Below are 72,089 nucleotides of genomic sequence, written 5' to 3'. Positions count from 1 at the left end.
AGATCGCGCCACTGCACTCCAGCCTGGGCTACAGGGTGAGACTTTGTCTCAAATAAAAATAATTTAATAATTTTTAAAATAATGGTATGCTTTGATTCCTTTCTCTTTATCTTTTGCGTATATCTACCATAGGTTTTTGGTTTGTAGTTACCATGAAGCTAGTATAACATTGTATAGTTATACTAGTCTATTTTAGGATGATAACAACTTAACTTTGATCACAAACAAAAGTTCTGTATTTATCCTCCCATTTTATATTTTGATATTTCACTTAATGTCTGTTTATATTGTGTATCTGTTAACAAGTTGGTGGAGTTATAGTCATTTTTAATACTTTTGTGTGTCAACCTTTATCCTAGAGTTGAAAGTGATTTACATACCATCATTACAATAGTTGAGTATTTTGAATTTGACTATTATTTGCCTTTACCAGTGAATTTTACATTTTCATATGATTTTATGTTACTAATTAGAGTTCTTTCATTTCAGCTTGAAGAACTCTTTAATGTTTCAGATCTAGCGGTGATAAATTCTTCAGCTTGTTTGTCTTGGAAAGTAGTTCACTCTCATTTTTGAAAGAAAGTTTCTTAGAATAAAGCATTCTCGGTTGGCAGCATTTTCTCTCAGCACTTTGAATATAACATCCTACTCCTTCTTGGTCCGTAAAATTTCTGCTGTGAAATTCACTGATAGCTTGATTCAGATCACTATGTATGTCATATGCTTCACATAGTACTTTCAAGGATGCATAGAATTTGAATTATTGAGAGGCAAGAGTTATCTGCCCATCAGAGAGGCAAAAAAGAAAATTATAGAACCTATTAAGTATTGGTTGGGGTAGGGGAAACTGCTACTTCCAAATAGTGTTGCTAGAAGTGTACATTAATGCAGCAATTTGGATGAAATTTTAGTAGAATATATTAAGTTTAAAATATACATTCTCTATGACCTAGATAGCTCAATTTTTTGTGCCTGTCATGGAGAAATTTTTAGACATATGCAGAGAGGAAGAAAACTGAGGCACAAAAAGATTAACTAACTTGATAAGGGTTATTTCATAATTGACATGAGGGTTAAAAGTTAATCTGTAAGACATTTAGAAGAGGCCTTGGCACATAATAAGTACTATATAAGCATTTGCTCCCATTTTTATTAGTTAACTGTACTTTATTAATAAATTTTCTGTGTAGTTTTTCTGCTTTGCTTAGTTGGCTCTTAACGCTTTCATTTTCAAGCTGTAGTTTTGTATATTAAAGATGTTAAATTTGTCATATGTGAAAATAGTTTTCAGTTGCATGTTTTTTTATTTTATAGGTTTGTTTTGGTTTTTTTTTTTTTTTTTTGAGACTGAGTTTCACTCTTGTTACCCAGGCTGGGGTGCAATGGCGCGATCTTGGCTCACTGCAACCTCTGCCTCCCAGGTTCAAGTGATTCTCCTGCTTCAGCCTCCCAAGTAGCTGAGATTACAGGCATGCGCCACCACGCCTGGCTAATTTTTTGTATCTTTAGTAGATACGGGGTTTCACCATGTTGGCCAGGCTGGTCTTGAACTCCTGATCTCGTGATCCACCCACCTCAGCCTCCCAAAGTGCTGGGATTACAGGCATAAGCCACCGTGACCAGCCTCTTTATGTTTTATTACATAATGAGATATTAAAACTTTTATGAAGTCAATTCCATTGTGAATATTTTTTAAACTAGAATATTTGCTGCCAATCAGAAATTTTGCAAATATTTGCTTATTTCTTCTGTTTTCATAGTCTGACTTTTTACATTTACTAATTCGTCTGGAATATTTATTTATTTATTTTTAAATAGAGGGTCTCGCTCTGTTGCCCAGGAGAAAGTGGAGTGGTACAATCTTGACTCACTGCAGCCTTGACCTCCTGGGCTCAGGTGATCCTCCCACCTTAGCCTTCCGGGTAGCTGGGACTATAGGCACACACCACCACACCTGGCTAATTTTTTGTATTTTTTGTGGAGACGGAGTTTCACAATATTGCCCAGGCTGGTCATCCATCTGGAATTTATGTAAGTGTACATCAATAGGTTTTTATTAGTTTCCTAAGGATGTCACACCAAATTACCACAAACTGGGTGGATTAAAACAAAAGAAATTTATTGAGTTCCGATTCTGGAGATTAGAAGTCTGAATTCAATTGCCAGCAAGGCCATTGGTCTCTCTGAGGAACGATTCTTCCTTACCTCTTTCTGACTTCTGGTAGTTGCTAATAATTCTTAATGTTCCCTTGGGTTGTAGCAATATCACTCCAATCTCTGCCTTCATCATCATATGGCATGCTTCTTTGTGTCTGTTTCCAAATTTCTGTCCTTATAAGGATACGAGTTATTGGATTCAGGCCCACCCTAATCCAGTATGACAGCGTCTTAATTTGATAATATCTTTAAGACTCTATTTCCAAATAAAGTCATATTCACCAGTACCAAGGATTAGAATTTGAACACATCTTTTGGGAGGACACGATTCAACCCACAACAGCTTTTAAATACCCAACAAATTATTCCAGCCCTGACACTTTTCCCTATTAAAGATTGTTAACTAATGTTTTATTGTGCCATTAGATCACATATTAAATGAATATATACTAGTGTCTCTTTCAGGCTTTTGTTTTTGACTTTGTGATCTATCTGTCCATTCTTGTACCACTATGAGAGGGAGATATATCTTTAAGTGGCTTTTAATAATTTTGACAAGTAGTTGAATGTGAAGATTTAAAAATGTCATATGATGCAACAACACAACTCAATTATTTCCCTCTGCCAAAAATCTGTACTCTGACCAGCAGTCTTGTTTCTGACTTTCTTAGAGCCACTGGTTTTGTCATGAAAGTTATGTAGAAGATTTAGAGACACAATTTTTGCTATGATTAGGAGCATGTCCCATTCGCGGACCCCCTATGTTTTTGGTTTTATTTTTAACTAAGTTACCATGTGGGCTACATTGGAACTTCAGTGAGGAAACAAAGAAAGAATGAGACCGGCTGGAAATACAATGGGAACAAGAAACTACAAAATCAATTTCACACAATATTCATATATGCAAGAAAAGATGTATCCAGGCTGGGCTCGGTGGCTCACGTCTGTAATCCCAGCACTTTGGGAGGCCAAGGCGGGCGGATCACCTGAGGCTGGGAGTTCAAGACCAGCCTGACCAACATGGAGAAACCCCGTTTCTACTAAAAATACAAAATTAGCCGGGTGTGGTGGTACATGTCTGTAATCCCAGCTACTCAGGAGGCTGAGGCAGGAGAATTGCTTGAACCTGGGAGGCAGAAGTTGCGGTGTGCTGAGATCATGCCATTGCACTCCAGCCTGGGCAACAGGAGTGAAATTCCGTCTCAAAAAAGAAAAAAAAAGAAAGAAAGAAAGAAAGAAAAGATGTATCTGTGGGATAACTGATATCTAAACGTTAAACACTTCAGGTCCTGGGGCTCTCCTTAATTATGGTTGACCCTTGAACAACACGGGTTTGAACGGTGAGGGTCCACATATACATGAATTATCTTCCACCTCTGCCATCCTGAGACAGCAATACCAACTCCTCCTCTTTCCCCTCCTCCTTAGCCCACTCAACATGAAGATGATGAGGATGAAGACCTTTATAATGATCCACTTTCACTTAATGAATAGTAAATATATTTTCTCTTCCTTATGATTTTCTTAACATTTCTTGTCCTCTATTCTTTGTTGTGAGAATACAGTATATAATACATTTGACATATTAAATATGTGTTAACCTTTTATGTTATCCATAAGGCTTCCAATCAACAGTAGGCTGTTAGTAGTTAAGTTCTGGGGGATTCAAAAGTTATATGCACATTTTTAACGGTGTGGGAGTCAGCAACCTTAACCCATGTTATTTAATAATACACAGGTGGTTTAATTATAAACCCCTGTGTTTATAATACATAGTGTAACAGCTCTGCAAAACACAGGCAAGCTTGTATTGCAAAATTACAAATATAATAAGCATGGGTCCATAAGAAGGAACCCATTTAAAGTTTTTTTAAGTACATTTAAAGTTTTTTTTTGTTTTTTGTTTTTTTGTCTGTTTGTTTTTCTGAGAGAGTCTCGCTCTGTCACCCAGACTGGAGTGCAGTGGCAGGATCTCGGCTCACTGCAACCTCTGCCTCCTGGGTTCAAGCAATTCTCCTGCCTCAGCTTCCCAAGTAGCTGGGATTACAGACGCCCGCCATCACGCCCAGCTAATTTTTGTATTTTTAGTAGAGACAGGGTTTCACCATGTTGGCCAAGATGGTCACAAACCCGCCTGCCTCGGCCTCCCAAAGTGCTGTGATTACAGGCGTGAGCCACCGCTCCCAGTCATAAAGTTGTTTGTTTGTTTTTAATGTAGTACTCTACATAAAGTTCTTCCAACAGGAAGCCCACATAACTGTACTAATTTACTCAGAATTTATTTTGTGAGAAGATAGTATTCTAATGCTAATACAATTTTCAGAGCACGTATCCAAAACATTTACTAGACAACCAGCTGTAAAAGTAGGATATAGGGAGAGCTGGAAAGACGATGAGTCCCTTGTCCACATCCCACCCCACCCAGAGCCTATCAGGTCTCACAAGCTTTCTGGAACATTCCTTAGTCCCGGCACATAACACAGGTTTTTTTTTTTTTTTTTTTTTTTGAGACGGAGTCTCGCTCTGTCGCCCAGGCTGGAGTGCAGTGGCGCGATCTCGGCTCACTGCAAGCTCCGCCTCCCGGGTTCACGCCATTCTCCTGCCTCAGCCTCCCGAGTAGCTGGGACTACAGGCGCCCGCTACCACGCCCGGCTAATTTTTTGTATTTTTAGTAGAGACGGGGTTTCATTGTGTTAGCCAGGATGGTCTCGATCTCCTGACCTCGTGATCCGCCCGCCTCGGCCTCCCAAAGTGCTGGGATTACAGGCGTGAGCCACCGCGCCCGGCCCATAACACAGGTTTTTATTTCTCTCTCTTGGTAGGGCTCCTTAGGTCAGAGATTCAAAGACTCACCCAACATAGGGCCTGACATGTCACCACATCCCAAGAAACGTTGGAGAATAAATGATAATAAGTTTATTAACAAATAAACACAATTTCAACAAAAGGCCAGCCATGATTTTTAGCTCCAAAGATAAGCCAGGAATACTTGAAATATATCATGTATTAAAATCAGCTTTAGCTGAAAATTTTAAAAAAATGAGAAAAAGAATGTTAGGGAGAAAAAAACTGTTTAAACATATTGAACTTTAGCAAAAGATCTATTTCACAATTTATTGTGAACAACTTTTCTACTCTCTCTTGCAAAACTACTGAGAAAATCAGTTCAAATGAGAAAAAGGAATGTTGAGTTGCGTAAACGGTGTTGTTTAAACATAAAAAATGTGAATGCCAGACTTTTGCCCCAGTAGCTCGCTGACTGCACCATAAAACCAATTTTCCAAATCATAGTTAGGTAGCTAAGATGAGAATCGCTTAGTTTTAGGGCTATTCATGTATAATTGGCAAGACTTTGGTGGGTACAAGAATTAAAATTCTGGAAGTTAAAAACCACCTGTATGGCTAAGTGGCTTTCCAAATGCTTGTAACAAGTGTAAACTCATCAGAAAACTATGAAAACACCATTTCAATCCACTTTTGATATTATTGCAGGTTATTAAGTCTTGATTGTTTAATTTTTGTATATAACAATATCATCTTGTTTCAGTTTGCTTTGTTTTGATGGCTAAGTTTTCCTTTCATTATTAATTGAGCTCATTCTCTGCTTCACTTCTGTACTTCACTAAGTACACTTCCTGGTGCTTAAAGAATGTGACAAAGATCTCTATCTTCTAACAGGGGAGGTGACACTACACAATAAATATAATAAATAATGATGTAGTGTGTTAGAAGATAAGTTTAAAGGGAGGGAAAAGAAAAGCAGGCTAAGGGGCATTGGAGAAAGCTGCACTGGGAAGTGTTGGGCATTTTGTTGTATGAAATAAGGGCTCAGGGTAGGGTTCATTGAGAAGGTGGGATGTGAACAAAGATTAGGGCAAGTTAAGGAGAGGGCAGATAACTGCAGGGGGGTTTGCATGGTGCAAGTGGCATCCCCATGACAGCTAGGGAAGTGAACTGCTCAGACTGCACTTCCAAAGAAACAACAAAGCAAAACTTAGCTGTGAGAAGCACAATTAACTGGCAGCTCTTTCAGGGCAGCCCCTAGCTACTGAGCATGGTGACAGCACCAGAATCTGGCAGTTTTGTCCACTGACTGCTGGGATGGGCAGTGTTGACTCCAGACCTGCCCATTAGGTTGGTTGAAACTGTCTGATCTACATCACAGTCTGACTCTCTCTCTCTGCCCAATTGTGCTTCCTTTCTACTTTCCTTTCAAAGGAAATATTATCACCATTGTCTAAAGGCTTTCCTTACCAAATCCTGCTTCCTCCCTTCTATTTTTCACAATTGATAACCATAAAAAAAAAAGACTACTATTCCTAACTGTTTTGGTGTCTGCTTCCCAGGTACCTGAACTTACACAGTGACTGAACAACAAATAAGAGATTTACAAGGATGAGAAACTTGAGCTGTAAGCAGCAGGATGGAGGTTGAAGAAGCCCGAAGTCTAAGAAGACAAAGATAATAATAATAATAATAATAATTATTATTATTATTATTTTGAGACAGGGTCTCATGCTGTCACCCAAGCTGGAGTGCAATGGCACGATCACAGCTCACTGCAGCCTCAACCTCCCAGGCTCAAGTGATATTTCCACCTCAGCCTCCTCAGTAGCTGGGATCACAGGCATGTGCCACCACACCCAGCTAATTTTTTTTAATTTTTTTTGTAGAGGCGGAGTCTCCCTATGTTGCTCATGCTGGTCTCAAACTCCTGCTGGATCACTCAAGTGATCCTCCCACCTCAGCCTCCCAAAGTGTTGGGATTACAGGCATGAGACATGATGCACAGTCTGACAAAAGGTATTTTTAAAGTATAATTGTTGCAGGCTGAAACTGTTTTTAAGTGTTTAATTGTGGGATGCTGAAATGCTTTCAATAATGAACATTTTTGTTACAATAAGGCACTGTTGTTATACTTTACAAAATGTCACCACTCTACAAGCATCTAGAATTTGGAAAGAGGTTCTATGAGCATAAAATGTATGTCATAAATCACCAATCTACTTATTAACAATGGGAAAAGGAACAATAGCTCAATGACTAGGCAGGTACCGTGACTTCTATTGTTACGGTTTCTTTCTAATTTGGTCTGAAGCTCTCTCTCTTGACAATGGCCACAAGCCAAGATAGCCACTCTCTAGAAGAGCCCTGACTGGGGTGAAGTTAGCTTTGGTGTGTTGGTCAGGGGAGACACAATGAGGAAGTGAAGCCAAAATGCACGAAACAGAATAAATTTATTACTTATAGATCCCAGAGGTATTAGGGGTGCTGAGAAAGTCTGGAGGTGGCAGAGAGCTCAACCAGTGGGTGGAGAGAGAAAGAGACAGAGAGGGAAAATGGGAGAGCGAGAAAGAAGGAGACAGAAGGAGGGAGAAGGAGTGCAGTGGGAGAAAGAAGACAGGGGGAGAAGAAGGGAGGGAGAGAGAGGACCTGGGAGGCTACGCCTTTATTAAGGTCCATGATCATTATCCCTTAGGCTTTGGTGAAGAGGGCTGGGGATTGGCTAGTTTAAAGAAAACAAATGCAAAAGGGGAAACTACTTACTTGCCCCTGGTGTTGACCATTAGGTTTTATCATGGTCAGCCTCTGTGGAACCTGCTGGGATTGGGGTTAGCAAGATGGGGAGCAGAAAGGCTATATCTCAAACAACCACAAGGGGAAATTTTTGAGGTTTTGTTTTTGTTTGTTTGTTTTAGAGACAGGATCTCACTCTGTCACCCATGCTGGAGTGCAGTGACATGATCATAGATCACTGACATGATCATAGCCCTCCTGGGCTCAAGTAACCCTCCTGTCTCAGCCTCCTTAGTAGCTGCCACTACAGGCACACACCACCACACTTGGCTAATTTTTAAATTTTTTGTAGAAATGGGGTCTTGTTCTGTTGTCCAAGATAGTCTCAAACTCGGGGCTTCAAGCAATCCTCCCACCTCAGCCTCCCAAAGTGCTGGGATTACAGCCATGAGCCACAGCACCCGGCCAGGGGGGGAGGTTTTAATTAAGCCCAAGGTGATAGGGTACAACTGGGTTTCAAACAACTTATGTCAAGCCTAAAAATGGACGCCAAGACTACAACTATATTAAATAAATTTATGCAGTGTGTGTTCTGCCTACAAGAAGCGGTTAAGTGAAACACTTATTTTCCTTAATAGGATCCAGAATCAAACTTTGCCTATTATCGTATTTCCGACACAATGCCTGGTACAGAATAGGTGCTCAGAGAATATTTGCTGGATAGATTGATGTCTGCAGAACACTGTGAGTCAGGGTAGACAGATGTGAGTGAGGAGGATCAGAAAATGCCTAGGAAGTTTCCTAACATGAACGTGCATTCCATGAGCCTCTTTCTCTCACATACCACATCAACTCCATCAGCAAAGCCTGTCAGCTGTAGTTTCAATAAATCCAGAACCCAACCGCTTCTTACCGCTTGTACAGCTTCCACCCTGATATGAGGCACCACTCTCTTCTGAATTATTGCAATAACCTCCTAACTGGCTTCTTTCCATCCATCCTTGCCTTCCTCTAGGGAATTCTCCATACAGTAATCAGAGCAATTCTTTCAAAACATAAGTCAGATCATGTCACTTCTCTGTCTTAAACCCTCCAATGACTTTCTATGTTACTCAGAACTAAAACTGAAGTCTTTACAATGGCTCTCAGCCCACTGTCCCACCTCCCCTTGTCTCTCTCCTCCTTGCTTCCTTGGCTCCTTCACCTCCCCTCCTTGCTATTCCTCCGATACACCAAGGATGCTCCTATATCATGGCCTGGCATCTGCACGTAATAAGTGCTATATAAATATGAACATTTACGGCTATTATTGCTGTTCCCTTTATTCAGTTCTCTCTCTTTCCCTAGCATTGGCATGACTGGCTTCCTTGCTTCGCACTACTCCAATATCACTTGATTAAGGAGACTTTTCTTCATTAACTGGTACATCAATCTGGGCCTCAGCAGAAAAACAGACATCACATTGCTATTTTTGGTGGTGAATTGTATTCTCCCAAAGATATGGTGAGAACTGAAACCCCAGCACCTCAGAATGTGACCTTATTTGGAAATGGGGTCATTGCAGATACAACTAGTTAGACAAAGTCATACAGGAGCAGACAGGGACCCTTAATCCAATATGACTGGTGTCCTCATAAGAAGAGACATAGGGATGTGGACACACAAGGGCAGATTATGATGGAGGCAGAAACCAAAGTGCTGCGGCTGCAAGCCACAGAACGCCAAGGATTGTTGGAAAAGCACCAGAAGCTAGAAAGAGATGAGGAAGAATTCTCCCAAATCTCAGAGGGAATATAGCCCTATCAACACCTTGATTTTGAACTTCAAGCCACCAGAAATGTGAAAATGTGAAAAATAATTTTTTTTTTTTTGATACGAAGTTTCACTCTTGTTGCCTAGGCTGGAGTTCAATGGTGCGATCTTGGCTCACTGCTACCTCCACCTCCTGGGTTCAAGCGATTTACCTGCCTCAGCCTCCCGAGTAGCTGGGATTACAGGCATGTGCCACCACGCCCGGCTAATTTTGTATTTTTGGTAGAGATGGGGTTTCTCCATGTTAGTCAGGCTGGTCTTGAACTCCCAACCTCAGGTGATCCGCCCGCTTCAGCCTCCCAATGTGCTGGGATTACAGGTGTGAGCCACTGCACCTGGCCAAATTTTGATTATTTTAAGCCACCCAATCTGTGGTACTTTGTTATGGCAGCCCTAAGAAACTAATAATGGATATACTGAAAACATTCACGCAACAGACGCTTTGCAATGATGTGGGAGAGAGCACAGGGAAACTGCAGGGAGAGTACATTTCCCTGGAGTGAGAAATAAGGTCCCTCTAGGCTTGAGGGGGCAAAGTGAGGAGCAGTTACCAGAATCACCTGGGGAAAAGCCACCCTTCAGAAGCAATGACCCTGTATCAAGTGCACTGCCAAACTCAAAGAGGAATAAATTCCCTAACTTCACTCTCCTCCCTCAAACCTATCTCCTGCAGAGATGCCCCAGGAAGCCAATTGCGGTAGTCCTACAGATCAGCCTTCTTGGGGCTAATTTCTGGGTGAAGAAGGAGACAAAAATAATACTGGGGGTGGGGTGGGAATAAAACATAAATGGAACAATCTGTAAAGCAATATTCCTTTTCCAGAGCACTATTCATCCTCTTCATGCATTTTCTTAAAATGGTGCTTATCATCTGATGTATAATTTTTTTATTTTTAGTGTATTATCAGTTTATTATCATACTAGAATATAAACTCCACGGGTGCAAGGACTTTGTTCTGTTTCCTACTGAATCCTTAAAAATTATTTGTTGGACAAATGAATTGTCTAGTCTGGCATTTTTACCCTGGATTTTTTAAGTCAGCAGCTGCTGTATCTCTCTTGCTCAGCCTCTTCCCTAAAACCATTTGATGGATTTCCAAAAATGCAAGCAATGCTTGTTATGAAGCATTTGGAATTTAATCTTGGCCCAATAGCTCTAGAAGCGAGGCTCAAGGCCTATCCTACAATGCCTTGCTGACAAGAGCTTCATCTTGATGGTTTTTGTGTTTTGGAGTAGGGGTGGAGGTCTTATTATCTAGCACGTCTAGTGTGCAGTTTTTCTAGAAATTCAAAACAAAATTTCATCTTAACATTGTACTTCAGAAAAATGATATTGTGCAAACATTTTAATTAATTGACATCTAAAATCTACTGTTGCCACAACTGCAGTCATGTGCCACATGACATTTTAGTCCATGCTGAACCATATTTATGCATGACATTTTGATGGAGCTAAAAAATTCCTACACCTAGTGATATCTTGGGTGTCATAACGTCGAAGTGCTATGCATTACTCACGTTTGTGGTGATGCTGGTGTAAACATACCTACTGCACTGCAAGTCACATAAAAGTCTAGCACATAAAATTATGTATTGTATGTAGTACCTGATGATAAATGATTGTTACTGGTTTATGCACTAACATACTACACTTTTAAAATTTTGAGACAAGGTCTCACTCTGTCTCCCAGGCTGGAGTGCAGTGGCACAATCATGGCTCACTGAAGCCTTGACCTCCTGGACTCTAGGGATCCTCCCACCTCAGCCTCCAGAGTAACTGGGACCACAGGCGTGCACCACCATGCCTGGCTAATTAAAAAAAAATTTTTTTTGTAAAGATGAAGTCTTCCTATGTTGCCCAGGCTGATCTTGAACTCCTGGGCTCAAGCTATCCTTCCATTTCAGCCTTCCAAAGTGTTGAAATTACAGGCGTGAGCCACAGTGCCCAGCTTGTACTATACTTTTTTTTTGAGACAGGATCTTGCTCCGTAGCCTAGGCTGGAATGCAGTGGTGCAATCTTGGCTCACTGCAACCTCCGCCTCCCATCCTCAGGTGATCCTCCCACCTCAGCCTCCCAAGTAGCAGAGACTATAGGTGCGTGCCACCACACTTGGCAATTTTTATTTTTTGTAGAGAAAGGGTCTTGCCATGTTGCCCAGGCTGGTCTCAAGCTCCTGGACTCATGCATTCTGCCTGTCTCGGCCTCCCAAAGTGCTGGGATTACAGGCATGAGCCACTGCGCCTGGCCTTGTAGTATATTTTTTATTGTTCTTTTAGAGTGTACTCCTTCCACCTATATAACAAAAGTTAACTGTAATACAGCCTCAGGCAGGTCCTTCAGGAGGTATTCCAGAAGAAGGCATTGTTATCATAGGACATGACAGCTCCATGGGTGTTACTGCCCTTGAGGCCCTTCAGTTTGACAAGATGTGGAGGTACAAGATGGTGATATTGACGATCCTAAAGGCTTAGGCTAATGTGTGTTTCTTAGTTCTTAACAACAACAAAAAGTTTAAAAAGTAAAAAAACAGAAAAAGAAAAAAAATGGCCAGAGGCAATGGCTCGTGCTTGTAATCCTAGCATTTTGGGAGGCTAAAGTGGGAGGATCTCTTGAGGCCAGGAGTTCGAGACTGCAGTGAGCTATGATCATGCCACTGCCCTCCAGCCTACATGACAGAGCAAGATCCTGTCTCAAAAAAAAAAAAAAAAAAAAAAAAGCTTATAGAATAAGGATATAAAGAAAATATTTTTTATTTTTTATAGCTGTACAATGTTTGTATTATAAGCTGTTATTACCAGTCAAAAAGTTAAAAAAAAAATTAGAAGTTCATAAAGTTACAGCAAGCTAATTTATTATTGAAAAAAGAAACGCTTTAAATTTAGAGTAGCCTAGGTGTGCAGTGTTTATAAAGTCTATAGTAGTGTACAGTAACACCCTAGACTTTCACATTCACACACCAGTCACTCACTGATTCACCCAGAGCATTTTCCAGTCCTGAAATCTCCATTCATGATAAGCACCCTACACAGGTGTGCCATTTTTAATCTTTTTATACCACTTTTTTAACCATACCTTTTCTATGTTTAGATACACAAGTACTTACCATTGTGTTACAATTATCTACAGTACTCAGTACAGTAACACGCTGTGCAGGTTTGTAGCCCAGGAGCAATACATTATACCATATATCCAAGGTGTGTAGTAGGCTATACCACCTAGGCTGTATATGTACATTCTCCGATGTTTGCACAACAACCGAATCGCCTAATGACACACTTCTCAGAACAAATTTCTTCATTAAGTGACGCATGACTGTATTTGTGGAAACATTTTTTTTTTTTTTTTGAGACAGAGGCTCACCCTGTTGCCCAGTGCAGTGGCGCTATCTCAGCTCAATGCAACCTCTGCCTCCCGGGTTCAAGCGATTCTTGTGCCTCAGCCTCCCAAGTAGCTGGGACTACAGGCACGCGCCACCACGCCCAGCTAACTTTTGTATTTTTAGTAGAGATGGGGTTTCACCATATTGCCCAGGCTGGTCTCGAACTCCTGAGCTCGTGATTCACCCATCTTGGCCTCCCAAAGTGCTGGGATTACAGGTGTGAGCCACCACACCCAGCTGGAGAAATATATTCTTTTATATATCTAGAAAGTTTCTAAGAACTCAAAACAATGCTTACTTCTAGGGAGGTGGGAGGAGGATTTTTATTTTCAATCAATCCCTCCCTTTCTACATTGGCTTTTTTTTTCCTTTTGCCACGAGCAAAAAAAAACTTTTTTTTTTTTTGCATGCACTAATATATGGAAAGGCATCTCTCTCCTTTTTTTTCTGCAGACAATAACAGTTGTAGCAGGAAACTTTTAATATTACAACTGTACAGCATATTTTTAAATATTTTCACATTTTCTTACAACAGTTGTAAATTATAACTAAAATGACCTTACCATGTTTTCAAACAACATGTATAGAGTATCCACATTGTGCTAGCTCCTTCAGATAACAAGATGCACAGGACTGACTCAGCCCCTGTCTCACGGAGTTTACAACTGAGTTAGGAGTCAGTCAGCATACACTATTGAGCACCTGCTGTGTTCTAGGCACTGTTGTAGGTGAAAACAGTCCTGAATATGAGAGTCAGTGTCTCTCCCTAAAAAGTAAGTGGCTTGCCTAGCTTAGGCCAGGCAAGGACGCTCATGCCTATAATCCCAGCACTTTGGGAGACCAAGGCGGGCAGATCACAAGGTCAGTAGTTCCAGACCAGCCTGGCCAATATGGTGAAACCCCATCTCTACTAAAAATACAAAATTAGCCAGGCGTGGTGGCGGGCACCTGTAATCCCAGCTACTCGGGAGGCTGAGGCTGGAGAATCGCTTGAACCCGGGAGGCAGAGGTTGCAGTGAGCCGAGATTGCGCCACTGCACTCCAGCCTGGGCGACAGCAGAGCGATACTCCATCTCAAAAAAAGAAAAAGAAAAAAGGCTTAACACATGTTTAATATATATTATTAAATTGGTTGGAGAAGTCCTCTCTAAAAAAGTAAAATTGGAATTGGAACCTGAAGATGAAAAGGAGTTAGTCGTTCAAAGATCTGGGAAGATAGAGTTTCAAGCTGAAGGAACCTCAAGTGCAAAGGCCCTGAGGCTAGAACCAGCTTAACCTGTTTGAGGGTTGAAAGGGAAATGGATGACAGTGAATGAGTGGGTGAGAGAAGGAAAGAGATGAGGTCAGAGAAACTGGCAGGAGTCAGATCATGTGGGCTCTCCAAGGCCACGTAAAGAGTTTGACTTTTATTCTAAAATGTAATTAGATACTGAGCATAGATACAACATGCTCTGATTTATGGGTTTAAAAGGCCACTCTGGCTGCTGGGGAGGCTGTTGGGGGTAAAGGGTGGAAGCAGAGAGACCAGGTGGGACGCAGGTGAAGGATAATGATGGATTAGCTTAGGGCTGTAGAAGTAGAAACGGTGAAAAAAGCTGACTTGGGGATATACTTTGGAGAATAAGGTTGACAGGGCTTGATAATGAATTGCATGTGGTGGTTGGGAGTGGGTGAGTGAGGGAAGAGAGTTATCAGGGATGAAGACCAGATTTTTGGTCTGAGCACCTGGGTAGACTGTGAGGCCATAAACTAAGATGGGGGAAAACTGGGAGAGGAGCAGTTTGCAGGGGGGAAGGAGGTCTAGAGAGAAATCAATTGTTCTCTTTGGTCACATTAAGTTTCAGAGGCTTGTTACATATTCAGGTGAAGATATTGCTTAGGCAATTGGCTAACTCTATAGCTAAGGGGAAAGGTCCAGGCTGGAGGTATTTCAAAACAAGGGCCAAGATGAAACCACCTGGTGACTACGAGTAGATACAGGAAGACAGAGGGCAGAAGATTGCATATTTAATTACTATGAAGGGAGTTATGTGTTGTGAAAGGGGAAATATCAGGTTAGTGGAGGGAGAAGCTGGTCAAGGAAAGTTTCTTGAAAACATTAAACCCAAGCTCCTTGAAGCCACTGAAAACCAAGCAGTGACATTGTTATTAGTGAGGATGCTGTCCCAGAGAAGTAATTTGTAATTGGTCATACAGCTAGTGGCCTGACTAGAACTATGTTTTATACTTGAACTAAATCAAATGTGCCACAGGCACAGTATAAAACAGAGGAGAATAGCTGGGCGTGATGGCTCACATATAATCCCAGCACTTTGGGACTCCGAAGCAGGAGGATTACTTGAGCCCAGGAGTTCAAGACCAGCCCTGGCAACATAGGGAGAACATATCTGTACAAAAAAAATAAAATATCAGCTGGGAAGCAGTGGTGTGTGTCTGTGGTCCCAGCTACTCAAGAGGCTGAGGTGGAAGGATCTCTTGAGCTCAGGAGGTTGAGGCTGCAGTGAGCCGTGTTTGTGCTACAGCGCTCCAGCGTGGATGACAGAGTCAGACGCTTTAAAAAAATAAGAATAATCTTTAAAACAAAAAAGAGGGGAATAGTGGCACACCCTGGGACACAGACTCTGGAGTCATTCTGTCTGAGGTCACATTGTGGATTTGCCATTTACTACTGGCTGGGTTATTCCAGGTGCATTACTCAACATCTCTGTACTTCAGTTTTCTATCTGTAAACGGACTTTCTACTAATAGCTAACTGCTTACAGACTGTTTATCATGATTTTACATGCAATATTCAACTTCCCCCTCCAATAATCAATGAGTGACATTATTATTCTCATTCTACTGCTGAGGATCCAGAAGCACATTCACCCATTCCACAAATATTTACTGTGCACCTGCAATGTGCCAGGCATGTTCATGGGTGAACACAGCAAAATCTTTGCCTCTGTGCAGCTTCAGTCTGGGGTTCACAGGAAAAGGAGAAAGATGATAAACAAGAGATACGTACATTACAGGGTAATTATAAAGGGATACCCGCTATACAAGAAAACAGAGCAGGACAACAGAGATAGGAAGTTGGGATTTTAAGTAAGGCAGCCAGAACAGACCTCACCAAGAAGGCAATATCTGAGCAAGGATGTTAAGGGAGCCGGGGGCAACCTAGAATCCACCAGTGGGGAGAGTAAGGCGACTCGGAGAAAGGCGAGGGGCTAATGCATCCGTTCTAATAACTCTGACTTTAACTCGAGGCTAGATGGGGAAACACTGGACAGTTCTACCCCGAGGTGTGACAGAACTTGACCTTCATTTTAAATCGGTCCATCTGTTTAGGCTAGTGAGAAAAAACAATATTTGAACTCGGGCAGTCCAGCTCAGGAGTCTGTGCTGTCGGGATTAAAGAATCAGTCGACACCCCCAGGGCTGAGCCCCGCAGCAAGCGCCCCGCGGGTCCTGGCCCCCAGACTGTGGTTACCGCCATCCTTTCACTTAAACTCCGCCCCGATTACTCCCCCGCTCCAGGGCTCCGCATCCACTCTGCCGGGTCTCCACGTAGCGCTTCCCGGGCTACACATTGCGTAACTTCGGCAGCCGGGCGGAGTCTGGACAGAGGCGGAGCCGCGGCGGGCGGAGAGAACGCCCCAGCAATAGTCCCTAGGAGGAAGCCCCAAGAGCCCTCGCCGCCCACGGAACGCGCCTGCGTAATCCGGGTCCAGGCCGCCGGCATTCCAGAGCCGCCTTCCGCCCCGCCCCCAATTCCGGGGCGGAGTCCTCGGCCGCGCCGGCGCAAAGCGTCGCCGCACCCCACGCCTGCGCGCTTCGCCCGCCCGGCCCCATCCCCCCAGGTTTTTCGCGTGGGGGAGGGGGCACGTCTCGGCGAGTCACGATGATGGCGGCCACCATCCTGTGGTGAGCTAGCGGATTCCCTGCTTGTCTCGCCGACCCCCTCGCGCCTTCTGCAGACTCCGTGGCTGGCGCTCGGCGCGTGAGGAAGCACGGCGGCCCGAGTTCGCGGGGAAGGCCGCAGTCGCGGAGGCAGCGGCGCGGTCCGGGGCACGGGCTGGGGGAGAGGCCGCTCCGCTGGGCGAATGTGACAAGCCCCCACCCCCACCGCCTTCCTCCCCAGAGCGCGAGGAGCGCGGGCGACCCCGGGGCCCCGCCAGGCCACAGACCCCGCCCAGCGGCCAGCACCCGGCGCAGGCCCGGCAGCCGAGCTGCGCGGCGGCACCATGCAGGTCACCCTGAAGACCCTCCAGCAGCAGACCTTCAAGATAGACATTGACCCCGAGGAGACGGTATGCGCGCGGGCCGGGGGCAGGGGCAGCCGCGTGCGGGCCGCGGGGAGCGCCAGGAGCTCGTGGGGCCGGGCGGCGCGCTCCAGCGGGGGAAGCCCCGGAGGGCGCGATGAGGGCCCTGGGTCCTGGTGCCGGCCCTGGCGGCGTACAGCGGAGCCGATCCTCCTGTCTTGGCCGTGGGCTTTGTGGCAGGAGAATGGGGAAGCAGTGGCCGGACGCCGAAGGCCTGGTGGCAGATGGCGTGGAGCGCACGCCCGCGGGCCTGGGCCTAGGAGCTCGTGCTAGCGGGGCCGGAGGGGGATGGGAAGGTCCAGGCCGTCTCGGCCGTAGAGCCTGGCTTTCTGGTATGGGTGCACAGGTGGGGGAGGGAGACGTAGGCGTCGCCACTACCCCTGTGTGGACCTGGTTAGCCGCTTAGTTCCCAGAGTTGGTAACCCGAGAAGATGAGCCTTAAGAAAAAAAAAAGTATCAGGTTCCGTTTGCCGCCGAGAGGTGAGTGGTGGTGAAAATGAATTTGCCCCTTTCTCCTCAGAATTGTTAACCCTTTTATTTGCAAATGAATCGTTCTGCTGCCTTCCTCCCGCCACCAAACCCACACCCTTGCGTAGATTGCACTTTGAGGCCTCTTTGGTGATGGTTTTAGCTGTTAGAGCTCTTCACAGCCATCCAGGCTCAAACTAAACTTCAGATTTAACGGGTTTTCTGTGTTAGAAATCTTGGAATTGTAGGAGTTGGAACGCTGCAGCCACCCTCCCCCGATGCCCCAAACAGTAGCAGTTCAAGGGGGAAAAAAGAAAACAAAAAACAACAACTTTGAATCCTTTCTGCAGTTAAAGCCTTAAACATTTCAGAAGTCCACATTATACATTTTTCTGTATTTGTGACTGCATAAAGAGACACTGTTGAGGTCAGTACAACTTTATGCCAAGAATCTAAAAACGCTGTGAGTGTAAATTTACTGCTTATGTTCGGAAATACACCGCCAAGATTGTCATAATACTAAGTTTAAACCAGCAGCTTTCTGCCCAACTCTATTTTTAAAAGTAGTTGATTCTATTTTGGGTGGAGATCAGGGGCTTTGGTGTTAAGTAGACCTGAGTTCCATTTGTGGTTTTGTAACTTATTTGCTATGACCTTGGGCAAATTACGCTTAGTTTCATCCTCTGTATAATAGGGATAATACCTGCCTTGCAGAGATGTGAAGATTAAATGGTATGTATTTACTTGGTGGTCAGTAAATGGAATCGATTATTTAAACAATGGATTCCTTTGAGTGGAGATACAGTGTTACGTTTTACTTATTTAATGTTAAGTTTTGTACATCTTTAATTTTTTAAGAAACAGCCTTTTTGGGATTTTAATGCAAAATTATTTGATTTCAGAATATTTATACGTAGGTGTATGCTGTGTGATTAACTTCTTAAAAGTACAGGAGATCTCAGTTATACATGAGAAACTTTTCAGTGTCCTCAGAAGTAATTGACAACACCCTGTGGACTGACAGTACTAATAGAATCTAATTTCTCTTGAATATTTCTTTACTGCTTAATGTGCATTAATAAGTTGAAGGGTGAAAGTTAAAATGGAGTTTGTTTGATGATTTCAGACAAACTACGTAAAATGCCTATTTGACTTTGGTTCTTTGTGGTAACAAATGTTGGTGCCCCAGTAACTTAATCGGCTTATAATACTCAGTTAATTTCAGAATTATTGAAAGCTAAAGAAATATTGTGGCTTTTTGGTAAATACGTGTGAGTGTATTGAAGTTATGCAGTGACTCTTTCAACAGCTCCACTGAAGTATTTATGTTCTGTAAGATTTGTTTAGCGTTTTAGGCACTTTACGCATACTGTTAACTGAGAGTCAATGCTGTACCTGTGTTTGTGTGAATTCTTAACTATTTTTGCTGTTTTCCAGTTTATTTCCAAGGAAAAGTAATATGTTATACTTCTGGAAGTATATTTTTGAAAAGCCCATTGTTAGGGAGCGGTTTCTACGGCTTTCGCTGCTATTTATATAAATATAATTTTGTTGCTGTTAGTATAAAAAAACTAATACTGTTAGTCTGGGGCAAGAAATTAAAGCATTTCCTCTGGGATATATGGAACGTTTGCATTTAGTGACTTGTCAGTTTTTATTTTAATGACTTTGGAAATATTTTTCATGACAGCTGTTTCAATTCTATGTTTGTAGTGGGTTTTAATTAGTATGTGTTTTTGATACGACACCTTAGAATTCCAGCAAGAAAATAAACAATGAAAATTATGTTTTCTAGGGCAACGCTAAGTGTCCTGTTTCTAAGTTGTTGTGAGAACGAGGTAACCAAGGATATTAGAAATAGATCTAAAATAAGATAGGATCTTATTGAGACCTGTTTTTGGTCTGGTCACAGATTTGTCCTTGTTTAATTTTTACCTAGAAGGAACCAAGGAAATTAAGTAACTTACGTAGCCAGTATAGCAACTCTTGTGAGCTTGAGATGAGCATGAGCAAAAATGGAAGAAAGGACTGTGCGATAAGTGGAATCATGGGAATGATTCATTTGTTGAACAAGTAAATGTTTAGTGAGCTTTGCTGGCAGGACTGGAGGAGTACAGGGACCTGTAGAACGTGGTCTGGGGCTTCTGGGAGCCTTATTGACTTAGTCAAAGCTCATTGGCTATAGAGTAGGGGGATATACAAAATGGAAAAAGCAAGATAATTTGTTTTAAGGTGTTTTTATTTGCCCTAGTTTTAACAAAACTTTCTTAGACTTATTAGGCATTTTGTACCATTTACTTGACTATTACTGTGATACATTACATGACCACTGCCTTTAGTGTTAATCTTTGCAAAGATCTTTTTGTTTTTACAATTGTAATGCAAGCCTTCTTATAAAATATTCAAACAATATAGAAACAAAATGAGAAGGTGGTATGTGTGGGGTAGGGAGACCATTGCTAGGAGATTTTCTTCATTATGTGCTTTTTTTTTTTTTTACTGTAAAAATTGTGGGAGACTTTTAAGTAGCCTACATATTAAAGCATTTTGAGATGTGTGATAGAGCACTGCTTCTCTGAAATTCTTAAAAATTCTGAAGTTTAGGCTGGGCGTGGTGGCTCATGCCTGTAATCCCAGCACTTTGGGAGGCCGAGGTGGGCGGATCACAAGGTCAGGAGATCGAGACCATCCTGGCTAACACGGTGAAACCCCGTCTCTACTAAAAAAAAATACAAAAAATTAGACGGACGTGGTGGCACGCACCTGTAGTCCCAGCTACTTGGGAGGCTGAGGCAGGAGAATCGCTTGAACCCAGGAGGCAGAGGTTGCAGTGAGCTGAGATCACTCCATTGCACTCCAGCCTGGGCGACAAAGCGAGACTCTGTCTCAAAAAAAAAAAAAAAAAAATTCTGAAGTTTAATGGTGTGATGGACATTTAGAGGGAAATGGAATACAGTTTTTAAGCTTAGTTTTATAGTCAATTAGTGTTTTATATTACTGTTGCTTAAAGCCATTAAGAAAGGTAGATTTAGGAATAAACCTTTTGAGATAAAAAAAATACAGTGCAGTATTTTATTGCATCACTGAAATGGTGACAAGAAAAAGTATGTGATATACAAATTAATCCTGCAGTCTAACTCTTGACACTGTTTGCCTTGAACAACTAAAAACAAAACTCAGTAAATTTGAGATGAGACTTTAAATGCAAAAGCTGAAATGTGATTGGATTAGTATGTAAGTGACATTAAAATTCTACATATACATTGGATGTTTTTGCTAAGAGAATTGCAAAGACATCAGTTTTAATATCTATAAATAGCATATTAGTGTGCTATGAAGAATTACCTAATTTCGTGGTTTATCTCTATAATGTGATTGTTATAAAATACTGCTTTACTCAGCACCTTGGGAAGCCGAGGCGGGTGGATCACCTGAGGTCAGGAGTTCCAGACCAGCCTGACCAACATGTTGAAACCTGGTCTCTACTAAAAATAGAAAATTAGCTGGGCATGGTGGTGCATGCCTGTAATCCCAGCCACTTAGGAGGCTGAGGCAGGAGAGTCGCTTGAACCTGGGAGGAGGAGCTTGCAGTGAGCTGAGATCGCACCGTTGCACTCCAGCCTGGGTAACAAGAGCGAAACTCCATCTCAAAAAAAAAAAAAAAAAAAAAAAAAAACAACTGTGTGTGTATATTGCTTTAGTACTTGCTCTGTATTATACAGTATTTACTAGCCATCATTTATTAGTGAAGTATTCCTGTGGTGGTTTATTGTATTTTCAATATAGTCATGCTAGATACAATTTCATATTATAGAAGCTTCCTAGATTAAGGCAATGAGTAGTAAATGTATTAAAAATACTATATCACAGAGGTGAAATTAAGAGTTCTTGGCATATTGGTAGAACAAGATACAGGAAGAAACTGAGAAATCTGGTACATTTTTGCCAGACTTTTGCTGTTTTGATGCCGTGCACACAGTAGGCATTTAGTAAAGATCTTTGAATGAACTGAATATATTCTTTTGGTGAACTGGCAAAGCAGTGATCCCCCAACGTAGTGTGTTTGCATGTTGATTTATTTATTTAATAAATATTTGCTGTGTACTTACTAGATGTCAGGCCCTGCCGTGATGGTATGTGCATTCTAGTGGGATAAAACTGTCAATAAAATTTAAAAACCAGGTAATGGTAAGTGCTATGCAGAAAGTTGAAATAGGATAAAGTATTTGATAATACTTCACTGGGTGGCTACATTTTTGTTGTTGTTTTGTTTTGTTTCTGAGACGGAGTCTTACTCTGTAGCCCAAGCTGGAGTGCAGTGGCGCCATCTTGGCTCACTGCAGCCTTCGCCTCTGGGGCTCAAGCGATTCTCCTGCCTCAGCCTCCCAAGTAGCTGGGACTAGAGGTGTGCCCCACCACACCTGGTTAATTTTTTTGTATTTTTAGTAGAGACAGGGTTTCATCACGTTGCCCTGGGTGGTCTTGAACTCCTGAGCTCAGGAGATCTGGGTGGCTACTTTTAAATTTACTAGTCACTGAAGGCCTTTCTGAATAAGGTGACATTTAAGCTGAGAGCTGAGTAAAAATGAGCACTCGAGAATGAAGAGAATGTTTTCTATAGGGAACTGCTAGAGCAAAGACCTTTAAGAATGTGTTTTGGGTACTGAAAAAAAGCCTGCATTGCTAAGGTGATGGGTAAGAGATAAGGGTGAGTTGGGTAAGAGATAAGAGAGTGAGTTAGGCAAGTGAGTTAGGCTAGGGGTTTTCAGGGTAAACTTGGAAACATTTACAAGCAGGACAGAAATCTTTGTTTCTTTGTCTCTGTCTCTCTTTTTCTTTTTCCCTCCCTTCCTCCCTCCCTTCCTCCTTCCCTTCCTCCCTCCCTTCCTCCCTCCCTTCCTCCCTCCCTTCCTCCCTCCCTTCCTCCCTCCCTTCCTCCCTTCCTCCCTTCCTCCCTCCCTCCCTCCCTTCCTCCCTCCCTTCCTCCCTTCTTCCCTTCTTCCCTCCCTCCCTCCCTTCCTCCCTTCCTCCCTCCCTCCCTTCCTCCCTTCCCTCTCCTTTCCTCTCCTTCCCTCCTTTCCTCCCTTCCTTCCCCACTCCTTTCCCTCCCTTCCTTCCCTTCCTTTTTCAACAAGGTCTTGCTCTGTCACCCAGGATAGAGTACAGTGGCATGATCATAGCTCACTGCAGCCCCAAACTCCTGGGCTCAAGTGATCCTCCACCCTAAGCCTCCCCAGTAGCTGGGACTACGGGGGCGTGCCACCACGCCCAGCTAATTTTAGTGTTTTTTTTGTAGGGATGGGGTCTTGATGTTTTATCCAGGCTGGTCTCCAACTTCTGGCCTCAAGTGATCCTCCTGCCTCAGCCTCCTAAAGTGCTGGGATGACAGGCATGAGCCAGCACACCTAGCCAAAAAATATTTCTTGTAGGATTTTTAAAGGTTACTTTGATGCTGTGGGGTGGGCAAGAGTGAAAAGCAGAGACATCAGTTAGGGGGCTTGTGCAGTAGTTTTAAGTAATTGCAGCTTGAACCAGGGCAGTAGGAGAGGAGATGTAGAGAAGTAGATGGAATTAGGATATGTTTTGAGAGGTACAGTTGGCTGTACCACTTGCTGTGTCACCTCAGGCAAGTTACTCAGTATGTGCCTTTTGGTCCTCTGCTGTAAAATGAGAATACTAGTATGAAAGTACTAACTTATTGGTATATGGGTTTTGAAATAATATTAACAGTGCTTGGCAATGTGGTACCACTCTCCCTCCATTGTTCTTGCTTAGAAAGCCTCAAATGTGATTAAATTCAACTCAGTGTTTATACTTGCACCTGAGCGGCCAGAGATGCACCTTGTAGCCACATTGACTTGTCTTGCTTAAATTTATGAACATTAAGGAACTTAAGTTCATGAGCACTAAGGAACATTAAGGCACACTAAGGAACCTTAATTGGGTCCTTAGTATGCGGCACCTGACAGTCTTACAGTTTACTAGTCCAGTCACTCTTCCGCTGCCACAGGATGCTTTCATATCATCTACCCTGCTGATTTTCACTTGATGACCCTAGTCTTTCTTTGATTGAGAATTTGGAAATAATCGAGACAGAATGTCTATAAGGTCCTACCGTAGCTACCTACCTGCTAGCCTCTTCTTACTGTAGATAGTTCTGAATTGTGGGCGGTGCTATCTAAGGCAGGTCCTTCCACTTTTCCACTATACCTCATCCCCTGTCATGTGTGAAGGACATCACTCCATCAGATCTTCTTTTCTCTTCATCACTGATTTTTCCCATTTCTAGGGTATACAAACATTTTTTCCCCATCTTAATGATACACTCCCTTGTGTCCACATCCCTCTTTAGCTGCTGCCCTAATTCCCTGCTTCTCAAGAAAATTCAGGAGTATCTCTTAATTCTGTTCACTTTTTTCCACATCTTGCTCTTTTCAGATCCACCATACTGTTCCTAAAAGGGAGTCCTCACAACTTTGTACTTGTGCTTTGTCCTTAAGCACAATACTTTTAAAAAAGTCTTTCTCCTCTTTATTAAAATGGGAGTAATAATAATTGAACTGCTTTCCTAACAGTTGTGAAAATCAGGTGAGATCATGGGCATGGAAATATTTAGTGAATTGTGAAATTAGAAATAAATTTTGCAGTTTTTAAACAAATCCTGCTTTCATCAGTTTTTATTTCAATCATTTCACTATTCTTTCTTTAAAAGGTTTGTATGAATGAGATATTCTCATTTTCTTAGATTGACATAATCAGCAATTTTGAACAGTGTGTAAAATCAATGAACAAGGTCCTGCCGCGATAGATGCTGTATAGGATTCCAGTTAATTTCTGAAAGAAATTTGCTAAATTTAACCCTACTGTGGCACAGTGAATCGTACGAAGGACACTACACCATCTGTTCCCTATAAGTTTAGATAAATAAATGTTTTTTATAGTGTCACGAAAGCTAATTTTACAACTGAATGAGCTTTATAAAACTTGTAAACATTATATAAACTTATTTCGAGGAGGTAGACCAGCTACAAATGACTGACAATACATGAACAGATTCTAGAGGCTTAAACAGGTAGATAAAGTTGTTCTCACCAATTATTCCCCACACACTTCTGGTTGAATTAGGTAGGCACCTTGTTTTTGCTAGTGCACTGGAGAGATCCATTCTTTGCCTATATAGAAACTTACAGGTATCTTGGGAATTCTGCTTACTCAGTTTTCAAATTCCTGTGTTTCTTTTGGTCTTGTTGAAATCATACTGTTAGGAATATATTTTATAATAGATTAAATTGGCATGAATTGGTTGGCTTAATTTCTGTGGGACAAATGGGTTTTGGATTTCAAATCATATATTTAAAATAATAGCCTTTTGGATCATAACCCCAATTTGAGGATTGCCTTTGTTATAGTGCCTGCCTCTTCTCACATAATTAATGTTATGCTATCAGTTATTGTTTCAATTGTAAAAATCTCCTGTACTAAATTATTTTATTCCTTGGGTCCAGTGAGGAGATTTTTCCTATTTGTACTGAAGTCAGCTGACATTTTTAAAATCAAATTTGTATTTGTAGAAATATCAGGAACCTACCTTGGGACAGAAATTCCCCAGGAAATACTCTGGTGCCTGTACCAGTTTCTCAGGTGGAAGGAGAAGAACCAAAGAACCAAAAAAGAAAAAGCATTACCTGTAGTGTAAACATAAGAAATCCTTTAGTAAACATTTGGCTTTGGGAATCTCCTTTATTTTGCTAATTGTTGATTGCCAAAATTTAATTGCTGCTATTATTTTTTAATTAGGCCGTGCAGTATTAGAACTGCCTTAGACCTTTTTCTTTTAAATGAAATCTCTTTTTCTCTTTGAAAGTCCAGTTTTCCCTAAATTACTCAAATAATTCAGGCTCGTTATAGTAAATAAAGTATAGTAAAATGAGAATGGCTTTTGCCATCGGTCTAAGGAACCACTGTAGACTCTGTATATCCCTCTAGTCATTTTAAAAAATATATTTACACGTAATACATGAACACAACTACACTATTTGTTTAAAAAAATTAATTAGCAACTAGCTTTTTTTCCTCAAACATAGTTATAAATATTCATTTATATTGCATAGTGTTCAAATGAATGTATGTACATTAATTTATTTTACCATTTCTCCTTTGTGGATGTTTAGGGTTGTTTTCAGTTTTTAGTATTGCAAAAAGCAATGTAGTGCACATACTTTGCACCTTTGTCTTTGAAGTAGTTACATGAGCACCTCTAGCATTGATTTCTAGATGCGAAATTATTTGGTCAAAGTGTGGCAGATTGCCTTTAAAAATGCCTGGTCAGGCTGAGCGCTGTGGCTTACGCCTGTAATCCCAGCACTTTGGGAGGCTGAGGTGGGCGGATCACGAGGTCAGGAGTTCGAGACCCTCCTGGCCAATGTGATGAAACCCCGTCTCTACTAAAAATACAAAAAATTAGCTGGGTGTGGTGGCGTGCACCTGTAGTCCCAGCTACTTGGGAGGCTGAGGCAGGAGAATCGCTTGAACTCGTGAGGTGGAGGTTGCAGTGAGCCAAGATCGTGCCACTACACTCCAGCCTGGTGACAGAGCGAGACTCCGTCAAAAAAAAAAAAAAAAAAAAAAAAAAGCCTGGTCAGTACTTATAAACATTAACAATACTTGTTATTTACAAATACCATCTCCCATATGAGTAGCCAGGATTCAAATTTAGAGACTCTGCCTCTAGAGCCTATATGTTTAACCTTTTTATTTCATCTGCCTTAGTGTCCCCATTAGAAAAAGAGGATAATAGTATCTACCTGTGTACTAGTTAACCTATTACTGCATAACAAATTACCCCAAAACTTAATTAAAACAGTAAACACTTACTATTTCATAATTTCTGTGAGTCAGAAATTCAGGGATATTTTAGCTCTGTGGTTCTTAAGAGTCTCAGGAAGTTGCATTTAAGGACTTCATTCTATGCATTAAAGGCTTGACTGGCTGGAGGGTTCCCACTGAAAGTGACTTCCTCACATGGCTAACAACTTGGTGATGGTTATTGACTGGAGGCCTCAGATCCCCCCCATATGGGCCTCTCCCCAGGATGCCTGAGTGTCCTCATGACATTGTGGCTGGCTTCTCCCAGTGTTAGTGATCCAAGAGAGCAAAATAGAAATGATGGCTTTTATGTATAAACCAGCCTCAGAAGTCACACTTTTACTTCAGCAGTATCTTACTGTTCTTGTGGACTAGCCATAATTTAGTATGTGAAGGGTATGTACCAAAGGCTTGAATACCAAGAGATGGGAGTCATTGGGGGCCATCTTGGGTGTTGGCTACTACAACCTCATAGAGATGTAGTACAGATTAAAAGAGTTAATTATTGTGAGGCTCTTAGTACACTGCCTGGCATATGGCAAGTACATAGCCTGCATTAGCTTTTATTCAGATGTTATATTTCAGGGCTACCCATTAAAACTTTACACAATTATTTATACTGTATATAGTTACAACAGTAATAAGGAACAACATAGTTACAAAAGTAAGAAGGAAAAATAATACTGTAACAGTGAGCACGCTGTTATATGGAATATGCAATTGCTGACCTAATTAACAAGCAGTAGCCTAGAAATCTTATGCAAAGTGCTGTGTAAGAAGATTGACATGGCAGCTCATTATACTATCATAGGAATATGATTTACAAGATACTGTTTTGATGTCTCATGCATGACCTAAATTTGTCGAATGAAAATGACTGCTTTTTTAAAGAGACAGAGTCTTGCTCTGTTGCTCAGGCTGGAGTACACTGACAAGATTATAGCTCACTCCAACCTTGAACTCCTGGGCTCAGTCAATCCTTTCACGTCAGCCTCCTGAGGTAACTGGGACTACAAGCGGGCACCACAGCACCCGTCTAATTAAAAAAATTTTTTTGGAGGTGGTGGCTCACTATGTTGACCAGGCTGACCTCAAACTATTGGGATAACAGGGGAAATGACTACTTTTAATGGTTGTTGGCCTGAACTAGAATAGTGCCAGTGCCACAGAGATGCACGGTAGTGCTCACATTAGGGAATAATTAGATGGTAAGTTTAGCTTTGTGGCGGCACTTTTAAATACACTATTATGATTGTCTTCCTTTGGAGGAAAAAAGAAAAACCATGCCCATCATGTTTAATATCATGTTGAGTACGTTTTTATTTTTAAATGCACGATTTTTTAAGAGAGAATTAAGTAGCTAGAAAAAATGTTTGATTTCTTGAATGTTAACCATGTCTTTGTCTCTAGTGGAACTGATGATAAACCACCATTATTTATGTAGTGGGAAATGCAGCACAATGAAAGTTCTAGCCTTGGTTATGTACTGGGACTGTGGTGCTCAGGTTTATATTCACTCTGTTGAGATGGCTTACTGGAATGGGAGCGTTGGTGTGGGGCTCAGCGCAGTTAAAGGAGTCATAATTGCATCTGTTGGTGGGCCATATCCTTTCCAAGAGAAACCTTGTGCTGAGTTCATACCTCTTCCTTTGAAGCATCCAGAAAGAAGGCAGTCTTTCTTGCTAATCTGTTTTGAAGTATGCTCAATTAGGTTGGATTAGGGATGATTTAAACAAAGTAATTTAGACACAGTTCTTCTACAGATACATTATGGTTTAAATGCCTCTAGGACATCCTGTGAAGGTGTTCAGTAGAGAGTTAAGTGTGCATAAATGAAGGTCAGAGAGAGAGAGCTGGGCTAGAAATACAGATGACATCTGCATGGTTATTGAAACTAGGAGTAGACACGATGGATTATCCTGGAAGTCTAAGTAGCACTTAAAGGGCTGGCCAGGGAGGAGGATTTCGTGAAGCAGTGAATGGAGAGATAGGAAAACCAAAAGTGTGGCATCCTGGAAGCCAAGGGATGGCAGTATGTAAAGGAGGGACAGGTCAGTACTGTCACACGTGACAAGAGGAAGATAGGAGAGGATTAAGAAGTGTCGTATCATTATGGTGTTGCAGAATTCAGTGATGTTGGTAAAGAGCAGTGTTAATGGAATGGCCAGCGGTGGGTTGGGGGGGACTACCAGAGAAAATAAGCAGCAGAATGAGAATAAATTTAATGTTTTTGTTTATCAGCACAGTATTGCTCTCTTTTGAGTAGTTGGTTTGGGATTATGAATAAGTGAGGACAGTGGTGTGTATTTAAGTTTTTGAAGAATTAGATTGTGGGGGGAGAGAGTCTAGGAGGAGACGTGATAAGTGTTTGTTTTTAAAATGATGAAGTATTAGGTCTAAGTGTGAATGAAAGTGAACTGAGTGAGAGAGAGGCTGAAAAAGCTGGGGGAGATAGGAAATATAATGAATTTAGTAAGATACTGAAAAATACTTGGAGGCGAACCAGAGGACAGGTGGAAATAATTAGGTTTGAAAGAAAGGGATACTTTTTTCATTTAATAGGTGAGAAGGAGATGTAGATGGGTCTGGATGCAACAAAGTTAGACAAAGTTGAAAATAAGTTCCTCTGTCTTCTGTTTTTAATAAGGTAGAAAGTGGTCAGCTGCGGAGAGTACGAGAGGATGCTGTGAATCAGATTTAGAGTAGAATGCAGATTTGAGATATTCTTTTGGAGGATGGAGAAGAGGGCTAACTAGGGGGAACAGAAGATTTAGTGTATCCTTTTCTCCACTAGCATTTAGAAAACGGTATAAATGTAGATAGGCAGTCTCTTAGGTAAAAGTTGAGATTTGTTAGCTAAGCAAGGTTAGGACAATGAGACACCACAGAGTGGTTGGAGTAAATTTTAGAGGTTGAGTACTGACAAATAAATGGTGTTGGTCCAAATACAGAATTTTGTGTGTTAGGAGCAGCAGAAAGACAAGGAAGTTTTTGATATTAGAAAGAAGGTGATAGGAGCAATGATAGTGAAGATTGAAATGAAAGTAGAGACTCTAGGGACCAAGTCTTAAGGAGATTCAAGAGCAAGTATAGTGAACAGTTAACTAAGAGCTGGTAGGAACAGGAGATTGGTCACTTATAATTTTAAACATGGAGTGGTTTTTAGATGACAAAATTCAGCCTGTGTTCTGTAAGTATAGATTGGATTGTAAGTAAAGATCACTGTTTTGTTCAAGGTAAGGAACAATGCCAGAATTTTAGACAGGTCAGTGCACCTGGTTCCAAAGTCTGGTTCAGTTATTTTCTTTGAAGTGATACTGTTGGGTCAAATCCCCGTGCCTTCCCCCACCACCTTAAAAATGTTGAAGCATCTTGGCATGTTGCCCTCAAAAATTTTGATCATTTGATACTTTAATTCTTATTCTGAGAATGTATTTCTTCACTTTCAATGCCAAGAATTATTCAAAACAATCTTTCCAGTGTGACAGTCTATTGGATTAATAACATGAGGCATCAAAATTTATGTCTTTGGTTACTAATGAGGTTGAGCTTTTCTGTGCTGTGACTGTGTAATTGTGAATTGCCTGCCCAATCATTTGTCCAATTTTTTTATTAGTGCAAAAACAGTTTTGTGCCTTGTCTCTCTCTCTTTTTTTTTTTCTTTCTCTTGAGACAGTCTCATTCTGTCACCCAGGCTAGAGTGCAGTGGCATGATCTTGACTCACTGCAGCCTCAGCCTCCTGAGTAGCTGGGATTACAGGCGTGCGCCACCATGCCCAGTTAATTTTTGTATTTTTAGTAGAGACGGAGTTTTGCCATGTTGACCAGGCTGGCCTTGAGCTCCTGGCCTCAAATGATCCGCCCACTTCGGCCTTCCAGGGTGTTGGGATTACAGGCTTGAGCCATGGCACCCAGCTGCCTTTTCTCTTTTTTAATTGCTTTTTTTTTTTTTTTGAGATGCAGTATTGCTCTGTCGCCAGGCTGGAGTGCAGTGGCACAATTTCGGCTCACTGCAACCTCCAGCTCCCTGGTTCAATTGGTTCCCCTGCCTCAGCCTCCCGAGTAGCTGGGACTACAAGTGTGCACCACCATGCCCGGCTAATTTTTTTATTTTAGTAGAGACGGGGTTTCACCATGTTGGCCAGGATGATCTTGATCTCTTAACCTTGTGATCTGCCCGCCTTGGCCTCCCAAAGTGCTGGGATTACAGGCATGAGCCACTGCGCCTGGCCTCTTAATTTCTTTTTTTTTTTTTAATTTTTATTTGTCCTTTTTTTCTGTTTGAGTTGCATGTTTAGCCTGTTAATTTTTCTTCTTTATTGAATAAACATTTTTAGTGTTTAGTCTACAATTACTTCTTTAGCCAAATCATATAGGTATCTTGTGTGGAGCTCCCATTGTTATGTTCTTAATATTCTGTGTTTGTTTTGTTTTGTTTTGTTTTTGAGACAGAATCTTGCTCTTGTCATCCAGGCTGGAGTGCAATGGTATGATCTTGGCTCACTGCAACCTCTGCCTCCTGGGATTCAAGCAGTTCTCCTGCCTCAGCCTCCGAAGTAGCTGGGATTACAGGTGCCAGCCACCATGCCCGGCTAATTTTTGTATTTTTGTATTTTTAGTAGAGATGGGGTTTCACCATGTTGGCCAGGCTGGTCTCGAATCCAACCTTAGGTGATCCGTCTGCCTTGGCCTCCCAAAGTATGGGATTACAGGCGTGAACCACTGTGCCCAGCCTTAATATTTTTTAATCAATTTTGATTTCTTTGAAGCAAAAGTTATTTAGTAGTAAATTACTAAAGGGCCTTTTTTTTTTTTTTTGGTCCAGCTTTTCTTAATTTATGGGGCTTTTTTTTCCTTTTGTCCTCCCTCATTTTTGATATAAAGCTAGAGTCCCGTTATTTATTTAAGCGTTTTGAAATATGAAATATTTAAGTCTGTCTTATACTTCATTGTAACCTGTCAAGAATGAGATATTCCTGCATGTTTATTTTCTTTTATTTGTTGCTTCATATGTGTCTTTTTTTCTTCACATATGTCTATGCTCTGTTCATTTATTCGTCCAGCACAGGATAATGGAGCACCCACTCCATGCCAAGCCACTATGTATTGTTCTGAGAACTGGGTTCATGCATAGACATACACTTGGTCTGTAATTTATTTGTAGTTTTCCTAAATAATCACACTTGCAAATATTGTATCCTTTTGTCCCTCTACAAACAAAGTTTGAGAAGAAATTTACCATACACCACTGAGTGCTCCACCCATGCTCTGCCATCAGTTGGTTGACTTGGCAAGTCTCTTAGCATGTAGGATAGCAGTCCTCAAATGACTTGCTTTCAAGACTTGTTTACATTTAAATAAGTTATTGAGGGCTCCAAAATAACTTTTGTCGATATGCTTACGTTTTATTTTATTTATTTATTTTTTAAGGCAGATTCTCACTCTGTCACCCAGGCTGGAGTGCAGTGGTATGATCTTGGCCCACTGCAACCTCCACTTTTCAAATGATTCTTGTACCTCGTCCTCCCAAGTAGCTGGGATTACAGGCATTTACCACCATGCTTGGCTATTTTTTTTTTTTTTTTTTTTTGCATTTTTAGTAGAGACAGGGTTTTACCGTGTTAGCCAGGCTGACCTCGAACTCCTGGCCTCAGGTGATCCTCCCACTGCAGCCTCCCAAAGTGCTGGGATTACAGGCATCAGCCACTGCACCTGACCCAATGTACTTACATTTATTAATGTTTACCACATTAGAAATTAAAACAAACTTTATTAATGTTCATTTAAAAATAAATATAAACTTATTATAATAAATATTATACTTACTTTTTTTTGCAAAAAATAACTATGTGCCAAAATAACAGTAACACCAAAGCACTGAAAAGACTGACACTGTTTTACTTTTTTTTTTGCAAATCTGATGTTTGGCTTTAAAAAAATTTTACTTGTGTTTTACCTTTGAAATGGGGAACAGTGGGAAATAGTGGATTGAGATTTTTGTGATGGATTTCTACTTTGGGGAACATCAGAATAGCAATGATGCTACTGACCCATTTCAGGAAGATCAGTGCAGCAAGGAAGGTTTATATGGTATTTGCAAAATACTCTGCTTGGAGTCATAAGGGGTGGTAACCTCTTTATTTCCATCTCCTCATCTATAAAATTGAGTGGGTGACATTTCCTTTTGTCCCAGAGTTTTGAGGATTGTGTGAAATTGTATGTTAACATCTGAAGCTAAATAAGCTTTTTTTATCTTTGAAGTACACACCATCACTTTTTAATTGTACAAAAGAAACCTTTATTTGTATCCCTTTCTGTCTAAAACTCAAGAGAACTGTCAACTTAGATAATTTTCAAGAAGTATTGAATTTTTCTCCCTGGTTTTTGTGCCTTTAAAGTAATGAAAGTAGTTCTATAAAGGCAAATGGGAAAGCCATCTCTGCCTTTTTTACTCCTGTACCTCCCTACTTAACAAGTTAAGAAGTTCATTAGACTCATTTTTGTAAATACTGTATAATAAGCCTAATTGTCACACAATTTTAGGAAATGAAGAGACTATAAAGGTCATGGATTCCAGCTCCTCTTACAGATGAAGCTGATGCTGAGAGAAGCTAAGCTGCTTGTTTAAGAGCATTGAAGTTGTCTGGAGGTTTTCAGTCTGGGCTGAACTTTGGAAACACCTGTAAAACTTTTTAAAAATACTGATGTCAAGGTCCCACTCTCAGAGATTATGTTTTAATTGGTGTTTGTAAAGTCCCCCTGGTGATTGTAATGAAACATAACACTTAAAATGAATCATTTGCCTTTTAACATTCACAATTTAACCTTTAACATTGAAGTAACATTGAAGTTGATGAGACTGTTTTATTTCTTAGATATTTTAGGTGATCAAGCTTTACTTTCTTGCTCCGTGGGAAATAAACCCATGAACACTATATAAACCAAAACTTTGATGTTGAAAACTTTATTTTAAATTATCAGGTCAACTAGTAAATTTTTAAAAATCTGTGTGTATCAGATGGTGTTAAAGTTTATGGCTATCATAACTAATAATATGAGTTAATGTTGAATCTTTTTTGATATAAATTGGAAAAACATAATATTTGAGGTTTTGGAAACATTAATAATTATGTATATAATTTTTGTCTTCCATTATTTATTCAGATTCTGGATTGTCATTTTTTATTTAGACTTTTTCCAAAACAAATCTTTATTTTTCCTATAGGTGAAAGCACTGAAAGAGAAGATTGAATCTGAAAAGGGAAAAGATGCCTTTCCGGTAGCAGGTCAAAAATTAATTTATGCAGGTATGAATTAAATATTAAAATTAACATGCCATGTCTTGATATTCTTTTAGTTTTAGAAATGTTATCTTATATATTGTAGTATATTCAAATTGTCAGAAAAATGATTGTACAAATAAAAGCAGTGAAAGAGCAGTCATTTGAATCTAATATTAATATTCAGTCTTCTCTTTATTCACATTTGCCCTATGTATTTTTCCATCAAATGGTATTAGTTTTGTTTTATCTTTTGTAAGCATCGTGTAACTGGCTTTTGTTTTTTTAATCAAACGGAGCTTTTTTTTTTAAATTGAATTGAAACCATTTATACTGATTGTGTTATTATTAGTATGTTTGGAATCATTCCTGTAAAATTATTTTAACCAAAACTAACTGAAGAGTACAGAAAAAACACATCACACAGACACCTACAGGAAGAAAAAAAATTAATATTCAGATTATGTAAAGAATTCTTAGAAATCAGTAAGGAAAGGATGACCAATAAAGCAACAAAGGATAAGAGTAGGAATTATACATTTGACTAGCCTCACTAATAACCAGGAAAATGTATATTAAAAATACATTTGATATCCAAATTTTTAGAGAAAATGCTTTCATTGTAGATGTTAGTAAGGTGGGTGTTTGATCGCCCATGGATTCTTCTCTTTTTCTGAATAGTGTTTCCTAAAGTGAGACAGCCTGGAGGAAATGCTAACCTGGTGATTCAGTCCCATTATTTTTATAGGTCAGAATTCAGAAGCCTAAAGAAGCGGACATAAAATTCAAATTTCCAGTTTCTTGTTTTGGCCTGTTTTCTCATTCCTATCCATATTCCTTTCTGACTTAATGTTAGCAGCTTTTGATTCAATAGCTTTTTAAAGGTGGAAAACTAAATTCATGTAGCAAGAAACACTAGAGAGTCCTACCTACCTAATAGTGACCTTCAGCACGACCACAGTTTTGTGTACTTCGTGCATTTCTAAGTTCTGTAGCATCTTGCCCTTTCTTGTGTATCATGTCGTTTTCTGAAGTACTTTTAGTATCTTGCTTTGATAGTGTTAGAACATTTCTGATTTATCAGATACCAGTATTTTGGGGAGCAGGAAATTTGTTTCTCTCCCTTTCTTCATATCATAAAAGAATATAGGTTATTTTCCAGAGGACCCCTGTGCAATCGGAGTATTGAATTTTCTTTATCTTCATGATCTCCTTTTCAGGGCCTCTTTCATATTTCCTTGCCCAGTAAGTCTTTTATATAATCAATACATTTGTAAAAATTGATTGTCATTCTATACACACTATATAAGTTTGACATCTTTTAGTCAAATGCTTATGCTTTTTAGTTTTATTTGTTTGAGACAGGGTCTTGCTCTGTCACCCAAGCTGGAGTGCAGTGGTGTGATTATACTCGCTGTATCCTTGAACTCCTGAGCTCAGGTGATCCTCCTGCCTCAGCCTCCCAAGTAGCTAGGACCATAGGCATGTGCCACAATGCCTGGCTAATTTTGAATTTTTTTTTTTTCATAAACAGGGTCTTGCTATGTTGGCCATGCTGGTTTCAAACTCCTGGCCTCAAGCTATATTTCCTCCTCAGCCTACCAAAGTGTTGGGATTACAGGTGTGAGCCACCCATGCCCTGCCACTTAGGAGTTGTTTTATTTTTATCTTGATGGATTGGTTTTTCTTTGGGAAAAGTATTAACTGGTAGAATTTATGTTGGTGATTCATATTTTAATATTTCTGAAATATTCATATTTCGAGTAGAAAGTTGTTTTAACTGAAGTGTAAGAGAAAGATTATGCCTTAAATGATTTTTTTTTTCTCTTAATGTATTAGGCAAAATCCTCAATGATGATACTGCTCTCAAAGAATATAAAATTGATGAGAAAAACTTTGTGGTGGTTATGGTGACCAAAGTAAGTTTCAACCTCATTCTGTGTATCTTTATGCATGTAGGTCTTTTTAAAAATGATGATCACAAGTCCACACAATGGACACAGTTTATACACATCCATAGTGGTGTACACTTAACTACTATGAAAGGTTTTTAAGAATTTACCTTAAGTGAAACATAAAGTTATTAATGTTTTACATTAATTACACATTAAACTATAATATAGTTTTAATAAAATTTTATGTAAATTAAAACAATTGAAAAATAAAATGTCATGTTAAAATTATTTTTGCTACAGTAGTGAAATCATTATATAATTCTTTTAAAATGTCTTTATAAGTGGAATAAATGTTTATCCTGTAGTTTTTGTAAGCTTGCCTTAAATAGACTTGCTAAATTACGTACTAGTCCTAACAGATTCCTCAAGACAGAAAAGGCATGAAAGCTTATTATTACAGTGATAGTTCTTAGTGAAAGAATATGTTTTTAGAAACTAAAAAAAGGGAAAAGATAACTAAAGAAATGATGGAATGATTTTTATGAGGAAGTTTTTTTTGTTTTTGTTTTGTTTTTTTTTTTTTTGAGACGGAGTCTCGCTCTGTTGCCCAGGCTGGAGCGCAGTGACGCTGTCTTGGCTCACTACAAGCTCTGTCTCCCGGGTTCATGCCATTCTCCTGCCTCAGCCTCCCTAGTAGCTGGGACTACAGGCGCATGCCACCACGCCCGGCTAATTTTTTTGTATTTTTAGTAGAGACAGGGTTTCACCGTGTTAGCCAGGATGGTCTCGATCTCCTGACCTCATGATCCGCCTGCCTTGGCCTCCCAAAGTGCTGGGATTACAGGCGTGAGCCACCGCGCCCAGCCTGGAAGTTTTAAACAGATACTTTTTTGTGATTTAGTAGGCTGGAATGTATTTGGAACAATTTATAAAATTAAATTTTTTTTAAAGCAGAGAATGAACATGGATTTTTTAAAGAGACTATTTATATACTTGTTTATTTAAAGATATATAATGCAGTGTAGAATTAAGAGACAAATGGAGAAGTGGTACTCATGACATTCATTTTTAGGATTGGATTGTCATAATCTGAGAAAGAACAGTGTTACTTGTAGCACTGAAAATGAGTTTAAATCACTAATTGAAACCACTTCATCAAAGGCCAAAAGTGGATTAAATGTGGGTTTTTTCTCAAAGTCACAAAATAGTTAATAGTAATAGAAAATAGAGTCGAAGAAATAAATTTTAATTACCACATGCTTTTGTACTGGGAACAAGCAGCTAAATAGTTTACAAGTGTTGAACATTTTTTAATTCATTAAGAACCATGTTGATTTTGCTATACTTAAGAACTTAAGTCATTATATGTTAAGTTTAAAAACAAGCAGAATCGTGAGGAAACCTTGTATCATCTAGGTTTTTTTATTCAACTGTGGTAAAATATAACAAACTTCCAGTTTAATCATTTTAAGTGTACAATTCAATAACGTTATAGTTACATTGTTTTGCAGCTATCACCATCATATAAGTGGAATCCTATGGTATTTGTCTTTTTGTGACTGGCTTATTTCACTTAGCGTAATGTCATCAAGGTTCGTCTGTCTATGTTATAGCTTGTGCCAGAATTTGCTCAACTTTTAAGACTGAATACTATCCTATTTTCCTATTTTCCTATCTAGTTTTAGCATACATAGTACATAATGGAAAATGTGATAGCCACACATTTAAATATGTTTTGTTACTGGTCTTAGTTTCTTTTAATATTACAGTAATCCTGACTGTTTAGAACACAAGAATTAAGCAGAAAAAGTCTCAATAGGTGCGTGTGTTTGAGGAATAGATACTTGAAGCCTATCATTATATTGCATACAGTCCTTTTGTTTTTCCTTAAAGTCTTTTATTCCTAATATTACATAGGATTCTAATGATATTTATGATTGTTTTATTTGAAGTTAATAGTAGAGGACAACTATGAGAAGGGAGGGAATGCTGCTACAGTAAGGCATTATGGAAGCACTGAGAAATGACCTTAATACAAAGAAGGGAAAGGAAAAAGCTATTAAGATCAAAAGCAAGAATAAAAACTAAAAAGCAGAGAAGGGCTTGGTACTGTTTAGAATAAAGTATAAGTAGCTGTTCTTGGCAGTAGGAACCTTGAAGGGAAGTTATATTGCAATATTATTTTGATAACAATTAAGGAAAATATTAAATGAGTATACCACATTTAAAAATACATTTTTATCTAGATTGGTTCTTATAAAGTTTTGGTGCTTAAGACTCTAAATTTTCACCTTTGTGAAGCTCCAGTTTATCCAGAATAACTGAAGATCCAGAATGATCTCAGGATTTCAGCTCATTTTAGTTTTAGAACATTAATAATCTGCAGAATATTATATTGGCTGTTAAGAAAGTTAAGCTAAATAGGAAAAGAAGGGAGTAATGCTACTAGTATTTTTTAAAAACCTATCACCTTTCACTAACCTTTTTCCTAGTGTCTTCTTTATTAGTTCAAATCAAAAAGACAAGGCAGCTCATTGGTTTTAGACTTTGTTTATGCCTGTGGCAAATTATGTTGAATTTAAGCCTTGTCTTCCACTAAAACAGCTACCTTTTGTCCTTGGGAAAGTTATGAACTAAACAGGTAGCGAGCATTGACAGGCCTTAGGAGAAGACTAAAAATCGTGTATGATTTTTACACATGTACAGTTGACCCTTGAACACCACTGAGCTTAGGAGTGCCGGCCTCTCCCCTACAGTCAGAAATCTGCATATACCTTTTGACTTGCCCAAAACTTACCTACTAATAGCCTACTCTTGACCAGAAGCCTTACTGATAACGTAAACAGTGGATTAATACATGTTTTATATGTTACATGTATGATATACTGTATTAAAGTAAGCTAGAGAAACTATTAAGAAAATCATGGCCAGGTGTGGTGGCTGATGCCTGTAATCCCATCGCCTTGGGAGGCCAAGGTGGGCGGATCGCTTGAGCTCAGGTGTTGGAGACCGGTCTGGGTAACATGGCGAAACCTTGTCTCTACAAAAAAAAAAAAATACAAAAATTTAGCGGGGAGTGGTAGTGTGAGCCCGTAGTCCCAGCTACCTGGTGTTGGGGGCGGGGGCAGTGGCTGAGGCAGGAGCCTTGGGAAGTTGAGGCTGCAGTGAGCTGTGATCATACCACTGCACTCCAGTCTGGGCAATAGAGTGAGACCCTCTCTCAAAAAGAAACAAAAGAAAATCACGAGAGAGAATATTTTTAGTGTTCATTAAGTGTAAGTGGATCATCATAAAGGTCTTCATCCTTGTCTTCACACTGAATAGGCTGAGAAAGAGAAAGGGTTGGTATTGCGGTCTCAAGGTGGCAGAGATGGAGGAGGTAGAAGGAGAGGCAGGCACACTCAGTGTAACTTATATTGAAAAAAATTATCATGTAAGTGGACCCAGTGCAGTTCAAACCCTTGTTGTTCAAGGGTCAACTAATTGTTTTTTTGCTCTGTGGGAAGCTTTATGGCTCTATTTCCAGTTCAGAAAGTGCTGAGCGTGTGGAGGTAACTTAATTTGGCCTTTATTTTTCTGCTTAATTACATATATGTCTGAAAGTATTGTGAACCTTTTTGTACTTGGATCTGTTGATTTGTAGTCAATTTTGGGATTTTCCTCCCTCTTCTAAAAATACAGTACAACAGAATATTTGACATGTTTATAAATAAACATTTATACTGCCATTTCAAGAACATTATTTTGGGCTGGATGTAGTAGTTTATGCCTGTAATCCTAGCGCTTTGGGAGCCCGTGGTGGGAGGATTGCTTCAGGCCTGGAGTTCAAGACCAGCCTGGGCAAGGTAGCAAGACCCTGTCTTTAAAATTAAAGAAAATTATTTTATTAATGCTTTTAAGTGGTATTAGGTACCTTAAAGTTACAACTTAGGTACATAAAGTTTTTTTGGGAAAATGATATGGGTTTTTTATATATATATATATATATATATATATATATATACTCTATATTTCAAATTTTTTATTTTATATTAACTTGATATGAAGATGGAAATTGTTGGGTAAAATTAAATGTGGTTGATAGTTAAGATTAACATACGCTGTCATAAGCTTTGAAAGAGTAACCATGAGTCAGATTGTTAATATTGATCATTTATTGTGTCATTTTACAAAATTATTTTCAAGTTATAGGTTGTTATTAGTGCTATGTTTGTGGCATCCTGTAATGGTACAGTCTAATTAGAGATCAGGCAGTATGTAGTATTTTATTGTAATTATTTTGTCTTTTAATGTGTTTAGCCCAAAGCAGTGTCCACACCAGCACCAGCTACAACTCAGCAGTCAGCTCCTGCCAGCACTACAGCAGTTACTTGCTCCACCACCACAACTGTGGCTCAGGCTCCAATCCCTGTCCCTGCCTTGGCCCCCACTTCCACACCTGCATCCATCACTCCAGCATCAGCGACAGCATCTTCTGAACCTGCACCTGCTAGTGCAGCTAAACAAGAGAAGCCTGCAGAAAAGCCAGCAGAGACACCAGTGGCTACTAGCCCAACAGCAACTGACAGGTAGGAACTGGATTCTAGGACATTCTGTCTCAAAATCCGTGTTTAACAGGAACTTCATGCATTTATTTTGATTATTGTTTTGATCAAACCGACTATATCTACTATGTTAAGCTTTTTTTAAACGTTTGACTAAAACATATGCTGCGTCTGTTTTGATAGCTTACTAAGGAGAATATAAGTACAAATTTTCATAATCAGATTTCTGTACTCTGTTGATTTGGTCAGGGTGGGGGGGGCAGTGGAAAGGAGAAAGCAGGTGAAAGTCATTTTTTTTTTTTTTTGAGTAGAAACATTAGGAAATACAAATAACCAAAATGAATAAGGATTACATCATGACATTGCCACCCTGATCATCATTTGTACTTGATCTGTGTTCTTTGTGGTCATTGTCATATATATCATAAGCATCCTTCCATGTTAGTAAATCTTTCCCATAGTTATATAGCATTGTGTTTGGTTCTGACATTTGTTAGCTCTTGTAACCTGAACCTATGGATTATTTCAGTTTTTCACTGTTGTATCTGTATCTTTGTGAACTTGTGAGAAATTCAGGCTTCTGCCTGTGTGGATCTTTAGGGGAAAAAAAAGGAAAAGAGTGTTGAGATATTTGAGGAGCAAGAAATAATTTCTTGTGGGAAGTTGACAGCAGAGACACCTCAACTAAGTGGCTGCTTAGGCAGTTAGGATTATTGAGCAGTTTAAGACAAGACTTTTTTTTTTTCTCCCCAGATGATCAGGTAAAATGACCAAAGCAAATGCTTAAGTCAGAGTTCTCTTGGTTGGAAATCATACAGCACAATTCCTTGATCTAAGAGCATGAGTTATATTATGACCAGCCTTCACTGGCACTACAGCTGTTTGTATTTTGTGACTTAGTGCAACTCAGGACCTCAGAGGCAGTAGTTATATGATCTTTGGAGTCAGAATCAGACACAGTGGAAAACTATGCAGTGACTGGAAGGGTTTACAGACATGGAATGGGGTTAAGATATATATGACAATGATCAGAAAGATATAGTTGTGATCCTTCATTTTAGTGTTCTGCCTTTGAGTGTGGTTTCTGTGTCTGACTTAGTCAACCATGTTTGGAGGAGTCTGAGCCACCTGGTTCATTGCTTACTTTGGGGTCTCTTTCTAAATAATTGATTCCCTAAGAAGACAACATGGGTTTAGGCAATAGAATATTTGCCCTGTTACTTGCCTAGAACACTGCTTTAAGCATTCTCTGACATCATTGCCTAACTTGATCCATCTTTCCCATGTACAACTAGAAATGCATTCAACCATCTTATCCTAGTGAATACCACCTAGAGTCAGGTTAAGCTGTTACATCAAAGGGCTGTTGATCAGGTCTGTATATGAGAGGGAACTTACGCATTTAAAAAATTGGTTTACTAAAGCACTTAAATATTAAACTTAATATGTCTTAAGTCAGTCAGCACAATACATCTTATTCTCTTAATTGTTTTAAGCTCCTTTTTAAAAAAAAAAAGCTTATAGTGTGAGAATTTTAGAGTTGATCAATACATTTTAATATGCTAATGCCATCAATTTAAATTTCTTTCTTCATTAACTCCACTTTTTTTTTTTTTTTTTTTGAGACAGAGTCTTGCTCTGCCACCCAGGCAGGAGTGCAGTGGCGTGACCTCGGCTCACTACAACCTCCACCTCCTGGGTTCAAGCGTTTCTCCTGTCTCAGCCTCCTGAGTAGCTGGGATTACAGGCGCATGGCACCATGCCCAGCTTATTTTTGTATTTTTAGTAGAGAAGGGGTTTCACCATGTTAGCCAGGCTGGTCTCGAACTCCTGACCTCAGGTGATCTGCCCACCTCGGCCTCCCAAAGTGCTGGGATTATAGGCATGAGCCACCATGCCCAGCCCATTAACTCTAGTTTTATTTTCTTCCTGGAGTTGCAGTTTTACTTACCTATTCTAAAAAGAGCCAGGGTTATCTTTTCAGACCTACAGAAGTTGCATAAGTAACTTGATGGTCAGTGATCCAGGAAAGCAGACACTAGAGTTTGTTACTTAGTTGGACTTTGTACACCAACTGCTTACTCTTATTTCTCAAAATTTTACCTCAGAAATACAACACAGGAAGAGAGGAATGAGGGAAACTCAGAAAACAAGCTGCTTAAATGTGTCTTAGTTCCTTTGTCTTTGCTGGAAAATATCTAGTGTCTTGTGAAGCACAAAACCTAGTGAATAATTATCAGGAGATAAGCTGATAAGACTTTGTGGAGTGACTTTGTGGGAAGTCTGTTTAGGACCACTGACCTGACGTTTTGTTATTAGGGATTTGTTTCTTTAGGTCAGTTTTGTTCTTTTAAAAATTGTCTGTTACAGTGCAAATTCCACTTGATATCTACCTGAGAGAAACTGCACTTGTGCACATGACTGTATTGTTTGTAGTAAAGGACAAATTGGAATCCTAAATTGACCTGTGGTTTATTCGTAGTAGAGAACAGGACTACTCAAAGTGTGGTAGTCAGTAGGCTGCATCAGCATCACTGGGAGTGTGTTTGACATGAATTCTTGGGCCACCCTGGACCTGTAAATCAGAATTATCTGGGAGTGGATCCCAGAAATCAGCAAGCCCTCCTGGTGAATACTTGGGATTCTCGGACTTTGTAAAATTTGAGAAACCCTGATAGCTGATACTACAAGACAGTTAAAGTATGTACTGTATAAGCATGTTAAATGAGTGTGGTTTTGAGGCTTTGTTATTGAGTGAAAAAAGCAGGTTGCAAAAGAGTATAGGCAATAACCATAAACCAGACAAAACCCATAAACAACATTGTTCATTTTCTGTGGGTATGCATGTTAATGTGTAGAAGGAAAGAAGGCAAGCGTTGACATATAACTAATGAGTGGTTTCCTCTGTGGTTGGAGAGGGGAGAAGTAGTGAGACAGAATCAAGATTAAAGAATAGTGGTTAAAGTATATGTACATCCAGTCTTATCTGTGGTGTTTAAAGAGAACTTTTTAAAAACAATGTGTGGGCCGGGCGCGGTGGCTCACGCCTGTAATCCCAGCACTTTGGGAGGCAGAGGCAGGCGGATCACAAGGTCAGGAGATTGAGACCATCCTGGCTAACACAGTGAAACCCCGTCTCTACTAAAAATACAAAAAATTAGCTGGGCGTGGTGGCGGGCGCCTGTAGTCCCAGGTACTCAGGAGCCTGAGGCAGGAGAATGGCGTGAACCCGGTAGGTGGAGCTTGCAGTGAGCCGAGATTGCGCCGCTGCACTCCAGCCTGGGCGACAGAGTGAGACTCCATCTCAAAAAAAAAAAAAAAAATGTGTGATAATAGTGTAAATTATTCTAAGGGAGATGTGTCTTACCGGATTTTAAAATGTATTATACAGTAATGATTAAAACAGTTTGGAATGGCTCATATTAGAAAGATTGGTCAGCGAAATCAACAATAGCTTCGAAATAGACCCAGATAGATACAGGAACTTAATATAAAGGTACAGTTTCAGAACAATGTGGGGAAAATGCTATTGAGATCTCACCATCTGGAATGAAAAAAGAATGACCCCTCATACTGTACACCTGCAAAAGTAAATTATAGATGGATACGGATTTAATGTAAAAGCAAAGCCATAAGCTAATGGAGAACAAGGAAACAAAAGAATAGTCTTCACTGTGAGAAGTCATTCCTAAGCAAGACAACCAAAAAAAAATTATAACAGGAAAGATTGATAAATTTGACTACAGAAAGAATTTAAATGCAGGAAACCAAACTACACATTGCTTAATAAGAGCTTGATTTGGTCTTTTAAATGGAATACTGTGCACCTTTGGGAAGAAATTGAAGTAGATTTGATTGTGCCGACATAGAATGATTGTTTAGTTAAAAAAACACAAAAGCTAAAAAACAAAACAAAACAAAACAAAAACACCAAAGCAAGACACAAGTTGTTATTCTTTTAAATAGAAATTGGTGTCATAGTGGTTGTCTCTGGGTTAGGGGTAGGAAAAATTTAGTTTTTATATATTGTGCGTTTTGAAATTTTATTTTCTCTGTATTAGTTTTACAGTATATTTAATGAAGAACTTAAATTATACCAAAGGATTATATTAATCATAATATTCATATTGGGTGTTACGATGCCAGACACTTTGCTAAGCACTGTACTAGTGTAGCCCTACCCACAACACTTTGGAGTATATGATACGGTCGTTGACATTGTACTGATGAAGAAACAGGCTTAGAAAGGTTAAGTAATTTATGAATCCAAACTTGAGTTTTCTGCTCTTATTATATACTACCAAGGGCTTTCTCAGAACTGAAATATAATGTGTGTGTTGTTTTTAATTGAGATACAGGTCTAAGTGTGTATGTGTGTCTGCTTTAATTTAAACTTCTAACTACTACCTTTACCACTGTTGTAAACTTAAGTTTATATTTCTTTGGCTTGCCTCTTGGTCTGTCATAATTTTCTGTCTTTTATTGCAGACTTCTCTGTAGTTTCCCAACAGAAACTTAATCTCTTTAAACTGATTTTCATTACATTCAAACTTGGATTTAACCCATATCTACCTTTTTTGCATATGCTATATTTCTTTATTTGAATATCTTCTTTCAGTGTCCTCATTCAGAACTTACCTATAAGACCTCATTATGTAAAGACTTTATAGCCTAATTTGGTTTCTCCATGTGCTATTTTGTATACTGCTTTTGATATTTCTTCTGGTGTGACTTGATTTATAAATTATTTAACTTCTCGTGTAAATTATTTCAGGTAAATAATTGTGCGTTATCTTTTTTGAATTCAATAGATAGCTGTTAGGATATTATTTTATATATTTTGATATTTAAAGTGATGGAGTCTCAGAATAGAAGGAGTACCAAGATTGAAAATTTTTCCCAAACCACAAATGTTGTAGATAAAGCTTTTGGATTTAATCTAGAAGAGACAGTTTAAATACTGTAGTCAGACTTTTATATTTAATTAAAATCAGAGAATCTGTTTACCAATTGGATAGTTACTAAACTAATGTAAATTAAATTTTATATACTTTTTAAAATGTGATTTTTCTAAAATCCTTTTATAGTACATCGGGTGATTCTTCTCGGTCAAACCTTTTTGAAGATGCAACGAGTGCACTTGGTAAGTATCTACTTTTCCTTATAAATAACTTATAAAGAGATGGGAAAGAGGTTTCACTTTTCTAGATCATGATAAAAGTGTTAATAATTTGCATGGTTGTTTATAATCAAGCTGTAAGATGATTGATTTAGGTAATTATTCAATTAATAGTGTTACTAAAGACTTCTAATGTTTATGTATTGAGTTCTTTAAAACTTGCTCTGAGTTGAGCATACTTGGTTAAAGCAAATAAATTTCCATTTTCCGGATGTGAATTTTAAATGTGATCCTAACACGGTTGATCTGTGTATGGATTTATTACAAAGGGTCTTTGAAATGGGTATGAAATTTTTCTAGATCTGCCTCACACTTCACGTGTATTCACCATTAGACTTAATTCAACTTGACGGCACTATACATTCCCATCTACATCTTGTTGCTTGCATTGGCTTGCAGCAAAAATGCCTTTTTATCCCAACTTTTAATTTTACCTACTGAATAATGCCTTTCCATCTCCCATCACCCCAATCTGTCAAAATGAAGCAGCATTTTTTTTCTCCCATTGTAGCATCTCTGATACAGTTCCTGCTAATTACTGGTTTATTGGCTGGCAACTCCATTCCTAGTTTGTTACTCTTAAATGGCAGGGAGGGAGAAAGCGAGGAATAGGTAGAAACAGCAGCTTTGGTGCAGTACAGGCTTCTGGATTCCTGCTTAGCTTCTACAGCAGCAGGGTTCCAGCAGCAGTACCACCTCCTAGCATCTGAGTTGGTTCTCTGAGCTAGTTGGACTGGAACTCCATGATGCCCTCGTTGCTGTGGAAAATGGCATGTACATTTAGTGGCAAAACAGTAGTTTAAATTATCTAAGATCGCCTGGGTGTGACAACGCCAGATTTTCATCTTTGAGGAGCAGTGTCCTAAAACCACTCTGCTATCAAATACAGTGTGAGTTAGTCTCTAGCCAGGAAAACAGAAACCACTCTATTTCAAAGAGGGAAAGGCTTAATCTTAGGAAATTGTTAGGAATTGGAAGGGCTGGAAAATAGGATTACCCAGAGAGGCAGTAAACTGTCTGTGGCCTCGGCTCTGGCTGGAGCCAGCTGGCACTTGCCCCTGATGGTGTTGAAGGCTCTGGCTGTGGTCACTGCTGCTGCAGCTGGAATGCATTGATGCTCCTGAGTTCCTGGGAGCCTGGGAGGCCATGCTGTAGCTGCTGCTACTCAAGCCTCTGTGACGATGTCTTCCCATTCTCAGCTTTATGGTCTCGGGATCCCTCTACATTTTCATCTTTAATTTACCCAAGTCTCTATGTTGATTCCCTGCTTTTTTATTTTATTTTATTTTTCTGATTTATCTTGTTGCTGTACAAATTAACCTTGCTTCTTTAAACTTTCCTTCTTTGGCTGCTGTGACACCACTCTTTTCCTGATCCATACCTCAGGCTCTTCCTTCTCAAGCTTTCTAGTTAATTGTTTTCTTTTTTCCTTTATTTTCTTTTCTCTTTTCTTTCTTCCTTTCCTTTTCCTTTCGTAGTCTCACTCTGTCGCCCAGGCTGGAGTGCAGTGGCATGATCTCAGCTCACTGCAACCTCCACCTCCCAGGTTTAAGCGATTCTCCCGCCTCAGCCTCCTGAGTAGCTGGGATTACAGGCACGTGCCACCACGCCCGACTAATTTTGTGTATTTTTAGTAGAGATGGGGTTTCACCCTGCTAGCCAGGATGGTCTCAATCTCCTGACCTTGTGATCTGCCCGCCTCGGCCTCCAAAGTGCTGGGGTTACAGGCGTGAGCCACAGTGCCCGGCCAGTTAATTCGTTATATTTTACCTGACTATTAAATGTATGAGTTTTCTATGGTACCATTCTAGGTCATAGTTCAAAGTTTAAATTATGGGAATGACCAATACCATCCATATACTATATAGATTCCCCAAATTACAGCTGCAGTACAGATCTCCCTCTGAACTCCCAAACTCGTATCTTCACATTGTCAACTAGAAAACTTTAGAACCTCCATGACTTCAGGTTTCAAACTGACTCATTTTTTATTCCCCAGTCTGATTCTTTTCTTGTTCACTTCTTACTTGTACCATCATTCATTCATCCACCCTCTGCCTTTTTTGGCCCAGTGAGTCTGTTTCTTTTCTTTTCCTTTCTCCTCTCTCCTCTGTCCTCTCTCCTTTCTCCTTTCCTTTCTCCTTCCTTCCTCCTTCCCTTTCTTCCCCTCATTCCACAGTTACTAATGACTCTGTTTCTTAAAGTCTCTGGAATATTTGTTTTCACTGTCATTTAGCTGCCTTAGTTCAGGTCCTTATTTCACTTGTACGCTTGCATTATCCTTATCCACCTGGTCTACCTCTTCCTTACCAGAGTGGAAAGCAACTCTAATGGGGTCTTTGTTAATTCTTTTAATAGTTCCTCATGACCTAGAAGATAAGTCCAAAGCTTATTCTTTTTAATTTTTAAAATTTGTATATAGGGAGTACAAGTGCAGATTTCTTAGATGCATATATTATGTGGTGGTGAAGTTTGGGCTTTTAGTGTAGCCATCACCTGAATAATGAACATTGTACCAAACAGGAAATTTTTGAACCCACACTCCACTCCCCACCTTTTTTGTAGTTTCCAGTGTCTATTATTCCACTCTATATGATGTGTGCCTATTGTTCAGCTCCCACTTGTGAGGACATGGGGTATTTGACTGTTACTGAGTTATTTCATTTAGGATAGTGGCCTCTGTAGTTCTATCCATGTTGCTGTAAAAAAGACATGGTTTTATTCTTTTTGATGGGTGAGTATTATTACACACACACACCACATTTTCTTTATCTCATCCTCCATTGATGATTCCATATCTTTACTATTGTGAATAATGTTGTGATTAACATACAAGTGCAGGTATCTTTTTGATATAATGATTTATTTCCCTTTGGGTATATATACATAGTAGTGGGATTTCTGGATTAAATGATAGTTCTGTTTTTAAGTTCTTTCAGAAATTTCCGTACTGTTTTCCATAAAGGATGTACTAATGGACATTTCCGCCAGCAGTGTATAAGCATTCTATTTTCTCCACATCCTTGCCCAACATCTGGTATAAGATGGGGCATCTCATTGTGGTTTTAATTTGCATTTCTCTGATGATTGGTGATGTTGAGCATTTTTTCATGTTTGTTGGCCACTTGTCTGTCTTCTTTTGAAGAATGTTTTTTGCCAGTCATGTTTTTTGCCCACTTTTTAATGGGGTTATTTGGTTTTTTCTTGATGTTTTAAAGTTCTGGATAATAGCACTTTGTTAGATTGCCTAAGCCAGTGTCCAGAAGAGTTTTTCTAGGTTTTCTTCTAGGTTTTTTTGTAGTTTCAGGTCTTAATATTTAAGCTTTAATCTGTTTTGAGTTGACTTTTGTGTTTGATGAGAAGTCTGGGTCTAGTTTCGTTCTTCTAAATATGGCTATCCAATTTCCCAGCACCATTTGTTGAATAGGGTGTCCTTTCCCCGGTGTATGTTTTTGTTGACTTTGTTGAAGATCATTTTGGTTGTAGGTATGCAGCTTTATTTCTGGGTTTTCTATTCTGTTCCATTGATTGATGTGTCTGTTTTTATACCAGTACCATGCTGTTTTGGTTACAATAGCCTGGTAGTATTATTTGAAGTCAGGCAATATTGATCAAAGCTTATTCTGAATGACATATATAAGGTTCTTCATCACCACCTCTTTTGCCTCATTACTCTGTTTCTTGGCCAATCTCTCTCGTTTTTGTTTTTTTTGTTTTGTTTTGTTTTGTTTTTGAGACTCTCTCTCTTTGTCACCCAGGCTGGAGTGCAGTGGCACAGTCTCAGCTCACTGCAACCTCCGCCTCTTAGGTTCAAGAAATTCTCCTGCCTCAGCCTTCCAAGTAGCTGGGATTACAGGCACCTGCCACCATGCCCAGATAATTTTTGTATTTTTAGTAGTTACGGGGTTTCACCACGTTGGCCAGGCTGGTCTCGAACTCCTGATCTTAGGTGATCCGCCTGCCTCGGCCTCCCAGAATGCTGGGATTACAGGTACGAGCCACTGTGCTGGCCTCTCTAGTTCTTTTTACAAGTCATTTGCCTTTGGACTTTTAAGATCTAAAAAGTATCACATTGCTTATGGGTATTTTTTTGAGATTGTATAATTTAACTAGGAAACATGATTTTAGGAGTCATAGTGTAATGATGAGGTGTGGAGACTCTTGACTGTCAGCCTGTGTTTGTATCTCTGCACCATGACTTAATACTTTTACGAATTTTTTTTTTTTTTTTTGGAGACAGTCTTGCTCTGTCGCCAGACTGGAGTACAGTGGCGTGATCTTGGCTCACTGCAATCTCCGCCTCCGGGGTTCAAGCAATTCTCCTGCCTCAGCCTCCTGAATAGGTGGGACTACAGGCGCGTGCCACCATGCCCAGCTAATTTTTTTTGTATTTTTAGTAGAGGCGGGGTTTCACCATGTTGGCCAGGATGGTCTCGATCTCCTGATCTCATGATCTGCCCGCCTCGGCCTCCCAAGTGCTGGGATTACAGGCGTGAGCCACCACACCTAGTCTTTACCAAATTATTAATCTCTCCAAGCTGTACCCTCCTCATCTTTTAAAGGAGTTGAAATTAAACCTTTCTTATGAAGTAGTGAGAGAGAACTAAATGAGAAACACCATGTTAAAATAGTGCAGTTCTGATTTTTTGTAGCTCGTAATTTCGTTTGTATTGATACTGATTTCTGTATCTGGGAATTAGGTTACTGAACATGTATTGCTACTTGAGTTGCTTTGTGCTCGAATTATATCAGTAGATAAGAAAATAAATAATTAAAATTTATTGTTTTATGGGATGGGAAAAGGAAAGTCATTATTTTAAGCAAGATATCAAATGCTTAATCTGTTTGTGATATTTGGGGGTTTTTAGCTATTAAACACCTTTATTTTTGAAAATTCTGCAGAAAAAAATTATTCAACAGATACTCGGTGTCAGTTGTGTATCAGGGAAACATGCAGAATGACATGGTTTCCTGCACAGTCAAACTTGCATTCAGTTGGGGCAAGAAAAAAATAATGAAACATTAAAAAAAAAAAAAGATAAGTGATATTAACACAAAGGGCTTCCCTAAAGAAAAAACAGAAGGCTACCTAGGATGACTAGGCAATGCCTTTTAAATATGGAACTGAAGCATGTTGAAGGAACTGGCCATCTAAGATGGCTGGTGTTGTGTAAAGGCCCTGGGGCAGGAAAAGGTGTGGCCTGCTGAAGTAACACCGGGAAGATGAGTGTGTTGGGTGGAGGATTGTTGAGGGCTGGGAGCCAGAAATAAAATGAGGGGTTTTGCGCGCACGCGCGCACGTGTGTGTGTCTGTGTGTGTGTGTGTTTAATTGACTTTTGCAACTGGCTGAAGAATAGATTATAGATATGGAGACGAGTTGGAAACAGGGTGTAATCCCATCTAGAGACTGTTGTGGGCTTGTCTTCAGTGATGACACTAGAGAATGAAGAGATGGGTTTGGGGTGTAATTTAGAGATAGAACCTACCAGGTATGCTGGTAAGTGAGGTGTGGAAGGAAGAGGAAAAGGAACTGAAATCACCAGGGTTTTTGTCCAAGTGCTTAGGTAAATAGAGGTGCCATTTGTTTAAAGAGAGCAGACAGACAATGGTGGGACACATTTGAGAGGGAAATCTGAATTGCAGTTAGTTGAGGAATGAGTGGAATGTGAGAAAATGGACACATGTTCAATAGCTATGGCTGTGATGAGAAGACAGCAGATGGTTCCTCAAAGAGGAATTAGGATGAAGTCAAAGGTGGGAGGTGTGTTTTTGTTTTAGAGTGAAGTATAGGACATAGTTAACTACTGACCCAGGATAATTACACAGAGGGGGAAAGATGTTGGTGGAGAAGAGGGAGGATAACCAAATCCAGTTTGGTTTGAGTGTGAGGCAACAATAAAGGTAATGGTCCCCAGAACACAAGCGGAAGAAAGGATAGTTTTAAGTGAGGTAAGTTTATGAGGAAAATAGGTTTCATTTATTCAGAGTGTTGTCTGTGTTGAGAGGAGGGAGCATAGGAGTCTGTAAGAAGTGACTTGGAATATTAGCGCTTTGGGCATTTTACCAACTTTGTATAGTGTACAAGATTTTAACTTTCTAGCTCCTAACCTCTCTTTCCCCCGTCTCAGTTATATAAGGTATCAAAGGGAAACTGTGAACTTGTTCCATCGGAGTTGATGGTTCGAAATACCATCCCTTCCCCAGCATGTTTTCAGAATTCGGTGTCTCTTCTTACCAGTTGCCTTGCCTGACCTCCTGCTAATTCTCCCTTACCTTCATACCTCATTTTTCTATTGTACTCTGAAACATATTATATGAGTTTCCTGTTGCTACTGTAGTAAGTTACCACAAACTTATTGGTGTAGAACAACACAGATTAACTGTCTTCTAGTACTGTAGGTTAGAAGTGTGACACAGGGCTCACTGTACTAAAATCAGGGAGCCGGCATTCCTTTTTGGAGACTCCGGGGAAGAATTTTTTTCCTGATCCTGTCCAGCTTCTAGAGACTGTTCACATACCTTGGCTGGTAGCCCCTTTCTGCATCTTCAAAGGCAACAGCATAACATCTCTCATCCTGGTTTTGTCTCCTCCTCCTCACACCTGTTCCTCTGACCCTCTCATCTGCCTGCTCCTACTACTATTAAGGATTCATGTCATTACACTGGACCCACCTGGATAATCCAGAATGAGGTCTCTGTCTTAAAGTCAGCTGATTAGCAACCTTAATTTTATCTATAACCGCAATTTCCCTTTGCCTTGTAACCTATTTATAGGTTCCAGGGATCAAACCAGAGGGCATCTTTGGGGGACCATTACCTACTACATATATGTTGTAATTTATACTGTTACTCATCTTTGTATTCCTAGCATAGTAGTGCCTGAAATGTTGTATACATGAATCAATAAATGTATAGAGAATGCTTATTTATTAAATGTTCCTTTTCTTTCCCCTCCACCCTCCCTTTTTAGTGACAGGTCAGTCTTACGAGAATATGGTAACTGAGATCATGTCAATGGGCTATGAACGAGAGCAAGTAATTGCAGCCCTGAGAGCCAGTTTCAACAACCCTGACAGAGCAGTGGAGTATCTTTTAATGGTGAGAAATATGTTTTACTTTACTCCATTCTGTTGTTTAAGATTAAAATCTCAAAGAAACAGATTTTAAAGGACCAGTTCACTTGTCACTGATATATGCTAGATGATATACATAATGCTTTTTTTTTCTAGTATGTTTGTATTTTGTGTTAATAAAATGTAACCTTTTTTAATCTAATGGTCCAACATTGTAGTAGCTTTTTAGGTGCCACTATGCGTGAATTATTCAGAACAAAAATTTCTTTCTTTTTTTTTTTTTTTTTTTTTGAGACGGAGTCTCGCTCTGTCGCCCAGACTGGAGTGTAGTGGCATGATCTCTGCTCACCACAAGCTCCACCTCCCAGGTTCACGCCTTTCTCCTGCCTCAGCCTCCCAAGTAGCTGGGACCACAGGCGCCTGCCACCATGCTCGGCTAATTTTTTTGTATTTTTAGTAAGATGGGATTTCACCATGTTAGCCAGGATGGTCTTGATCTCCTGACCTCGTGATCTGCCCGCCTCAGCCTCCCAAAGTGCTGGGATTACAGGCGTGAGCCACCGTGCCCGGCCAAAATTTCAAGCTTGAGAATCCGGGCCAAATTCTTTTGCTTATACTGTGTATATTTCTGTAATAAGTTGCCAGCTTTTTAAAAACTGGGAAATTTCACATAAAAGTACAGATTTCTGGTTTAACTGGACAACTTTGATCCCAGATTTTTGCAAGGGATTAAGGAAAATATTTTAGATCGTGGAATCTAATTCATTATCCTCTGATTCCCTCTGTTACCAATGTAACATCATGCATTTAATGAATGATGTTACTACCTGGTTCCGTTGGCATTTGAATTTGTTTTTATAGTCCGTAGGAGTTGAGGGACTTTTTGAATAAAGTATTCTTTTTTTTTTACTGGTAATGGGAGTTTTTGAGAAATAGGTTGTTGTGGACATCAACTGAAACCCTTGGTATTAAGATGAAAGTCTGCTAGTTTTACAGATGTGACACAGGCTAAAGTAATTGAATTAACTTTTTTAAAATCTCAGACTTCTATAATTGTCTGGTGTTTTGGAGTATTATCAAAGTCTGAATTGCCCTAAGTATCATCTTAAAGTTGCCTGATTCTAACCCTTTTGGGAATTACATCCACAGTTTAACCCATTCCTTTGTGTCTAGGTTGTACTTCTGTTAAAAACTCCTTTCAGGTAGCTAGCTAGTTTCAGAAGAGTCAGTTATAAGCCTCATAACTGTACTCTGCCTCCACCATTTATTTGCCCATGCCTTTGCATGTGAAGTTCACAAAACCTTTTTCTTAGCATATTATTTTATCTTTTTAAATTCACTTTTTCATTGTCTTCTTGAGTAGTGTCTTTAAATGCTGGCAGTTTATCCAGTTTGTTTGGAATTGTGGAATTAATAATTGTTGTGAATTTGTTTGGTGAGGAGTGTGTACCCTAAACAGATTGTATAAAAGTATTAGCTTTTATGGAGTGGCTTTCATTTACACCTGATTTAGAATTCTGTATAAGTTCAACAGTATCAGTTATTTTGATCTAATAGATGTGGAGTTTTGAGGTATAAAAATACAGAATCATTGTTACCAAATGCTAAAACTGCTGTAGAGCATCAAATGCAAATTAAATAGATGATACATGAGTTCATCAAAAACAATTTATAACTAAAATGTTTTTTATATATTTGCTCTTTGTTTCATAGACTGGAGGGGAAAAGTTGCTTTTAACTGTTACTAGTTAAGAGATAGGTTAAGGTGAATGGATGGAAAGAAGAAATGTTGAGCATTTATATAAGAGGCTGTGTAATGTGTGAGAATAGAGGTCGATCTATAGCAATAAAGATTAACTTTTTAGTTTAATAAAAGAGAATTTGATGGACGCTCTGGATCCTAAATTTGTATGTAGTTTGTTAGCACTTAAATAACTGCCCATCTGAGTTAAGGGTTTGCCTTGGTTAACTCATTCAAAAACATTGGTTTTAATGCCTGGAGTGACATCTAATCCATGCAGCTATTTTCCTGCTGTGTTACTTTTCATCCTTTATATGTTGTTGCTTTTGGCTTCTGGTTTATTAGGGAATGGAAGCATTTATCATCTTATTTAATTATAATATTTGGTTCTTTATTCTCTTCAAAATCTATAAGAACTTGATAAAGACTTTTAAAAAATTTTAAATGACAAGTCTATCAATCATGTGCATCAAAATAGGTGTCCCAAAAGAGTTTAGTGCATGCAGTTTTAAGCTCTTAATAACTTTAAAAGATAAGTACTATAAACTTACAAAAGGCATCACCTAAAAACTAAATGGTTTCAATTTCTTTTATATCGATTTTATGAATTTTGAAAAATTAAATTTTTTGAGATACTTTATCTCATTTTTTGAGATACTTTAAGTATCTCATTTATGAGATACTTTGACACTTTAAGAAACACTTCACTCAAAAGTATCTCAAATTTATGAGATACTTTCTGAGTGACACTTTCTCAGTACCATGGATCAGTAGGGGAGATCCTCCTGCCTGGCCACTGTGTACCTGGTCTGTATCCATTAGATATTTTTTCCCCCAGGAGTCATTTCAGAACTGTCAAGTGTGCATCAAAACCTCTTTTTTTTGGATTATCTCAAGCTAGAGTTGCAAACTCAATCCTTTTTATCACTGAGTAACAGCTGATAAAGATTTCTAAGAAGTTAAAAAGGTCAACTGAACTAATAGGTAGCACAAAAACCTTTGGTTGTGTTCAGTTTTAAGAAGGTACATGTATCAATATTTTTCAAATTTGATGCTAATTACGTGTGCCTGGTAGGTGTCTTATTGAACAACACAGAGAATATTTCCATCATCATGGTAAGTTCTGTTGGACAGTGCTGCTTTGCATTATTATAGCAATGTGGGTTTTTCTATAATGCACCCAGGTCATTTCTAATCTAATTTGAATCCATGCATCTTAATAATCCTTTACTTTTAATTGAAGCAGACATCTGTTTGATGCTTTTGAAAATCAAACAAGATGTTAAATAGACTATAAATCTTTTACTCTGTATAATATTTAATTTTGCATGATGGGATATCTTAAAGCTTGGAAATTCTATTATAGGGAATCCCTGGAGATAGAGAAAGTCAGGCTGTGGTTGACCCCCCTCAAGCAGCTAGTACTGGGGCTCCTCAGTCTTCAGCAGTGGCTGCAGCTGCAGCAACTACGACAGCAACAACTACAACAACAAGTTCTGGAGGTAAAGCGGAATCTTCTGGATGGGGAGGGAATGGCCCTGAATTTTTAGTGTAAAATAATTTAATCTGAAATACTTCAGAAATGACGTTCATTCCCAGAGCAGTCGAATAATTCGTTAAGTTCTCTCTTCACTAATGTTTGAGAAAGGCCCAAAAGAAACTTTCCCAAGTGGATGTAAAAGGTATCCTTGCTGATATTAAACATCAGTGTTGCAGTTTTGCCGAAGGGCATATTCTGTTTTATTTGTTTTAAGGAAAAGATGCTTTCCAGTTTGTATTTAGTGTTACTTTCTAATGCCATTCAGAATGGTTTGCTCACTTTGTCTCTTACTCTCTCCATAAATGTTACACAGTGTATGTAATTTCAAAGCCAGCAGGATTTTAGTAATTATACAGCCAAGGAAATGAAACGGTGAGAGGTTTAAAACCTTGTATCTAGAGGAGAAAGCAAAGCTTGAATTGAAGTCTCTTTACTGGGGTGCTGACCATACCCCACACATTGCTATAGGTCTGACTACAGAGCAAAGCCTGGAACCTGCGGTCAGCTTAGGAATTACGCAGTGTTCTCCTTCGTTCGTTCTTCTGTATATTAATAAAGTAATTTAAACTGTTGATCTTGAAAAGGCCATTCTTCCATGCATTTCCTAGCTCTGATAATGATAGTCACCTCTGGTTGACAAAGGTCACTCAGTGCTTTGTGTACAGTCTCCCAAGGACAGGCCCTTTGTTCGTTGTGATTCAGCATATGGGAGTGGAAAGAGATGACCACAGCTCTGCTTTGGATTTGGGGTCCTGTTCCTTTCAGCACTTATTAGGTGACATAGTCTCTAAGTCTCGTTGCCTTCACCTGTAAAGCTAGTATTATATATGGAAGAACAAAAAACCCATGTGCTGTGGTCATTTCAATTGGAATGATTGTCTTCCTGAATAGGAAATTACAACATACATCTAAAAATTCTCTTTTATTCATTAGTAACCTCAAAAACAATTCCTGTATGTACGATTTTTGGTTTCCTATAGCATAACCAGACAAGTACCAGCACCCTGAAAAAGCCAGAAGTTCTGTATTTTATATTTTATTTGGCATTATTAACATTTATTATTGTGAATGGATTTTAGACTGAAGAGTTTAGATATATTAGTACTTAGATTGCCATACAGCTTATTTATCCGAGTTCTTGTAGTTCACAAATGTTTGAAAATTAATGGTAATAACCGGAAGTCTTCCTTAATGTAAGTTTGGATTAAAGTTTCTCCTGATTTGCAAAACCTGACCTCAGACTTTAAATATCTTTTTCTTCTTTGGTTTCTTGAATTCCTAGGAATTCAAGCTCAGATTGTGTTCTTTTAGGGGTTTTCATTGTTTATAAAGTAAGTGAGTTTTTGTTTTTGTTAGTTGTGGTGTATATTTTTCTTAGGAACTTTTAAGCAACAGGAACAACTTTTAGTACTTTTTATTTTGATAGAACACACACAGGAGACAAGTTTCTAGTATTATTTTATAACGTTGAGTGCCAAGGGCAATTATAGGAAAGTTTGGTTCATATTACAATCAGCGTTCTGCACTCCCTGCCTTTACTAATAGGAGTAATTTTTGCCGTATAAAACTTGCAAGTTGGTACAGTTGGAAGATTTCATCATTATTTACTTCATTTTATTACATCTGAGAACTCAAATCATTTTTTCCTTGATAGTGTTTGCTGTCTAAATGTATTGTTTAACCACTGTTTGTGTATGTATTTACTGCTTTTGTTTAAAAATGTTTATGTGTATTTTAGGACATCCCCTTGAATTTTTACGGAATCAGCCTCAGTTTCAACAGATGAGACAAATTATTCAGCAGAATCCTTCCTTGCTTCCAGCGTTACTACAGCAGATAGGTCGAGAGAATCCTCAATTACTTCAGGTGACTAATCAGTGTCAGTTTCACAAGTGATTTAGAGTGTGTCACAATTTGAAAAAGTCCATGAACGGGTCCTTCCCCTCCTCAAATACAACTCTGTATTTGAGAATGTGAATGTTTTCTTCCAAGCTACACTTAGATATTGTAATCTAGATAGGCGTACTAAAAAAACAGTTGGGATATGGAGGTTGGGTTAAATTAAGTTGACCAAATAGTAATAAGTTTGGGAAACATTTTATATTTCCTTTTTGGAGATTCCCACTACACATTAATATGTTAAAGAATTTGGGAAGCTGTTTAACAGAGAAACTGCCTAACTTTAAATCACTTTTCACAAGCTTATTACTCAGTTCCTTTTTCTTAGGAACTTTTAAGCAACAGGAACAACTTACTCTTAGAAAAAATAGCTGTGGGGCTTCTTTAGTGATCAGATCACCAAGTATTTGAATTTTATACAGCATTTTAATGCCCACTAGTGTGGAAGGTAAAAAATATATGCAAGTATTAAGAATAAGTTCTATTCTTATAGTCCCACAGTAGTTTTTTTTTTTGTTTGTTTTGTTTTTTTAAGCACAGGAGGCTCAGAGCACTTAAGAATTTGAATTTCTTCACTGGTTACTTTGCCCAAAAGTACTGAATTTCTTTACTATTGTATAAGAAATCACATCCTTCCAAAGACTGAATAATCCACAATCACTAAATTACGTTTGCAAAAGTGTAGCCTTTTCTCTTAGTAATATTTAGAATTTCTCTGTTCCTGCAGATACTTAATATCAGTGTATTATTTTTCTCTGTCCTTCATATCACCACAGCAAATTAGCCAACACCAGGAGCATTTTATTCAGATGTTAAATGAACCAGTTCAAGAAGCTGGTGGTCAAGGAGGAGGAGGTGGAGGTGGCAGTGGAGGAATTGCAGAAGCTGGAAGTGGTCATATGAACTACATTCAAGTAACGCCTCAGGAAAAAGAAGCTATAGAAAGGGTGAGTTTAAGTAAAACTTTAAAAAAATTAGTTGTTGACTGGGCTCATGCCTGTAATTCCAGCACTTTGGGAGGCCAAGGCAGGTGGATCACCTGAGCTCAGGAGTTCAAGACCAGCCTGGCCAACGTGGTGAAACCCCATCTCTACTAAAAATACAAAAATTAGCTGGCGTGGTGGCACATACCTGTAATCTCAGCTACTTGGGAGGCTGAGGCAGGAGAATTGCTTGGACCTGGGAGGTGGAGGTTGCAGTGAGCCAAGATTGTGCCACTGCACTCCAGCCTGGGCAACAGAGTGAGACTCTGTCTCCAAAAAAAAAAAAAAATTCCTTAGTCACACTAGCCCCATTTCAAATGCTCAGAAGTCACATATTAATAATAAGGTTTTTCTATAATTTCTTTCAATAGTGTCCTGTAGTTTTCAGTGTAGAAGTTGTGTAATACTTTTGTTAAAATTATTTCTAAGTATTTTTATTCTTTTTGATGCTGTTATAAATGGATTTTTCTCTTAATTTCATTTTCAGACTGTTCATTGCTAACTATATAAAAATACGATTTAATTGTGTATATTGATCTTTTATCATAAAACCTTCTTGAACTGTTATTTATTCATTAAGTAGTTTGTGCATGTGTTCATTAGGATTTTCCATATACAAGGTCATGTCATCTGCACATGGAGACAGTTTTACTTCTTTTCCAATATAGATACCTTTTATTTCTTTGTCTTATTTAATTGCCCTATCTGGAGCCTCCAGTATATTATTAGACTAGCAAGAACCAACAACATCCTTGTCTGGTTCTTGATCTTAAGGGAAAGCATTCAGTCTTTCATCACTAAGTATGATATTATCTATAGGTTTTTTGTGGATGCCCTTTATCAGATTGAAGAAATTCTCTTCTGTTACTAGTTTGTTCATCACGAAAAGGTGTTGGATTTTGTCAAATTTTTTTTCTTTCTTTATTAAGATGATCATGTGATTTTTGTCCTTTAGTATGCTTTATTACATTGATTGATTTTGTATGTTGAACCAACCTTGCATTTCTGAGATAAATTTTACTGGTTACAGCATATGATCTTTTTTATACGTTGCTGGATTTAGCCTGCTTATATTTTGTTGAGGATTTTTGCATCTGTTCATAAGTCATATTGGTCTGTAGTTTTTTTGTGATGTTTTTGTCTGAATTTGGTGTCTGGGTAATACTGGCCTCTTAGAGTGAGTTGGGAATTATTCTCTCCTGTTGTCTGGAAGTATTTATTAAGAATTGGTGTGAATTTTTAGAATAGTTGATAGAATTCACCAGTAGTCTGGGCCTGGGCTTTTTTTGGGGGGAAGTTTTGTGATTATTGATTCAGTCTCTTGTTACTTGTCTATTCAACTTTTGTATTTCTTTTTTTTTTTTTTTTTGAGACAGAGTCTCGCTCTGTTGCCCAGGCTGGATTGCAGTGGCGTGATCTCCGCTCATTGCAAGCTCCACCTCCTGGGTTCACACCATTCTCCTGCCTCAGCCTCCCGAGTAGCTGGGACCACAGGCATCCGCCACCATGCCCGGCTAATTTTGTTTTGTATTTTTTCAGTAGAGACGGGGTTTCAACATGTTAGCCAGGATGGTCTCGATCTCATGACTTCGTGATCCACCCGCCTCGGCCTCCTAAAGTGCTGGGATTACAGGCGTGAGCCACTGCTCCCGGCCAACTTTTCTATTTCTTTTAGAGTCAGTTTTGGTGGTTTTTGACTTGGAATTTGTCTATTTTATCTAAGCTGTCTAATTTGTTGGTGTGCAATTGTACATATTTCCTTATAATCATTTTATTTCCTCTTTTGATAAAGTAATAATGTTCCTGCATTTATTCCTGATTTCAGTCATTTGAGTCCTAAGATATTTTTGTTTTTTCTCTTCAGTTTAGCTAAAGATTTTAATTTTGTTCATTTTGTGGTTGTTGTTGTTAATGACAAAAATAACTTTGGGTTTTGTTGATTCTCCCTATTGTTTTTCTAGTCTTTTGTTTTGTTTTGTTTTGTTTTAAGTCTCTCTAATGTTTATTTCCCTCTTGCTTGCTTCTAGTTTGTTCTTCCTTTTTTAGGTTAGGTTTAGTTTAGTTCTTTGTTTAGTTTTAGTTTAAGATTAAATTATTATATATCTTTGTTAGCATAGATGTTTATAGCTATAATATTCCTTCTGCGTTTATGCTATAGTAGCATCCCATAAGTTTTAGTATGTTGTATTTTTGCTTTCTTTCATCTCAAAATGTTTTTTAATTTCCCATTTGGTTTCTAATTTAATTCATTCGTTATTTAGGATTGTGTTAATTTCCACAAGTTTATGAATGTCCCACATTTTCTCCTTTCGATTTCTAAATTCATTCCATTATAATCAGAGAATATACTTTCAATACTTTTCAACTTATTGAGGTTCGTTTTGTGGCCTAACGTGGTATTTCTGAAGAATGTTCTATGTATACTGAAGAAGAATATAGTGTAGTTCTTATTAAGTGGTCTATAAATATCTGATAGATCTAGTTTGTAGTCAAGTCTTCTTCCTTAGCTGTTTTATCTATTATTGAAGGTGGAGCTATAGATGTCTCTATTATTGTTAATTGCCAATTTCTACCTTTAATTCTCAGTTTTTATTTTATGTATTTTGTGGCTCTGTTATATATAATTGTTGTGTCTTCCTGATCCTTTTTTATCATAAAATGCCTTTTGTCTATAGTAACAATTTTTATCTTAAATCTGTTTCCTCTGATATAGCCATTCTAGCTCTTTTTTGGTTACCATTTGCATAGTATATACCTTTTTCTATCATTTTACTTTCAACCTACTTGTGTCTTTGAATCTAAATTGTGTGTTTTGTAGAAGCAGGCAGTTGGATTGTACCCTTTACTTCACCTATCCTAGCTTTAATCTGGATAAAACCCAGATAACAAACTGATTTTTTAGTTTCTTCTGCTTTCATAGATGAATAGTTATTCGTGATGAATTGGGATTTTTGCCCAAATTTTAAGGGTTATTTCTGAATATAATCTGACACAGCAGTCTTTAACCTTTTTGGCACCAGGGACCAGTTACGTAGAAGACCTTTTTTTCTACCAACATAGGTGGGGTGGGCGCAGTGATTTTGGGATGAAACTGTTCCACCTCCGATCATCAGGCGTTAGTTAGGTTAGGAGGTGGGGTGGGGCGGTGGTTTTGGGATGAAACTGTTCCATCTCACATCATCAGGCATTTGTTAGGCTATCATACAGAGCACAGACCCTAGATCCCTCTCATGCACAGTTCACTGTAGGGTTCATGCTCATATGAGAATCTAATGCCGCCACTGATACAACAGGAGACGGAGCTCAGGTGGTAATTCGAGTGATGGGGAGTGGCTGTAAATACAGATGAAGCTTCACTTGTTCGCCCACTGCTCACCTCCTCCCGTGCGGCCCAGTTCCTTGCTCGCCCACTGCTCACCTCCTCCTGGGCAGCCCAGTTCCTAACAGGCCAATGGCTGGTGCCAGTTCACGGTCTGGGGGTTTGGGACCTGTGATCTAACTCAAGGTGATTGAGACAATTGAGGAGGGTGACATTTGGCTGAGTTTTTAAAGGCTTTTAAAAGGAGTGAGTATTGTCACAAGTGATTTTTAATATAACAGACTAGGAAAATGAAATTAAGTAGCTGGTATTACCATTTAAAATGCTGTAACTGTTAAGCAGATAAAAATAGAACACTATCTTCAAAATGTACCATGTATTACTAATAATTGGTCACCTGTTTTTCTAGTATGGAGTGTTGAATAAAGCAAGGAGATTGAGAGTGATGTTTGATCCAAATGAAAGACATGAGTTGACATTAATAAATAAAACATAGTTTGCTTTTAATTTACAAATAGGTGAGGTGGTTAAACTATACTGCAGGTACTCTCATCCTTATCTTCACTCTTAATATACTAAAAGCCATTTGATTTACATATTTCTGTAGAGTCATTTATTTTTAAACCATAGCAGTTAGCAGCTAATTTTTAATTAGGCCAAAGAGTATTTGCATAGTATCTATTAAGCTTTAACTAGAAACAAAGACTTTTTTAGGTGATTAGTAAAGGAAAGGGTCTAGATTCCATCTAATCCCTTGGGTTGGGCAGTAAATCCATATTGATAGAGATGAATTCATGTAAAATTCTCAAGAGCTCTTTTGGGTTGCAGTATGTTTTTGAGTAATGATTTATCTTTAGTGCTATGCTGGAATCTATAATATGTAAATAAAATTAAATGTGCCATAATTGGTGTGTTGGATTTATATTTTTTTCCTTTTTCTTCCAGTTAAAGGCATTAGGATTTCCTGAAGGACTTGTGATACAAGCGTATTTTGCTTGTGAGAAGAATGAGAATTTGGCTGCCAATTTTCTTCTACAGCAGAACTTTGATGAAGATTGAAAGGGACTTTTTTATATCTCACACTTCACACCAGTGCATTACACTAACTTGTTCACTGGATTGTCTGGGATGACTTGGGCTCATATCCACAATACTTGGTATAAGGTAGTAGATTGTTGGGGGTGGGGAGGGAGGGATCTAGGATACAGGGCAGGGATAAATACAGTGCATGTCTGCTTCAATTAGCAGATGCCGCAACTCCACACAGTGTGTAAAATATATACAACCAAAAATCAGCTTTTGCAGGTCTTTATTTCTTCTGTAAAACAGTAGGTAACTTTTCCTAGGTTTCACTCTTTTTAGTGTACTAGATCCAGAAACTTAGTGTAATGCCCTGCTTTATATTTCTTTGACTTAACATTGGTTTCAGAAAGAATCTTAGCTACCTAGAATTTACAGTCTCTGTTTCATGGCAACACTGGATAATGGCTTTGTGAAATTTAAAAAATTTTTGTAGCGACTGTAAACAGAAATGCCAAATTGATGGTTAATTGTTGCTGCTTCAAAAATAAGTATAAAATTAATATGTAAGGAAGCCCATTCTTTCATGTTAAATACTTGGGGTGGGAGGGGAGAAAGGGAACCTTTTCTTAAAATGAAAATAATTACTGCTATTTTAAAATTTCTTGATCATTGAATGTGAGACCCTTCTAACATGATTTGAGAAGCTGTACAAGTATAGGCAGAGTTATTTTCCTGTTTACATTTTTTTTTGTTTTGGGGAAAAAATTGGTAGGTGTCTAATTACTGTTTACTTCATTGTTATATTGCAGTAAAAGTTTTAAAACAACCATTGCATGTTTGCTTTTGATGTATCCCTTTGTGAAATTAGCACTTTTGGGGCCAATGGAGAAATGCAGCATTCACTCTCCCTGTCTTTTCCCCTTCCCTCAGCAGAAACGTGTTTATCAGCAAGTCGTGAGTCAAACTGCTGCCTTTTAAAAAACCCACAAAATGCTGATTCAGTTCAAAATTAATGCAAATGTTTCAAAACTGGGTTTCTGATATTTGTAAATGTGTTTCTTTATTAGATAAGAGTGTATTACCATTAAAGTCATTAGTATAATATTGCTTTCAAAAAGAAATGGTAGACAAAACTATAATCCAGCATCTTTTATTGCATTGGAAAGACTGGCAAAGTCTTTTTGAAGGGTTGGGAGATGTGGCTGGACAGTACTTTGGAAAATATACAATCAAGATATCTCATGGCATATTAAAAGAAAAATCTTAATAGCAGTGTTGGCTTTTATTTGGATTTTTTCATCTCAGTTTTTTCTGTGGAATCTCCTTCATTGGCATTGTTATTTAATCATAAACGGGGCAGATGTCTACTTGTTCAGTTTTTCAAATCTGTTTTCCTGAGTATAAATAAGAGTATTTAAAGAAATAATTTGGATTGCTTTTGTTTTTTGTTTCCTTTTTTTTAACCATCTGATACTAAGAAGATGAATTTGCACAGATTTCTCTGCATAATTTCTCAATATCTTCAGCACAGTATGGTGATGATGACTTTTAAGCATTTACATCACGTACTCATAGCCTATTATGAAAATAAATGAAACTGGCTGGGTATGGTGGCTCATGCCTATAATCCCAGCACTTTGGGAGGCCGAGGTGGGCAGATCACTTGAGGCCAGGAGATTGAGACCAGCCTGACCGTCATGGCGAAACCCCGTCTATACTAAAAATACAAAAAATAGCCAGGCATGGTGGCGCATGCCTGTGGTCCCAGCTACTTGGGAGGCTGAGGCATGAGAATTGCTTGAACCCGGGAAGTGAAGGTTGCGGTGAGCCGAGATCACACCACTGCCATAAACATGACAGGCTTTTGGACTTTGTATTACCTGTATGTTTTATAATGGATCATGCATAATTTCTCAGGAGAATAAAATGAGAATTCATATATACGTTCATCTTTCAAGTCAGAGCAATGAGTTGGGAAAAGAGGTGGCATTTCTGATCGGATAATGGAATACTCTCATTTATTTTATGACATTCTCTGTCTACTCAGATCATAGTGAAAACTGGAAACAAACAAAAAAAAAACAGCCTCTTCCTTGGAAAGTGACAGCAGAAGGTGGCATGGAGCTTGTGTCCTTGGACAACAAATCTGGATATACTAGGATTAATTATCAGAAGACAGCTCAGGCCAAGTTTTGATCGTTCCATACAGTACCTTGTTTATCTGCTTCTTAAAGAATCAGCCGAGACACCATAAAAGAAATAGGCTTTTTGTGCCTTTTGCTGTTAATGTTTAATTTACAAACTGTTTTGGTAAATCTCTTAATGTAAGTAGCTATTTGACTTTGGAATTTTGCATTCGAGGTATACTGTCATTTCTTGAAATCTTTTTCTCGTTTAGTTGCTCTGTGGGAAATGTGAGGAAGCCTAAGTTTGTATTTGTAAATTTCTTATGCCATCCTCTAGTCAAATTTTTTTTCATTGTTTAAAAATACGGAAGTGTTCCAATATAATTTTTTCCTGTACTGGATGGCTAGGATTCTAGAGAATTGATTATAAAATATTTTCAATACATCCAACATTGCACTTCTCATTTTTTAAATGATTCTGTCACATAGAATCAGATTGAAAGTTGACAATGCTTCTGTCACTGATACTTCTTTTTACTTTAGTAATTGGTGAGTGTATCATATAGGAGGCCCAGGCACTAGATTGACTTTATTGGGTCTCCTGGTTCTTTTCTCAACACAGAGATGGGATACTTGCTGGGATGTTAAGGTTAGTGAGGTCTTCTAGGGAATGCATAAAATTTCCATTGTTCCATACTTCTTGTCTGAAGCAGCCAGCCAAAGCCTGCTGCAAAATGTTCTACCGAAAGTAAGCAATTGGAGGGAATGAGTGTTCCTGACCCAGTCAGTTCTGGTGGATTCTCCAGCCATGAAGTTCAGTTGGCCTCCCCCATCCATTTTCCCCATTTTTTCCCCCTAAGCCACGGGCTGGCAAACTACAGCTTCATGAGCCAAATCTGGCATATACCTGTTACGTGGTCTATGAACTAAGAGTGATCTTTACATTTTTAAATGGTTTCAATTGTATATGTTTTTTATCACCTCAAAAGTTTCAACTTACATTTCAGTGTCCTTAAAAGTGTTATTGAAACACAGCCATCCTCATTTGTTTACATATTGTCTATAGCTACTTTTGTGCTACAGAAGTTTGCTGTTGGATAGCTGCAGCAGACTGTGGCCTGCAAAGCCTAAATAATCACTATCTGGCCCTTTACAGCAAAGGTTTGGTGCCCCTGTTGAAAACTGACTAGTCTACCCTAAGTTATATGATGCTTTTTATTCCTCTCCTGACATTCTTGGACTCTTGACTTCAGGTCTTAGCTGTAGTCTGGCTTCCATGTGACTGTCACAGATCTTTCCAGAGAAGTGATATAACCCCTATTATCCACTCACAAAGAAAAGGAACATTGTGAGCCTGATGTGCTGGCCTAGTGGTGTCTAAGTTACTCTTGGATGTTGCTACACTGTTTCTTATTCTTACAGTAGGATAATGAAGTCCATCACCACGTTGTCAAAAGCACCTGGCAAAGTGTGACAAGTCAACCAGAAAACAAAAGCCCCATGAAAGCATCTGGAAATTCTTATGCCCTGGGATTGGAGTTGGGGCAACTGGAGGAAGCATCTTAACTGCAGCTGGAAGAAGAGAGTGGGTGGAACCTTAGAGGGAGAAGTTACAGCAATTGGACCTGTTTTGGTGGGTGGGTGGGTAGCTTCCAGAACTGTGTACTTTGTGGATGGGAGGATGGAAAGGGGAGTGATGAGTCTGAGTGAAGGCTTGGACTTGCTAGGAAAAAGATACTGCATTGTCAGTAACATCTGGGGAACTGCAAGAACAGTTACAAGTTGGTTGTAAAGAGCCTTCACTGGGATGAAGTTAGATTTAGAAAGCAGTGGTCCCTCATGTAGGGTTTTCACTGTGGAGAGGAGGCTGGGAGGACCAAAGAAACGGATGACAAGTTTGCTTCACGTGTGGTATGGTGCTGCGGATACCAACATGGTCTCTGCCATTGAACTTGATATACTGTGACAGTGGCCATTTTAATAGTAATGGATCCTTTACAGATCTAACCTAATTGTCTTCCACGAGCACAAATTAGAAAACAGTCATCCCAGACTTCTGCTTCATGTCTTAGTCATACGTAATTTTCCATTCTTGTTGCCTTTGACTTACGCACTCCTCATCTTCCTATTCCAGAGCTTCCTAACTCGGCTTGCAATAGGTGTAGATGTTTAGAGATGGTGATTTTCCTCAGCCCATGAGGTCGTCTTCAAGGCAGCTGGGGAACCTGGGCTCTAGCCCTAGGCAACCTCATCTGTTTTCCCAGCGTGTTATACAAGTGCCGTGTTTGCCGTGTTGAAAAGATCCGGAAGCTCTCTCCTACATATCTGTTAGCTTTCTAGATGAGCTTTGCGTAAGTCATGGTTCTCCAGAAAAAAACAAACGGAGATTTATTATGGAAGTAGACTCATCTGATTATGGAGACCTAGCAGTTCTACAGTATGCTGTCTGCAAGCTGGAGAACCAGGAGAGGAACTGGTGTAGTTCAGTAAGATCAGAGGCCTGAGATGGCCAAGGGTGGGGTCAGTTGCACTGGTGTAAGGCCCATGGTACCCAGAAAAGGAGAAAGTGGACGTTCCAGCTCAAGAGCAAATTGACTCTTCCTCTGCCTTTTCGTTTGGGCCTTCAACAGAATGGATGACACCCACCTGCATTGGTGAGGGTGGGCATCATCCAGTAGATGTACTCTGGTCTACTGATTGAAATGCTAAACTCTTCTGGAAACACCCTCACCTACACACCAGAAATACCATTTTACCAGCTATCTAGGTATCCCTTCACCCAATCAGGTTGACACAAAACCATCACAGGCTTCTCAGCTGTAAATGGCCCTCCACACTTCAGTGTGCTGACCAGGACTGCAACTGCCGATTGGGTTGCCACCTCAGGCTCTTGGGATGTTTTATATGGATAACTGGATTTGGATGTTGACAGCTTCCACCTCTGTAAGTCCAAAATTGTTTTAAAACTGCTTTTGTTTGGCTGCACAATTGTACAAGCCATATGGGTTTTGTTTGCACACAATAGCAGATTTGAGCACAATAATATTGCTTCAAAATTCATTGAAATTTTGTTGAGAATATTTGGTGGTGGGACTATGTCTTAGAACAGCTTGAGGGTTCAGTTTTTTGTTTATTGAATGATTTTATGGATCCTGGAGTGATTCTTGCAGCTTAACATTTTAGTTCATTGTAGGCGTTTTTTTGTTGTTGTTATTTTTTGTATAGGGAGCTGTCAATTAGGTCTGCTTCTGCTTAACAGCATTTTGACTATAATTTTTATATTGTCTTCGATTCTAAGGAAATTGCAAAGTTAAACTGCTTTTTAACCAGTTTGTTACTTCTTAATTGTAAAATATTTTCAGTCATATCTTTAAGTGTTGTAATTCAAGATGGTTTTATAATTTTTATACCATATTTGCATTTTTGCAAAGAGCACTGGCAGTTTCTTCATACTTACACAATTTCACACTTGCAGAAAAAGTTGCAGGAGCAGCACCAGAGCTCCCACATACCCCACTACCACCTTAGAGAACCTTATAAAATTTTACACTTGTACCAACATTGTCCTCCAAGCAAAAGGGCCTGATCCAGGTTAACACACTGTGTTTAACTGCGTTTAATGAATCTCCAGTTCACTTTCTCAGTCCCTCTCCCTCCTTGATCTTTATGACCTTAACATTTTTTGAAGACTGTAGGATAGTTGTCTTATAAAATGTCCCTCAATGTTATGTTTGGTGTTTCCTCATTACTACCCTTGGTATGCGTGTTTGGAGGAAACAGAAGTGCTGTTGTGCCCTTCTAGCTGCACCCCATAAGGTGACACAGGGTGTCAATTTGTCCCATCATTGGTGGTGGTCACTTGGACCCTGAGGCAGGTGGTGTCAGCCAGTCTTCCCTGGAAAGTTACTCTTTGTCCCTTTGTATTGGATAAATATTTTATAGGGAGATATTTTGAGCCTTCGTAAATATCCTATTTCTCATCAAAGTTTGGCCCATTCTTTTTAGTATTATTGTTTCTTGCCTACTGTAATGGTTTCCAAGTGGTGATTTTCAAATTCCTTCTACTTTATTAGTTAACATTGTCCTGTATTCTTACTCTTTTCCCCCTCATTTATTAGTCGTATCTGTATGGTCTTTGATTCCTATTTTATTCGATGGTACATAATCCCTTACCATCATTACTTTGATGTTGGAATTGTCCCGGGTTCTGTGATTGTGTGTTTTCTTTTTTTTAGTAGAGACAGGGTTTCACCATATTGGCCAGGCTGGTCTTGAACTCCTGAGCTCAAATGATCCGCCTGCCTCGGCCTCCCAAAGTGCGGGGATTACAGGCGTGAGCCACTGCGCCTGGCTGATTGTGTGTTTTCTTAAAGCTGGCTTCTGTGTTTCGACATGCTATTACCCTCTGAGTACTTCCCTACTTTCTGGCACAGTAATGTATTCCAGGCTCTTGCATTTCCTGTGCCCTAGTCCTGGAATCGGCTATTTATCAAGGAGCTCTAGCTCCCCTTAATGTAGACTGTATTTAGAAAGCAAACCCTTGCTCTAGGCGTGCTCACTGCTATTAGAGTCTCACTGCTCCCAAGCCGTCTAAGTGTGTCCACACAGTAAATACATCCTTACATTTACATTTGATACATAGACACTGAAAAGGGAGTTCACTCTGGTACCATTAATTCTGATCCAGTGCCATAAGGTTCAGGCTGGGCGTGGTGTCTGAAGCCTGTAATCCCAGCACTTTGGGAAGCCAAGGTGGGCGGATCGCTGGAGTCCAGGAGTTCAAGGCCAGCCTGGGCAACATGGTGAAACCCTGTCTCTACGAAAAATACAAAAATTAGCCAGGTATGGTGGTGCATGCCTGTGGTCCCAACTACTTGGGGGTGCTGAGGTGGGAGGATCGCTTGAGCCCAGGAGGTTGAGGCTCCAGTGAGCCGAGATCACGGCACTGCACTCCAGCCTGGGTGACAGGGGGAGACCCTGTTTCAAAAAATAAAAATGCCATAAGGTTCATTCTATCTTCTCCCTTCCCATATTTCTGGCTCCTTCCAGGGCAGTGAGAAACTTGGCTCCCATTATCCTCAGTATAATTTCACCTTCCCTGAAGGTAACCAGCGCCCAGCAGCACTCTGCTCCCTTTCTTGTGCTGAGCTGCCACTCGGCTTGGCCACTTTCCTGCACAGCCGAGGCATTCATATTTGAAGTGGACTTGGAAATGGAAGTGAAATGTCTTTAGATTTCCTAGTGTAGCACTCCTATGATGGAGCTTCTAGGAAAGCACAGCTACATGGGAAAGGAAGGGCCTTATTTGTTCTGCTCTAGTTGCTGTTCCACTGGAAGGTTACCTCCTGCTTGGAGTTTAGGACCAGTGTGTTTCAGGTGCTGCTTGTGGTGAGAGACAGGGTTGGTGGTTAGGGGAAAAAGCAGCCCCACAGGCTAGGCTGGTAGTGCACCCCGCACCCTGGCATTGTGCCCTCCTCTCTGTCCTGGCGCATGTTGCTGTTCTGATTCATGCGTCCCGTGAACAAGGAGCAATTGCCATGTGGTTTGGAATTTTTCCCACCTCCTTTATGTTGCTAATTTTTTTTATATACAAAATATGGCCCCTCTTCCAGGAAGCCTTCCCGTGACCCCCTTTTCCCCTCTAATTTGGGCCAGGAACTCCTCTGGGTTCCCTCAGCTGCTTCTAAGTATCTGCCATAAAAGTGAACACCCTGAACTGGGATTATCTGCATTTGGTGTATCACTGAAGGTACTGAACGAGAGAAAACTGGTGAGCTCTCTCAAATTCAGGGCTGTGCCTTTCATCTCTGTATCCCCAGAACCTGGTGAAGGGCTGGACCAAAGACCAAAGGAGATGCTGAGGCATCATTGGATGGATAAACAGACAATGAACAATAGTTGGGATGCCTTTTGTCATCTTTCTTGTGGCCCTAAGCTCCTCTTTACCTTTTCCGGAACCCTTCGGTTCTGAAAGTGGCCTAAGATGGTCAATGAACAGTGCCTCAAAGGCAGCTCTGTTTTTCCTTCCTCAGCTCCAAAGACTTTTCCACCAGGTTCTGAAAGACTTGACACATAATGCAGTGAGCTGGCTGGTGGTGGAGACTGCAGGGTTCTACTGACCAGTTCCAGACGGGCATGCATCTGAGACTTAGTTGGAGAGCACACTGACAGCTGCACTCCCAGAAAGCCTGTGCTGAGGCCAGCTCTGAGGGCCTGGGTTTGAACTTGGAGTCCGTCGGGCCCCGATTGTTATCTTCACAGCCACATCAGCTGGGTGACCTCAGCCAAATCAGTCTACCTCTGCTTTTGTTTTCTCATCTGCAAAATAGAGCTGTGGATGCCTGCCCCAGGTTGCTGGTGGAGATCAAGTGAGAGAGTGGATTGAAAACATCTTTACAAAGGCCAGGTTTGGTTTTTGATGTGGGTGCCAACTGCCTACCCTGAAGTCAAAGACCGTCTGGGAAGAGAAGTTCTCTTTGCCTTTCTCCCACGACGAGCGTGTTGCTGAGTTATTTCCAGGAGCGTGGGGTGAGCCTCTTTGATCTCAGGGTGCCATTGCCTTCCCTGCTTCACTGTGATCGGCTCAGCGTTCCCAAGCGGCCAGGGTGCTTCCCACTCAGCTGGGCAGCACCGCCCAAGCATTTGGCATTTGGGGAACAGAAAGTTTTTATTTTTATGAGCTGTTTCTGAGCAATGCCTTGTTTTCTCCTGTCTGTTTCTAGGCCACAGGATTGGCAGCTGCATCCAACCTCCAGGTCAAATTTGGCAGAGAACCAAGCAAACCTGTCAAACAGAATGCCCACTGCTGCTCCTTCCCATCTCGAGGAACTGTCTCTTCTCAATGTTTTCTTTTGATTTCCTCTGACAGTCTTGCTGCTCTTCCAGAGGCACAGGAACTCAAAATTGGGAAGGGCTAGAAGGTGACCCCCACGATCAAGTGCAGTGCCTCCCGCACGCGTGACTTCCAGCCTCCACATGCACA

The 72,089-nt window shown here is 39.6% G+C and overlaps 1 protein-coding gene across 4 annotated transcripts; it reads left to right on the top strand.

Moving 5' to 3' along the window:
* The first annotated feature begins 16,510 nt into the window (after positions 1-16,510).
* On the top strand, positions 16,511-64,253 carry RAD23B (RAD23 homolog B, nucleotide excision repair protein). Of its 4 annotated transcripts, none has more exons than XM_016960396.3 (10): positions 16,511-17,159; positions 33,730-33,811; positions 35,624-35,703; positions 39,979-40,247; positions 45,311-45,366; positions 52,374-52,501; positions 55,584-55,719; positions 57,496-57,623; positions 58,433-58,603; positions 62,904-64,253. In XM_016960396.3, the coding sequence occupies exons 1-10, from the start codon at positions 17,094-17,096 to the stop codon at positions 63,015-63,017; spliced, it is 1,230 nt and encodes a 409-aa protein (XP_016815885.1). In that variant the 5' UTR covers positions 16,511-17,093; the 3' UTR covers positions 63,018-64,253.
* The last annotated feature ends 7,836 nt before the right edge of the window (positions 64,254-72,089 follow it).

This window comes from Pan troglodytes, chromosome 11, assembly GCF_028858775.2.
Source record: "Pan troglodytes isolate AG18354 chromosome 11, NHGRI_mPanTro3-v2.0_pri, whole genome shotgun sequence".
Lineage (NCBI taxonomy): Eukaryota > Metazoa > Chordata > Mammalia > Primates > Hominidae > Pan > Pan troglodytes.
The sequence above is the reverse complement of the archived record's forward strand: the minus strand, read 5'-3'. Positions and strand labels throughout refer to the sequence as shown.

Excerpts from the sequence above, each read along its gene's own strand:
- RAD23B (XM_016960396.3), top strand. The coding sequence starts at position 17,094 with ATGCAGGTCACCCTGAAGACCCTCCAGCAGCAGACCTTCAAGATAGAC. Across the intron at positions 17,160-33,729 it reads ACATTGACCCCGAGGAGACG|GTGAAAGCACTGAAAGAGAA; the intron begins GTATGCGCGCGG and ends TTTTTCCTATAG. Across the intron at positions 33,812-35,623 it reads TCAAAAATTAATTTATGCAG|GCAAAATCCTCAATGATGAT; the intron begins GTATGAATTAAA and ends TTAATGTATTAG.